General features: G+C 40.0%; 3 protein-coding genes across 8 annotated transcripts; 2 read left to right on the top strand and 1 right to left on the bottom strand.

Annotated features, from left to right (window-relative positions):
* Positions 1–4389: 4389 nt before the first annotated feature.
* On the top strand, positions 4390–33480 carry ASMTL (acetylserotonin O-methyltransferase like). Of its 5 annotated transcripts, none has more exons than XM_040534746.1 (14): positions 4390–4458; positions 4547–4675; positions 5774–5905; positions 7665–7712; positions 8321–8385; positions 10569–10630; positions 12694–12802; positions 17981–18407; positions 21382–21544; positions 22748–22932; positions 24917–25046; positions 26096–26239; positions 26781–26903; positions 32643–33480. In XM_040534746.1, exons 2-14 carry the CDS (start codon positions 4583–4585, stop codon positions 32855–32857), a joined length of 1896 nt encoding a protein of 631 aa, XP_040390680.1. In that variant the 5' UTR covers positions 4390–4458; positions 4547–4582; the 3' UTR covers positions 32858–33480. The 5 variants fall into 5 exon arrangements, with proteins under 5 accessions (XP_040390680.1, XP_040390670.1, XP_040390700.1 ...); XM_040534736.1 differs by having other exon boundaries at positions 27940–33328; XM_040534766.1 differs by having other exon boundaries at positions 4401–4463; positions 27940–33328.
* A 2218-nt stretch (positions 33481–35698) lies between these two features.
* SLC25A6 (solute carrier family 25 member 6) lies at positions 35699–39278 on the top strand. Its single transcript, XM_040534808.1, has 4 exons — positions 35699–35927; positions 36716–37202; positions 38021–38161; positions 38637–39278. Exons 1-4 carry the CDS (start codon positions 35817–35819, stop codon positions 38792–38794), a joined length of 897 nt encoding a protein of 298 aa, XP_040390742.1. The 5' UTR covers positions 35699–35816; the 3' UTR covers positions 38795–39278.
* A 292-nt stretch (positions 39279–39570) lies between these two features.
* Positions 39571–60583, bottom strand: LOC121058790 (granulocyte-macrophage colony-stimulating factor receptor subunit alpha-like). Of its 2 annotated transcripts, XM_040534793.1 has the most exons (12): positions 59861–59900; positions 52894–53011; positions 52591–52724; positions 51486–51606; positions 48183–48312; positions 47915–48090; positions 46602–46741; positions 44586–44624; positions 44067–44199; positions 43367–43460; positions 42691–42772; positions 40777–41365 (listed from the first exon to the last, which is right to left on the bottom strand). In XM_040534793.1, exons 1-12 carry the CDS (start codon positions 59879–59881, stop codon positions 41300–41302), a joined length of 1254 nt encoding a protein of 417 aa, XP_040390727.1. In that variant the 5' UTR covers positions 59882–59900; the 3' UTR covers positions 40777–41299. The 2 variants fall into 2 exon arrangements, with proteins under 2 accessions (XP_040390718.1, XP_040390727.1); XM_040534784.1 differs by lacking the exon at positions 59861–59900 and adding an exon at positions 60428–60583 and having other exon boundaries at positions 39571–42772.
* Positions 60584–65576: the final 4993 nt, after the last annotated feature.

Raw genomic sequence — 65576 nt, forward strand, 5'->3', positions numbered from 1 at the left:
CAGTGGGATTTCTTCAAGGCTCTAGGTTTTTCCCCAATGCAATACCTTCTCTGTGGCAGAGGCCAAATGCAACCCGTTAGTCTTAATCACTGACATCCCTTTTCCAGTTCTTGTAAACAGTTTCCTTGCACTATTTAAGTATGCTGGTCAAAGATGCTTCACCAAGGCTTGGGTGACAATTTCTGTGTTAAAAAAGTGCCTTGTGAGTGGCGAGCATGCCCCAGGGCTATGATTGATGTAGGTGCTTCTCCTTGTCTCATGAAATGGGCATGGAGCTGCCTCAGAGATGGTTGCTGTTCCTTTGGTATGAGATACACTACACTCCTCCAGCAACTGGAAAGCTTCTTCATAGGCAAGGCTTAATGCCATTTGATAACTATGTGGGATGAATGTCATGAAACGAACTATGTGTTAAAACATTACAGAGACATTACATAATATAAAGCCTATGTCTGTAACAAAATAATGTTTAATCTGACTTTCCGTGGTTTCCTCAAAAGCTCATTATATGCTTATAATACCACATTACTTAAGATAAAAAGGGAATTATGTGATCATGTAGGCACACCAAGATTTTGCTGAACTTCAAAGTTTGATAGAAGAGAACAAAGAAGTATTTAGGCCTGAGCTGAAGAAAACTGAATTGATATAGGTTCTTAAAAATGCACTATGAGAACACAGAGATAGCAAAGTGAAAGAAATCTAGGCTTCCCACTCTGAAAATACTCCCTCAGTCTGGAACAATGACTCTTTAAAATCTTAGGCTTTTCCAATAGAATTTCCGCAGTACTCTACAGGAAGCAAGGACAAAATAATTTGAAAGTCAGCGTGTTTTACCTATCTTGCAAAAATCTGAAGTCATTAAAAATCTAGAATACCCCTTCAAAATCCAAAAATCTAGTTGAAGATGTAGACTAATCATAACAGATACTGTATTATATGAAATGGGAAACTCACTACAATAGCATAGTTCAGATGAAATAGCTAGCTAAATACAGTTGTATGCAAAAATATTATAATAAAACATTATGCAGGTAATGTTGAATGATTTGATTGTTATTTTTAAACAGAGGAGAATTCCTGGAGCTGATGATTAATTGGTGAAACAGAATACATCTTTAAATCCCTACAGTAGCAGAAACAAGAGTTATTGCTTTGTGAACTGTGTAGATATGTTGGACTACAGCAAGGATTTCAATGCCAGAAAGAGGCTTCTGAAAAATTAAGACTGCACTCTCAGAATTAATGAGGTTGTCCTAGAAAAGCCAAGTTGCCTTGTGAAAGATGAAATGTTCATTTTCATCGCAACATCCCTAGGATTCTCTACATTCTTTGCAATAGAAATGCATTGTTCCCCAAGCAATTTGATCTTGTTCTGGTACAGATGACTCAGCCAAACAATAGATCCAGGTTGAAATACATACACTTATTGCGATATACATAAATGTAGGTATGAGAATTTGACTAGTACAGTGTTCTCTACATGCTTCGAGTTATTACTGTTATGGCTGTAGTATAAATATATATGCAGAAAAGTAGAGAAGTCCAGTACAAAAATATTAAGGAAAGGTCTCTACAGTTCAGAGCTCTAACTGTTACTTTGCTGTTGCTCAAAATAAACCCAGTATTTGAAAAGTCAACAGTTTCATAACCAACCTTGGACAAGCTAATCTTTGACTAGCATGGTCAGCCAAGACAGAAACTTTTCTGATAACTGCTGTTGTCATTGATCTTCACCTCGGTTGGCTCACTGCAGCCTCACACTTGCTTTGCCCAACTCTTGCAAAGTTGCTGTAGACTAATTAAAAATAATTACTTGTCAAATCTCTCTAAAACATGATAGCTTACTTAATGATTTTTAGCTTGCTCACAAAGGGTACTCTGAACTTCACCACATTTAGACCAGTATAAACCACATACAGGTAAATGAAAACATGCATTTTAGCAGCTTCGTGTTTTTATCTTTGAAATAAACTAATTCAGCTCTTTGTCATGTTTGTCAGGATAACAGATTTACTAATTACCAGTCTTTAAACTAATAATTTAAAAAGCCACATTCTCATCGTTTTCATATTAAAAAAATTCTTTGTACCAATCTCCATTTTTGGACATTGTCTGAACTTTCAAGGGAAAGACTGTAGAAATTATCCATTTTCCTTTTTTTTTTTTTTTTTTTTTTTATTTATTTAACTTTCATAAAGTTCTTTGTGCAAATCAGAGGAGCAGTATGTAAGCAGAATTCAGTCAAGGGAGGTAAGTCATGCTTGTCTTACACTTGAATTAATTGGGCTCCACAAGCAGGAGGAATGATGTATGTTACATATATCCTTATAACCTCTATAAATTACTAGAGACAGCAGATTTGTATTTCATTATTATCTATCAAAACAAGCTGGAAGGAACAGAAGGCATTCTTTCTGTCAAGGTTGTTCTTTATATAAATACATGCATTGGATGGAAGGCACACCATCGTTACTTCACATTTATAGTGGTGAAAGTACACTAGAAGAGTGAATAAAATGAAAAGAAATAGAAGAAAATCAGGACTGTTATTGGATTGTTATGGAAAACTTTGCATTATCATCTTAATCCCCTGGAGTGTATGAATTAAGTTTATCAAACTTGCTTAGACACATAGCAATTCAGTGTATAAAAAGACGACTTCAGATCAGAATTCTGTTCCAAATCCTTGCAAAATCCATACAAGTGCAATTTCCCTTTCTTTGGTTCATATTGCAGTCATAATGAAGAGGTACATAAATTACGCTTTAGGGTTATGTTAAATTCAGCCATTAGAGGTAGTGACATAATATTTTTTTCCAGAGGACTAATTCCAAATCTTTGACCTGTGTGTACCAGGAGACATGCATTTCTGTGACTCGATGAGATTCTTGTCCCTTTATTCAATCAAAAATTATAATGGTATTATATGAAGGATACTCAGGATTCTATTTCTGTGATATCTTCTTGTTTGCAAGGATAAATGTCACGTTTCACTGGCCTGAGAAAAGAGCAAAGAATTAGATCTGACAAGCTCTATGACAAGCAGAGACTGCTCCTCTCCCTGTTTCACACTTGCCCTTTCTTTTTAGTCACTTCTCCAGCTATCCCAGAACTATTTCAGCATTATGGATTTGATGAGGATGTTAACATTTACTTAAATCTCCTTGCATATTAAGGACAGCAATCTACATTCACAGTTGTATTTAATCTAAGCATTTTATTTCCTTTTTCATTTTAGCATATTTTCCCTAGGTGCTTAATATTTATGATTATTTGAACAAAAATGTCTCTGAAGACAAATTTCAGTCCTGATCTCAAGTCACTGCTGCCCATAAATGAGTCTGGTCTCAAAGAGGGCCACAGGACAGAGGCACTTGGAAGGAGTCAAGGCATGTGAGGTGGTGAGTTATAGCCACCAAACCTCAAGCTGGACTAGCCAGTGAGTAGGGTAAGTATCTTGAGAGCCAAGTGTGTGTCTCTGTGAATGTGGCACAACTCGGGGAGGTGGTTGCTGGAGGAACCAGGAGCTACAGGCCGACTGCCAGAGGGTCCATGGGGCCTGGAGGTCAACTGGGAGACCCATTTGTGTATGTGCCAGGGTGGGGGAAGATGTGTGTGTGTGCCTGCATATCTGCACCTGCAACTGGAGTGGGACTGCGGCTTGGAGGCTCAGGTGCCAACAGCTTGAGAGACCTGGGGATCTGGGGAGCAAGTTAAAGCATAGACTGGGTGTCTAAGGTCAGATCCTGCAGGGGCTCGTACTGTATATAGGTAAGTAGGTAGATATGTGTACATATGTACACATATTTCCCACTAACAGACCTTCATCCTGACCAGCCAGAGGGGAGAAGAGGCCGTTGGTGTTTGTGTGGGTGCTGAGGCTGCCTGCTGGTGCTGCTCTACATGGCTGGCCATGTGTGTACGTATGGCATGAGATGGATGTCAAGAGACCGCAAACTGCTATTGCTATGACTAGATTGCTATGACTTTTTAATGCTAGAATACATTGTTCACTCTCTTTCTATCCAGCTGAAAATACCTAGCATCATACCATTTGCAAGTTTTGGGGAATATATCTGAGCTTTTATATTAAGCTTTTTTTTTTTTTTTCTTCACACAAAAGGCTAAAGAGGAGACATCCTATCCGCTGAGATATGCATCAAATCCGGTGACGATAACATCTCATTTTTCTGCAAAACAAACCAAACCAAAACAAAACCGACAACACCTCTTTGCCAAGCACTTCCCTCGAGAACTACCGGCGGTGGGGAGAGGCTGCTAGACGCGGTCGATGCCTCGCCTCCCTCCACTGCCGCCTGCCTCCAAATGGCTCCAACCCACCGCCGACAAACCCGCACCGCCCGCTCCGGGCCTCCCTGGCCGCGGCTCCTCCCCGCCGCCATTATAAGGCCGCCGCGCCGCCCGCCCCTAAGCCGAGCTGTGCCGTGCCGTGCCGTGCCGTGCCGAGCCGAGCCGAGCCGAGCCGAGCCGAGCCGAGCCGAGCCGAGCCGAGCCGAGCCGAGCCGAGCCGAGCCGAGCCGAGCCGAGGCGAGGCGGACGTGCGGTGCTGGCCGCGGCCATGGCGTTGAACCCGGTGCTGGGGAAGCTGGTCAGCAAGAGGGTGGTGCTGGCCAGCGCCTCGCCGCGCCGCCAGGAGATCCTCACCAACGTGGTGAGTGCCGCGCCGGCCATTCCTGCGCTGCCGTTCCCCTTCCTGCCGTTCCCCTCCCGGGAGTAGGCCAGGCGGTGCCCGAGGGCCTGGGTGGGGAGGTCAGTTTACACGTGAATGCCTGAGAAAATAAACTTTAGTGTTGTTGTTTATCTTTGCGATCACGGTTTTCTTCTTAGGCTTTCTCTATAAGCAAGCGCATGTGTGTCGGTTGGTTTATATGCAGATTGATATACGTGTGGATTAAGGCATTCTGCTGAAAGGGAGGTGATCCAGCAAGTGGAAGGCTGGCTCTGACTCATAAATGCCTGCATAACTACTTTTGGCATGTCACAGAAAAGTTTGGGAGGCCTTACCGTGGGCCGAAACAATTAAGAAATGGCCTACCATCTCCCTTACTTCATGGGACTAGTGTTAGGTGTGTGCAGCGAGGGGAATAAGATCAGTGTCACTTTTTGTTCTCGCACACAGCGATGAAGAAGCTGTATCCCCTCTTTCAGAGCATTTGGCCCGTGGGGGCACACACCGACTTCACCAGTCTGGCTGCAGGAGGCTTTTATATGGCACTTCAGTGTATGCATTATAATGCGTCTAATAGATTGCACAGAGTCATCCTTGTAGGAGAAGTTAGAACATAAATGTGAAGAAAGTATGTTTTTATGAAATACAGAGATGTAGAGAAGCACAGGGGTTCAGACGTGCACCCAGCTATTAGAAGCATAGTGTCTCTGCTGGGTGTAGGAGGTGTACATATGTAATCTGGAGGCAGGAAGCAGGGAGAGTTGTTATTTTGACAAAACCACAGATAACTGGCACTTGGTTTCTACTTATCACATGTATAATAACACATAAACTGCAGGTGGTAAAGATCCTGTAAGCATGCACAACTGTTGCACAAGTGCCATGGATAGATTCAATGAAAATGCCAGTGGTGGAATAGGGGAAAAGAATGTAAGTATACCAGTTCAGAAGTTATTTCTGGTGAGGCTTTTTATTCTGGACTACTTACAAATCATATGAAAAGACAAAACCCTATAATAGAAGCAATTTTTTTTTTAACAACATGAGACTGACTGTATTGCTTTCCTTTCTTTGTTACAGGGCCTGCGGTTTGAGGTAGTTCCATCTTGGTTTAAAGAGACGCTTGAAAAGTCGTCTTTTGCAGCCCCTTATGAATATGCCATAGAAACTGCAAAACAGAAGGCTCTGGAAGTAGCAAACAGAATGCACGTAGTAAGTTACCAGCTATTTCTGCAGTGAGATTTTTGTCTTTAAATGGTGTGTGTTACAGTGACTTAATTTGCACGTACTTCTGAGGTGGTCTGTGAGTGCTTTTTCCCCACTTAAAGGAAATGGATATTTTCTGTCATTTGCGAGAGGTGGCATCCCTGAAATTTACTCACCTACTCAAAAGAAGGTCCAGTGCCTGCAGTTCAGGCTTTCTACAAGCAGACATAGCTCGTATATTTTGACAGAAGCGTACCTGCTTTGGCTTGGGATACATAATTGATAGTTCCTTTCAGCAGTCAGGTTTGTAACTACATCTTATCCTGAAAGTTGCTTATCACAGGTATTAGTTGACTGAATCCAGTGCTTTGCTGTAGCTTTCATTGAAAAGTAGTTCAATTGAACAGTTGTGACAAGGGAATAGTGCAGAATTGATGAGTATAAAGATGCTGGAAGTAAGCAGAAAAACAAGGCATTCAGCTATAAAGCATTCTGGATAAGGAGACTGACGTTAATTTTAAGAGTGGGAAGCTGATTTGATTTCAGGTTTTGTAGTTAAGGCAACAATTTTGAATCTGAAGTATTGCCAAAACTGGTGGTCCAACTTTAAAAGTAGCATATCTGATTTCTGCCCTTGTCTGTAAGCAGTGTGAGCACATAAGGCTGTTCTTTACCAGAACCTTTTCAGCAGTCTAGCTGATGAGATCCTACAAAATGTACTGTAATATCTTAATACAAGCCCTAAAAGAGAGGAGTATATTTGTTGAACCTATACTGATGTCAGAAAGGGAGTGTCAGATGCTTTAAACCAACAGAGTTGCCAGATGTCACCATTCTTCAAAGCAAATATTGCATGATCTTCAATGTAAATCGTTATCCAGGTTTCTGCCTACTTCTTTTCAGGGAATGGTGTTCAGAGAATACATTAGGACTGTATTTTCAATGCAAACCTATGAACTAACTTACACTGGGCTTTCATTGCAAAATATGCTGGTGATAATGCTAATTCAGTGGATTTCAAAATGCTTTATTACAAAGGATTTTTTTTAATGATAGCTGGAATTAGTTCTAGTTAACACACATCAACAGCATATCTGCAGAAGAATTGCTTCCCTACAAACTTTTTAATATAATGGTCAGAATTACAGACAAGTTTCTTGTCTACATGTGTTAAATCATAGCTGTGTACCTCATTAACGTGCAAGTGAATCAAAATTCATCTGTAAGACAAGTTACAGTTTAAAGCCAAGAAACGGCTAGAAGGAATCTTTATATACCCCTGCTTAGTTCCCCAAAATGGGCTGTATATGTTTCCTTTTGAGAGAGAGAAGTAAAGTGTAGCTAAAGAAAAAAAAATAGTCAGCAATACTTGGCTTAGAAAAATGATTCTAAAGGGTTTCAACTCTGGCTCCAATACACGGGCTACTTCCTTTAAAGGAATTCTAACTGCCACCTTGAAGATTAAGTTGAGCTTTGAGAATGCAGTTAGATCTTTCCTGGATGTGTTTGTTCATCAGTAACATGTTTTGGCAAAGTTGTAACCTGCTAATAGTCTGCTCAGGCCTCCTTTTTTTCTTTCGCTTTCATGGTGATATAAATGATTACTGTTTTGTAAAAAGTGCAAAAGGAGAAAATGTCATGTTTTCAGGTCTGTGTAGTCCAACCTGTAAACTGGTCAACTTAAGTTTTCTAACATCAGGTTTTTAAGGGGTTTTGTTCTTTCTTCCTGTTTTGAGAAATATATCCTTTCTTTATGCCTTTGCAGAAGCACCTGAGAACACCTGATGTTGTGATAGGAGCAGACACTATTGTGGTAAGAGGCCTTATATGCTTTATCATTGTTTTAATTTTTGTCAAGTGTAGAAAATCTTTAGGTTTAAAGGTGGAAAATGATTTTCACTGAAAAGTTACACCAGAAGGATGTGTTTTGAGGGTTTTGTAGATGTTTTCCATTTTTTCCTAAATGAAGCAATTTTTGGTATCTTGGGTGCTAGGAACATTGGTACTGTTTTTCCAGACACTAGTATTGCTTAACGGCTGCCTTTGATCCTCTGTAATACGGATTCCTGTGCAATAGAAATTCTGTTCCCAGGTGACTTAGTGTCAAGAAATCCAGATCATGTGAACTGTTTAATGTCATGCCTCACGGGGGGAGCAACTTTAAACCTGTCACCTCCACTGAGACAGTAAACAGTGAAGGTCAGGGGAAGTTGAATTACCTTTTCGAGAGCTTTTTCCGCTGGAGGGTAGCGGTGCTCGACAGTTAGTTAACTGTTCTACCAAAGTATCTGTGCTTCTTGCTCTGCTCGGTAGACTTATTTTGAAGACTTGTCTGAAATCATTGTTTAAATCTTTTCTTTTCTGGCCTCAGTTTCAAGAAAAGTAAGAAGACAGCTCGGTATCTCTGTCTTTCTGTTTTAGACCGTGGATGAGCAGATCCTGGAGAAACCAGTTGATAAGCAAGATGCATATAAGATGTTGTCAAGGTTCGTGCTTTCAAATAAGATTCCAAATATGCCTATTAAATTGTTTTTACAGGAGCTTTATGGGTTCCTAGGTGTATATCAAGAACTCTGGCTACAAATCTTTCAAGAATTTTTAAATATGTCAGTTCTGCCACTAAAAGTTAGATGTGCTTTTATCTTAGCCACAACTGGTTATTCTTGTTGCTTCACCGCAGGGAGCTGATAAGAAATGTAACCGTTCTGTTTTCACTTGAGTTAGTTTCCGGAGTCACTTATCACAAGACTTTCTGTATACTTCAGTTGGTACAGGAAGGGAAGATAGGGAGAGATACCATGTTGGGAAAGAGGACAGAAGTGTTTTGAGGCTTGAAGTTTAATGAAAAAGAATTGCATGTATGAGAAGAGTACATAGTGATGTGTGTTCATTGATTGTTTTAAATTGTGCTACCTTGTTTCCTTTCAAAGGAAATGTCCAATGTCATTTAGTTTAAATGTTTTTAGATAAATAATTTGCTAATTACTTTACAATAAGAATGTGGATATTGATTATTTTTTATGTTCAGAGCTAATACTGTCAATAGAGAATTTATTAGAGAATGGTTGAGGTTGGAAGAGACCTCTGAAAGGTCATCTTACCTAACACCTCTGCTCAAGCAGGGTCACATAATGAAACTAATTACAAGAATGCGTTGTAAAGTAACTCCCGTTCATGGCATGTCTCGCGGTTTTCATCCAACCCAGATGCTGGCTTTTTGGATTTTTAGTTTAACTGAGGAAAAAATCTCTTCCATCATTGTTTTCAATGGTTGGGCTGGCAATTTTTAGGCTTCTGTTTTTTTTTTTGTTTTTTTTTTTTTTTTTCCTGAAGGATACTTTTCCATTTTAGGTGAATGGTATCTTGTAGGATTTTCTTCTTCCTTTAAGAAATACCAACTGAATAAAACTAATCACCTTTCAGAAAAGACTGAGATGTGATGAATCCACTAGTCAGTCACTCCCCTCTTGTACGGGGGGGGGAAAAACACAAAATGTCTTCCACTTGATCCAGGTGTTTACATTTTAACTCAGGAGTCTGCTAGGGAGAATATAAGGGGCTTGGTGGTTTTTTTTGGAGTTTAGCTCTCGAAGTCTGTTAGATTTTTTTTTTTGCACTGATGAGTTAAGCTGATTTTTATACTTTGTAGCATGTCACTAACTTAATGGCAGTAGTTTTTCGTCTCTTTCCAGTAAGTGACAGCAGCATATGTTATTAGTAGGAGATTCCCAAAGGAGTCTGTCTGGCAAGAGGTTTCTCACCACTCTGTTTTTGCTAAAATCATGCCAAGCTTGGTTAGTTCAAAAATAGTACTTTTTTCTTACGAGCTTAGTCTACTGTTGCACACAAATGTCTGTTTTTTTGAAAGTACAGCTGTTCATTCTCTTAATCATGTACATGAAATGCACTTAAAATTAATTTAACTCCTGTTAATTGTGTTCTATATAAACTGGAAAAAATAGGAAAGATAAAAACACATGTATCCAAGGTGTCAGGCTAAAATTTTTCACTCGTGGTTTCATTTTAAAATTAATTATGTTAAATCCTGTGGGGTTTATTAAGAGTGAGATGCTCCTGGTCACATCAAATTATAGCTTGGCCATGAGACTATTCCTTAATTAGTCTCTTCAAAAATGTAAGTTTTCGTAGCATTTATTGTACTTCCGTTGCTTTTACATTAAAAAAAAACTTAAAGCCCTCACAATTAATCAGCCACAGTGTGGCACTCTGGAGCCACTATGAGAGAGATCATACTGGCTCAGGATTTCCACGCCAGCTGTCAGCTCAGCTGAGAGTTGGGCTGGGTAAGAGTGAGCATGAACTGTCTTCCTGTACACTCTGCTTTTGTTACTCTAGCTTGCTGTGGGATCCCTGGGGGCCAGGTGTCTGGATGAAATCCATACAAAAGCTTGTTTAGTCCAAGCTGTGTCACCTTTGGGAACAACATAACTGAATGTCTTCAACTTTTATGTTTGGCTTGTTTTGTTAATGCCTTTTCACTTATATTGAAATAAATAAAATGAATTTGTTTAGGATACGTGTCAGAGCCATCAAGGGATATATTTACATGATGGTCTGTTGCGCAGGCTGTGGTAACATAATTATATAGAATATTTTTACATGTGATGGGTTTCATTAAACTGTTTCTTAATATTGTTTTCCCTGACAGGCTGAGTGGGAAAGAGCACAGTGTTTTCACAGGAGTGGCTATTATACACTGCAGCAGTAAAGGTACATGGGTCATTTTATTAAAACTCAGTGCTTTCGTGAGCAATTATTTACATAAGGATTTGTACAGGTGAAGAAACGGTGGAAGTTTTTCATATACAGTCTGAATTGGCTTCCTGCTCAAGAGGAAAATTACCATATTGATATGCAAATAAAAAAACTCCTCACAAAAGCCATCCTTCTTGTTGCATTCAGTGTTCACACTGGAGGGAAGAAGACAAAATACAATAGACTATAAAAATACCATCTCTGAAGGCTATGAGGCTAACTAAAAGACCAGTGTAAACTTGTGTGAATACTCTATATGAAGTTCAAATAAGGTACTACAGACTGCGGGACTGAACAGAATCTGATTCACACTAACTTTGATATACTTCCCTTTTCAGAAAATAAGGGAGACAAAAGTCTACTTCTAGGAGCTGAGTAAAATATTAGCTTAGTGCCTCAGTCTTTACTGAACTGTAAAGAGCAATACATCTATATTATTTATTGGATAACTTCTTCAGTAAACGTTTTTTGAGCACCCTAATATTAAAACTTGAGGAGTGTTTGGTTAAGGGATTTCCTCTGATAATTATGTCAAGACTTCGTTAGTGAATATTTTGTCAGGGTCAAGATCTCGTCCAAAACTTCATTTGTCTTTCTGTTGACAAATTCTTTGCGACTTCAATTTTTTATTAGAATGGTTGCTCTTAGCTCTTGTAACAGAAATAAGGTCAGTGTTTCCAATACCCTTATTAATATTTCTACAGTAGAAGGAGTAGCTGCTGGAAAAGAAAAAATGTTGTCAAGTCGTATCTGCAAGTAATGTAGGAAGAATAATAATGCCTTTCATTCTTTACTCTAAGAAGAAAATACAATTGCACACACTTGCAGTAGTGATGCTAATGACAGCTTGTCTCATCTGAAGCTTACAAATTTAAGCCATGGTATATTCAGATGAATAAAAATACCTTAAGTCAGCGTATTCCTCAAGTGATTCAATGGAAGAGTTTTCTAGAGTACATTTTTAGTTTTAATTATAATGCTGTTGCTAAGTGCCCCATAGATGTTAGATGAAATTTTCATCTTGAGCTGATAGTTTTACGTATTAATATGGAACGACATGTATAGGAAGAGAGATTACTAACACTTTTTAAAATTTCTTCTGTGTGATTAAGTGTTTTTCAATTCTTACACCATCAGCAGTTGGATAATATTCTTCTTGTGGTCTGTACTGCAGATCTTCCTCTTTCCTCCCAAAAAATGTCCACTGCTACGGGAATACAGACTAATGATTTGCACAGCAGTAGCGGGAGATGCGACTTTCCTTTTGTAGGAAAGAGTGAATTAATAATAATCACTTTTGTAAGGCTGCTTTCTTTTGAACATTTTTTGGAGCAGCCTTGCTCTGCAGTTTTACCAGGCTTACAGTATACCTGTGCAACACAATGTTGGGGTCCGCATGCAGGTGTGCAATATTTTATAGCACCTTGGACGTTGTTACAACCACTTCCAGATATAGAGATCTGAAATATTCCTCTTATATCTTGAGAGATGATATGACAATTGTATTGATGGTTGCAGATGGCACTGCTGAATGCCTGAGTGCAGTACAGATGCAGCAGCACATTCAGGCATGTATAACAGCTGTAATTTTCTCTATGATGTGTTATGAGTTGTTTGACAACAAAGTTAGAAGGGTGTTTGCAGACTTCTTCATTCTTGTTGCTGGATGTATATGCTAGCAGTTCATAGATAGTTCTGCAAAAGCATTAACTGGTGTGTTGTGCACAGGGAGAGCAGCCTGTTAGCTTGAAGATTTAGCTTGAAGATAGGACTACAAAGATAGAAAATGTAAGCTTTTACAGCTTTCATCTTTTACTGAAAATGATGAGTGTGCAGGGGGAGGTAAACAGATAAGTTTGCTGTCCCTAAAGAGCATTAATAACCATTTTATAGCTGTAATATTTTTTCTAGCAAAAATCTTAAATTAATATGAGGTGAAATGAAACCTATGTTGCTCTCTAAGCTACTATTTTCATGTTAAAAATTTCTGTTTCTAATGAAACTTTTTCCTTTCTTAGGTAATCAGCTAGAGACAGAAATCACTGATTTCTATGAAGAAACTAAAGTAAAATTTTCAGACCTTTCTGAAGAGCTGTTATGGGAGTACATTCATAGCGGGGAGCCTATGTAAGTAAGACCCTGAAGCTAGCTATCAAAATGTACTTGAGAGTAGGTCTGAGGGTATGTTGCTAGCCTCTGGCATAAAGCATTTTGCCTAGTGTTCTGTAGAGTTTTGCTGCTTCACGTGATATAGCATAGGTGACGCAGTGTGGATATTCTGTCCTTGTCTAGAACTGTAATTCCTCCAGGTAAACTGAACTACCTTTATAGCACACTAATAAATTTGAAAAGTGAAGACTGAAACATTCTGGGTTTTATCAAGCACTCATACAATATTCAGGTACCTCTCTGTTAACTGAAGCATTCAGGAAGCTTGGATACCTGAGAAAATGGATAGTTCTCATTATAAAATAGGTGAATGGAATGCCTGCTGTATAATCAAGGTATTGAAGAACTTTACTGAAAGAAGCTAGAACTTGGCTTATTTAACCTATCAAAAAAAAAGGAAACAGGCATATGATTGATCTAGGTTCACACTGCTTTCATAGCAAGAAACACCAACTTAATTTTCACTTTATTCTTGTGGCCAGCTTAAAATTGTGGCATAAGAACACGTCTTTTGGCTTATGGCTTTTCTCTACCTTTGCAATGTAATGGCCACTTACAATGTTGATTCCACAGAAGAAATGGGAGTGAGAATAGAGTGCCTAACTGCTTTTAAGGTGAAGTTGACTGGACTGTTTAAAAGAAAAGTAGTTATTTGGAGACAACAAGGTGATGTTACCGAACGTGCTTTTCCCTTTCATTAGCTGCAGCTTCATGAAGGCAAATCAGGTCATGGTTAGCACTGTGGACTGTGTATCTTGTGATCTTAGGTGGACTTTTGGCTCTGAAGCTTCAACTCTGACTGTGTAAGAATATCAATGGGAGTGTTTTTATGCACTCAATTGTGGCATAAATAGTCATGTCCTGCTAAGGAAGGAGGAACCAGTGTAGACTTTGGATTTAAGTGCATGTTTGTAAATGAGGCGTACTCCTTGAACATGTAAGGTGCCCAGCTTATTAAAGAGGCTGGAATTAATTTGGATTATATCTATTTTGGATTATACAGAGAAAAATCATTTTGGCAAGAATATGATTTATAACAAATTCCTAGTTAGATTTTTGGAAGGCTATCCTTAGTATGCAGTTGATTTAAAGGGCAAATGACTGGATTTTTAGGAAGAATGTAAGGTCAAAGTATTCTGAATGTTCTCATTATTTCCTCTGGAAGACGAGCTTTAGCAGTGCTGTGATACATCAGAATGGCTCATGAACAGCACTGGGTAATTCAGTTTATTCTGTTAACAGTGTGCGATTGCATAAGTTTGAAGGACCAGCAGTTGAGTATCTTTCATTTCTCTCCAGAGCAGAAGTCACTTGGTCTTAATTCATATGATCAAGAGGACAGGAAGCATTTGCTCTGGGCTTGTAAGGGAACAGCTAATGTAGTGCCTTGTAAATATTGTAAAACAGTAAGAAGTCTTTTTTTGTATGTGTGTTTGTTTTTGTTGCTCCTCCTTAGCCACCCATACAAGTTACATGATTAAGTTCCTGTAGGGTTGTGTTTTTTTTTTTACTATTACAATTCAAGTAAACCATTTCATTATCTTATAATGAGGACTTAATTTCATAAAAATCATATAAGACTGCATGAAAAATTAAAAATTTGGCTAATTTTTGCTGTTGAGGATTGGATTGAGTTGTCCTTTTAATATCACATGTCACTTTTGTTCTTGATATTTTAAATTCAGTCACAGGTGATATGGGCTAATTCTAAATGTATATATCTGCCTTAAACTATGAACCAGGGAGGAGGGAAAAAGCACTATCTCAAGGTAGACTGGGAGGTTATTTAAAAAAAAAAAAAAAAAAAAACAGGCTCCAGCATGTTGTCTGCAGAAAGATAGCTTTTCACTTTGTTTCACTCCTGTTCTTCTTTCCAAACAAGGATTTCTATTTTTTTGCGTATTGGAAGGGCTTATCTTACTCTTCATTTGGTCAGAAGAGGGCTGGACTATAGTGATCCTAATTATTTTGCGCTTGTGTAATGAGTAGGTTTGGTTTCTGTCAGCCTCTTTGAGCAAGCTGTTTATTTTGCAATCTTTCCCATGTGGAAAAAGTTGTGAATATCCTGGGCTGTTTTTGATAGCTCTGCTTGAATGGTGAAATGAAAGTGAAGGGCTCCGGCACTTGGGGAAGAGTGCTGCAGACTCTGAGCTCTACAGTTTCTGACTTAACTATAAAGTAATAAAAAATAGAATATATATGTCCAAGTCTCTTCCCTTGTGTGATTTATCCAAGAGTTATTTCCCCCAAAGCTATAGAATGTAGAAGCAATTGTCTCTTTCAGGCTTTGCAAATAATTATGGTCTCCCAGCACAAGTTAGCAAGCATATAGCTCAATCTTTTCAGCTCCTATGAGCTGAAAAAAATCTTAAAATCTTACAGGCATGGTGTTACAGAAGTAACGGAAGCTGTATTCTTATGCTAGAATTAACTTATGATCTTGGTTTTAATCAATAACATTGCTATGGTTGACTCCTCTCTCTATGAAAGCTGTTGAACGTTCACCAGAATCCATTAATAGATCTTTTTCTTGCACCTGCCCATCCCTGCTTCTTTGCAAGCTCCTTGCAAATGGAAGCACATCTTTGACTCGTTCCTTGCTGTCAGTATGTTGACTTTGCTTTTCTCAAGAGATAAGAGAATGAATTCTGCTTTTCTGCTTTTCACTGGTGTCAGTAATTCTTGTGTTTGTTCTACAAAATTACTACATATTTAAAGGAACTAAAGGTGGGACTTGTATGATTTGTGGATGTGTGTAGATAACTAATATTGGATATTAGTCTCATAGTCTCAACTGTCTCGTACGTGATAAAAATACAAGAAATTAGTGTACAGCTTCTGACCTATTTTAAATGTTTCCTTCACTGAAGATGAACTTGTTCTTTTCTGTCTATTATTGTTCAGTCACTAGCTCAGAGTGTCCAATGTGGTTGAAATTTGCCTGTATTTCAAATAATGTGAATACACAGGCCAAGACACATGTAACTGTCATACATGCATTGTTGCCTTTGGAAATCAACCTACAACCCAACCAAACATCTCTCTTCATCTGTAGCACCAGTAGTACTTGTCAGTGCAGCAGCGGTTTATTTGATTGCTTGCTTTATTTGGACAACTCAGATGTAGTATATGTGGACATACTATTTTGTGGCATAAGTTAAAATTCTACAAATAACAAAGGAAATGTGTTTTAATGTTGAACTTTTGTTACCTCTGATTCACTTTTCATAACTCTTTCTCCTCCACTGTTTCATATGTTGTATGGTATTTGTTTTTTATTGTTTTTATTTATTTATAATTTCTTGATTGCTGGATGTTGCACACATACTTGTTGAAATCACGGTTTTCCCTAGAAAGGTCAGTTGCTGAAAAATGTTTTGGCTACAGCCATGATCTTATAGCTTGTCAAGAGGTCTTTAAAATGAGTTTTTTTTTTAATACAAATTAACTGATGCTATACGCATTATTCTAAATGAAGTCTCTTACTAGCATAGCACTAACTTTATCATGTTACAGAAGCCAGTCACATTAGCCAGAGCTAGTTATAAGAGCTGTGTATATACTGATGTTTTTTCAGAATTTTTGGTATGGAAGACACTAGCTTAAAAATCAATGGAGCTGTTACTAACTGCATAGCCTTACGTCTTTGGACTAGGAGCTGTAGTAGAGAATCACCTGGATGTGGTGTCAGAATGTAAAGTTCTGTTTAAAAATAAATGAGGTGACAAACGGTGTTAATATCCTTTCGAAGAGCATGATACCACTGCTTTTGACGCTCAGTTTTTTTTGCCTACTTGTCAGCATATACCCGAATGACTTCATTCTACTGGAGTACTACTTCATTTTAAAAATAAAAGCAATATATTTAGTGATGAGAGTATTCCTAGCTTAGATGATGTAAGTCTTCAGTATGTTATAAAACAAAGAATACTTTGAACAAGGGAAAAACTATACAGTGGTGCTTAAAATGCAAGATTAAATCCTATTCCCTTGTTTATAATAATTCAGAATCCCATTTGCTGGGATACTGACTCCTTTGCTTTTATTTAGGAGACTACCTGAAAGGCTCTCCAGAAATAAGTTCTAAATTTAGAGAACTTGTTCTCATGAAATCTAGGATGAAAAGTAAATTATCTCTTGTGTAGTAGCCTTCTTTCAAAAGCAGTTTGTAATTGCCTACTATCCAGAGTTAATAGATCTGAGGCTGACTGACCTTTGGTTTCAAAGGTTGCTTACTTAGGCTTTCAGACTCTGGTGTTATCGTATAGTAAATGTACTTCTACCTTGTTCCTTAGATGTGAACAGTAAAAATGTTGGGTCTGTTACAGCTTATCTGGTTGTATGCATTTCCATTCCGCACAGTGGATTTGCATAATTACACATGAAGACAAATTAGATTCCCAAGGTTACTTTCTGTGGAACACATACCTGTGCCAAATTATTAGTATTATCATGACGTTTAAGAGCACCTTGCATACAACTCTGCATTTCAGAACTGCACAGAAATTAGGCTGACTGAAATAGCAGTGGATTTTATATCTGATTAGGACTTTTTTGATGAAGAGCAACCTATCCTCCTGATCGTCATTTTAGATATTCCTGTGACTGAGAGCCACAAGACGTGTACTACAATTGTTAGAGTTCCAGGATGTCCTCTTCAGTGTGAGCTCCTTTTTGGAGCTAATGTATACCTAAAGGCCCTTTGGCCACTTGTGGAGTAGGGCTAGGGTTGGTACGCAGCTGGGCGACAGTGTTGGTCTCAGTAACACTTGCTGTTACCTTTTCCTTGGTAGCCAGGACATGGAGAGCGCTGGGTGAGCGATGGCAACACAGTTTGACTGCAGTCAGAGGATGTGCTTCCATCTTCTGTGGTGTTGGCACTTGGACAGTTCGAAGCTTGAGGACCTTAGCCCATCCACCCTTAGAAAAAAATGTAAATAACAATGTAAATATAAGGATTGATAACTTTCAGTGTTGAGCCTAACTAGTAGCTTTAATCCACCTCTAACTTGAGTACACTAGTCTTTATTCCAGACTCTGCAGTATTAGTGATTATGTGTTCTGTGCTACCTTTACTGTTAACCATGGTCTTAACCTTAACTTCATAGGTCTCAGTTGTTGTTTTCTCTCCCCCAGGGACAAGGCTGGTGGATATGGAATCCAGGCCCTTGGTGGGATGTTGGTTGAATATGTCCACGGAGACTTCTTGAACGTGGTGGGATTTCCTCTGAATCACTTCTGCAAAAAGCTAGCAGAGTTGTACTATCCACCCCCCAAACATACTGTACAGCATATAAAGCATGACTCTATCCCTTCTGTGGACACTTTTGAGAACCTAAGTGATGGAGAAAGTGAATCATCAAATTTCACAGAGCATAAAGGTGCTAATAAGTTGGACAGCAGTGGGATGTGTCCCTCAAGACCTGTTTACAACTGTGAGAACAGCTCTAGTGTCAGAACTGGCTTTACAGTACCTTTGGGAAATCAGAATGGAGTGTCAGAAAGTGCAGCAAAACTTCCATCTAAAATTCTAGACCTGATGGATGGTTTTAAAGCTTCAAAGGTAAGGAAAAACTAAAACTACTTTGCTAATGGATACAATTGTTTTGTTGGACTTACATATAGCAGGGAATATATATAGCTTATATAGCAGGTAATGTGAAATACTTGAGTTGGGATAAGAATAATAATTAGTTTAAAAGGACCAGTGAAGTACCAGAGGATCTAAGCTGAAAATTCTGGTACAACATAAATAATGCTTTCTGGTATTGACTCTTATCTGTTCTATGAAACTTCAACTATCCATGTGATAAAAATCTTTATCTCTTGATTTGAAATGAAAAAATGCAGAACTTTTTTTTACTTTTGTTCTTGTATGATTGGCCTTGGGTATGAATGGTGAAACTGCTTCCAGAGTGTCTGACAACAGTATCCCTTTGCCTCCTATATGTGTCTTTTGTCACGCTAATTAAATGCAACTTACGGAAATCATAACTCATCTTTCATTAGCTACAACAGTGATTCAGGCTCTGGTGCATGTTGTAATTGCCTCCCAATTACAAAATAACAGTAAATTCAGAAATGTATTTATGCAAGTTATACTCCAATATTGAAGTGGACTGTTATAGGGAAACTTCAAAAGGCTTTAAGTAAGAATTTACCACTGAATATTTCGATGTTTTCATTATTTTTGTTCTGATTGTAAGACCAGAATCAAGTAGTAAGTTACCTTTAGATATACTACAAAACTACAAAGAAGACATCTTATGTGGTTAACTTACCAAATTCATTTAAAATATATGCAATGCTTGTTACGGTTTTTCCTTTTTAACTTTTAATGGTTAGTAATAGAATTTTTTGAAAGATAGCATTTTTTATTCCTAATACAGAAATAATTTTTTGTACCCTGTTTCATGTTGCAGTTAAAATCTCCATGCAATGTCTGATAAAGACATAGGCTACAAACTGAAGGTCAGGTGCTCTGTGTAGCAGCCAAGTGCGAAGGGAAATGAGTAGCTGGACATTTTAAGTGCTACCAAGTTTTCTACTCAGCTCCAGTATAGCGAAGGAGAAATCAGTCATTCTAAGTAGATCACTGATCTCAATCAAGCTATTCATGTTTCAAGAAGAGGTGAAAAAAAAAATGCTCAAGTGGCAGTGAAATGACAAACCTGAACCTGACTGCATTAAAAAGTAAACTCTTTAGGGTCTGGCCTGTGGAAGGAAACACTCAGAACAGTCAACAGTGGTTCTGTTGAAAGAGCAGGAAGCTATGCTTCAAATCTGAAGGAAAACTACAGTGCAGTCACTACAGATCTGTAGGCATGTTGCTTGCAGGCATGCAAAGGGAGCATGTTTTGACGTACTTGAATGTGAGATGATGCTTAGTATTTTTTTCAAGTTAAGTGCATGATAAGAATCATAACCATTTTGTTGTTGCATATTATGTACGCTAGTCACTGTGATGATGCTTAATTCAGTTTTGTGCAGTGAAAGTTGGTGGCAACTGTAAACAGAACCAGGACCTCTCCTTTCCCCCCAGTCCAGTGTAAAATCATAGTATGCAGTGCTGAATTTCATGTTGAGCTAGTGGGACTTTGGTTTCCTATGGCTTGGATCTTTGTAAAATGAACTACCAGTTGTGGTGGACTGTTTCTATAACTTGACAAATTCTACCTTCTCTCTTTCCCCTTGTAGAATACTGATAAGAGCACAAAAGCATTCAGCTTCATAAAAGCTCAAGATCTATTTTGTTTTCATCCTTGAGTGTTGTTTTAAGGCTTTTGTAAAGTAGACTGAAATCTCTTACAGAGGAAGATGATGTTGCCACTTATTTTACTCTGAACACCTGCTGCTGCAGAACAGGAGGGGATCAGGTTTAAAGCATGTTCTCAAACTAAACATATTCTGAATTTGTATAGTTCGATCTTTACTCAGACCTTTAAGGACTTTTTTTTTAACTAAGCGTTACAGAATGATAGAAGAATGATTTGTATCAGTTAAGTTTTTGACTCTTTCCACATTCTCATTCCTCTTGTAATTCCCAGGTCATATTAGCCCAAAGATTAGGCAGATCTTGAAAGGCAAATGCTTGCAGCGTAGATGCAATTGACTCAGTATAGTGAAAGCCTGGATTCTAGTAAATCCCAATTCTACATTCTAATTAGAACAGAGAAAAACATAAAAATAGGAAGATAAAAAAATATATAATTACACAGTAGCAGACTTTCTCAAAGTTAATCTCCTGTTTCTCCACTTGTTTTTTATTAAATAGAATGTCAATCCATTTTTCTTGACTGTCTTGAACTTTTTAAGTGCATCATAGTTGCCTGTAGTTGCAAAGAAATAGATTCAGTGATTGCTGCCTGTGCTTCCATTCTTGTGCTCCATATATGCTCCTTGGTTTTAGGTGCAGAATTGCACTTACATCTCAAATGGAGAGGTGTACATAGTCACATATCATTAACATTCCTCTCTGGTCTGGTTAGCATTTTTGTAAAAGTTTGGTTGAGCTTTTCAGCCTAAACAGCTTCATTGCCCATGGTTTTTTTCCTCTACTGTCGTGCACTGACTGTTCTGTTTTCCCCAATTCCATATATACATCTTAAGGTGTGTATGTGGTATGGTTGTGCTTTGGAGTTTTACTCCTTTTTCTACTTAATTTTTATTAAGCAAAGAACAGTCTTGTAACTGAAGCAGCTACACTGCCCTAATGAAATTTTCAAATTCCTTATGGGCAACAGTTCAGATGGTTAAGCAGGTCTGACCTAGGCTGCATTCCAGAATAGTTCCTTTCTCTCTCAGACATGTATCTATCCTAAATACTGTTACTTGGCTAAGGCATTGAAACTTCTCTGAGAGGGAAGGAAACCTGTCGTAACAGTTTTTGGGAGTTTTGTTACCCTATGCTCCATTTAGATAACACTAATAATGTAGAATAATACTTCTAGAATGTCTGTGGCAAAAGATGTAGTTCCTTTGTTTCTTGATTGCAGTCTCTTAAATGCAGCATGACAACACTTCTTTCCTACATATAGGCGCTGTTTGTAGCCTCTAAGCTGAAGATGTTTGATTATTTGAAAAATAAAGGTCCTCTGAAGGCTGTGGATGTTGCAAATGAGGTTGGAACCTCAGTGTGTGGAACAGAAAGACTCCTTGATGCCTGTGTGGCTCTTGGATTGCTGGAGAAGACATCACAAGGTGACTCTTCCCATTCACCTACCTTTCTTTTTAAATAAAAAGGGGTGAGTGAGGAGACTGGGGGTGTAAGGGGAAAAAGATCAAAATGATCAAACAATGCTGCTTAACTTCTAGTCAAGGGAGAAGGGTTCTCTCTCATCCCTCCACTCCTGTGTGTCCCCTCCCCAACTGCATGTAGCACTGAAAGATGTAAAGCACTAGAAGAGATGTTTCCAAGGTTACAAGAACTGACCTGATATTGTAGGTAACTTGGATTTGAGGTGTGGGGGTTGGATTGTTGCTTCTTTCCATTCATCATTAACAGCTAGAATTGCTAGAATTGCTTGAGAACAGGCATTATTTAATGAAATCACCAGATGTCCTTTGAGGACTGTATTCAGAGAGCAAAAACAATTATTTCTGAATTCTAATAGATTTCATGGGCAGTCCCAGGGAGCAGCGTAAAAGCTCAGATGTATCATCTAAAATAAGGACCCCTTAAACTCACTTCCTTGCTGCAGCCATAAAGAGTCACAAACCTGAGCAGAGAATCAGGAATTTTGAGAGCTCTGAAATCTGTCCTTCTTCATGGACAGCTTCTTAAATTTTAGTGTCCCTAACCAGTACAGTGCTTGAAGGTGTATGTATGTGAGAGTCAGTAATAGGATTAACTTTTTCAGCCTGCGCTCTGTATTTATAAGTTTCCATATGAATCATCTACATGGTACGATCAAGGGCTGAGAAAAAAAATAAGAGGCTTTCAACTCTGTTAGAGGACAAGACCAAGAAGAAAGCCCTAAAGGCAGAACAAAAATAGAGTCAGGAATGAGGAACTTCTGGTGGTTTCCCCCGAATATCAGGTATATAATTGAGGTACTAATAAATATATATATATATATATATATATATATATATATATATATATATATATACACACACACATATACTATATATATACTATATATATATATATGCTTATCTATATCCTTCAGCACCTACATTCTTTTTAACAAGAAAGTCCCTAGTTGATTCTTTCTTTAAGAATGAGGAGACCTTTAGAACTGTTCCATAGAAATCTTTGTATGAAAACCAAAACCCCTGTGATGCCAAGATCAGGATTTCCTACATCTTTAACAGCTGTACAGGGTAAAATGGCTTCAGATATTAGCAGACAGTTGTGAAGTGCTGAAACAAAACTGGTTACAATTGTTTTCTTCCATTAAGGCTATAGTAATACAGATTCAGCAAATACTTACCTGACATCAGATGGTGAATACTCACTTCATGGCTACATTATACACTCTAACGATCATCTCTGGCCTCTCTTTACAAACCTGGAGTCTGCTGTTAGAGAGGGAAGCAGGCAGAACCATCGAGCTTTTGGAAGGAAAGCAGAGGATTTATTTAAGGTAATGTAAACTCTTAGTGTGTCAAAACTAGCTGTGAAGAGCCAAGGAATAACTGATCTAGAGGGAAATTGAGACTGGGTTGTTTAAGAAAGTTGGTGAATCTCAGAAATGCTAGGAATACAGTGGAACTCACTAGTCAGACTTGTGTTCCCTGCAGCTTTAACAGCACAGGCTTTAGGCTCTAAAGTGCTGGAGCAATCACAGAATGTACTGGGAAATTCTGAGTGCTGACAAAAATTGACTGAAGTTTTGCCCATCCAGCTAATATATTCAGAGCGACCCTGGAGCCTGTCTTACTGACTGCTGTGTGGCCTTTTAATAACAAATACCAGGTAGTACCTTATACATACACTCCTTCCATACTGAGTGCTGATTGCTTGTTACTGATGTGTATCCAGTGCAATCTGTGCTGGCTGCATATTCAAAGCTATTTTCAAACTATTTGTGTTGATGCAGTAGAGGAGGGATCCAGTCTAATTTATTTAGGTTTGTAGTTTTGTATATACTTCAAGTTAGTATATATTGCCATTAAAAATTTGTAATCCTTGCCTTTGTTTCCATCTGTAAATTCATTTCCTAATGCTAGCGTATGTGGATCTGTTCAGACTGGGAAATCACTTAGGGTTTTAACTAGGCTAACTTGTCAGTTATCCACCTGTTGAAGCAGGCTGAGTGCATAAATGTGCCTGTTTAAGGAGAGGAGTGGTAGAGTGGGGAGGAGAATATGTCAGGATTTATCTCTGAATGCAGTAGTTCAGACAGCATCCTGAAGTTCTTGATTTGTACTCAAGTTCCAGATGCTGATGAAAGCAGTCTTCTGAAGAAAATGTCTACATCCCTCATGTATAGTTGATTGAAGAAATAAGGGCCTCTGAAGACTTAAGGTCCTGTTAGCCTAATGTTAGTGTCTAAGTTACTGATGGACAGAAGTTCCTTTAGGAATACTTTACAGACTATTTTAAAGGGATTTTAGGTATTTGAGGATAAGTGCTGCAATAGATGCTTCAATCTATGTGTGAATTAGGTGCTTTAATGTAAGTGAACTGGATCTCATCCTGTGTTAATCTGGATTGGATCACCTTGAGTTTTCTCTGGTGATGTTAGTGGCAGGAGTCCCTACCAGTTCAGGTCTGGGCTTCCATTTGTGTACAGGATAATGTGTCCAAGCAGAGCAGGTGGGCTGCCTATGGCACTGTACATACCACAGCCTGGAGATCCTTCCACATCATGGTAGATGTAAAGTGAGACGAAACCAATGAGGCCTGTAGGAAAGTGAGACAAATTCATGCTTTATGCATCATTTCGAAGCTTGAGGAACAAGTTTCCGCTACTGAGTACTTTTTTGTCAAGTAATTTTTAATAAATAAATGTTATGAGCTTGAATGTTTTTGTCTTAAGTTATGGCCTGCTCATCTAATCATTTTCCCATTATGGGAGAATAAAAGATTTAAATTAAGTAATTTGAGTATATCAGGAAGAACAAACATTTTTAGGAGACTGGCAGGAAAAAAATCAATTATGTTTTTTTCAGAAGTTTTAAAGTCTGGAGACATCTTGCTGTGGAGAAAAGCTGTTAGTGAATGTATATCAAAGGCATAGTGTTGCTTTAAAAACAGTTCAGATTACCTCTTCTTGCTATGCTACCTCAGCTTCAGTGGACAAAAGTGTTGAATTTAACAGCACGTGAGACATCACCAAGATTGGGTACAAACTGGCTGAGTGTGTCCTTTGAGACATCCTACTGTGTGACAGTTCTGGAGAGGATGCAGAAATCTGCTTGCTGCTACAGTGAAGCAGCTTGTCACCAGTAACGGATTTGGATGAGCAACTAGTCAATGGTGCTTTAGCTGATCTTTTAATTTCAGAGTTCTCATGTTAATCGTGCATAAGGGCACCTGCTGCCTTGGCTGAACATAATCTCAACATTCCTAAGTAATGAAAATAAATGCCAATGACTGTGTTTTTGTTTGTTTTTCCTTCTTAGGACTATTATCACAGCCAGGAGGTGAAGCAGCGTTTTATGGCTGCCATGCACAGCATTGCCCACCTGACAGCACGAGATGTGGCTACAGCATTTGATCTTTCACAGTTTAAGTCTACTTGTGATTTAGGAGGTACGGCCTGTAATTGAGCTTGCGTGCAATTTACAGGGGAAAAAAAGCTTGATTTCAGTTCCATATTTTGTTACTTAAAACACACACATTTTTCCACTTGAATGCAGTAAAATGGTCTACTACTGCTATTTTTCTGGTGTTGTAATGTCAGAATTAAAGGACTGAGTGCAGTTAACTGAAAGCGAAGTTCCTTAAATGATACTGGAGTAACATAAAATAAGTGAACATTTGTCATGATTAGTTACATGCTGACACACAGCTCGACAAAGAAAATAAGGAGGTTCGTGGCTTAGCTGATTTTGATTTTGAAAACTCCCTTTCAGTTTTTGTGTGTCAGGCTTGAAACACTGTACTGCTAGTACAAAAACTTTGGATTCTCTTAGAATGGATTGAATTGTGGTTTTAGTGTTTTTTTCTCCAATTAATATCTAAGATGACCACCAAAGTGTTGAATACTGATGATAGAGCTGAAGAAACTCTCCTTGCTAGTGTCCTTTTATGCCGTTCTTGGAGTGGCAAAAACAGGAAGTTACTATACAGCGAAAAGATCCGATGTAGGAAAAAAACTTAGTGCCTGGCGAGGTGGACAACATGTCAGAGGAATTAACAGAATGCTGGTAAAACCTCTGTCACTTGTGCAGAGACTTCAAGACCTTACCACCCCTATCCTTTCCTATGCTGGAGAGTATTTGTCAAACTTCAGATATCAGTGCTTTATATCTTGTAAATAGTTCTAGTGTACTTCATCCACAAATTACAAGTCCATTAGTGGTGGTGTTTAAAAAATAAAAAAATAAAAAGGCACAAACAGGTAGTGGTATCAAAGGTCATATTGTCAAGCCTATGACAGAGTAAGGAATAATGCATTACCCAAGCTTTAAGGCATTGTTCACTGGGAAGTGTTATTGACAGTGTTAATTTTAGAGCTTACTAGCTACCTCTAATTCTGAATTAATGTCTATTTCTTAATGTTACATAGAGCCTTGTCCTTAAATGTATGCAAATGTTGGAAGAAAAGATGATTTTTGACTTTTTAAAACTTTCAACAGGTTGTACTGGAGCTTTGGCTCATGAATTAATACAAATATACCCAAATATGAAGGTCACAGTGTTTGACCTTCCAGAAGTCATTGCAAACATCTCTTACTTTCAGCCTTCAGAACAATGCACAGCTCCAGTGACGTTTGTATCAGGTAAATGTAGCATGACTTTTCCTTATTTCTGTTATCCTGAAGCATAGAGCAGGCTCTTTTCCTGATGAGAATGGTGTTCTGCCCTGCTCCAGTCCCAGATCTGTTTTAGTACAAAGCAGGGCAGGCGCACACATGCTAAATAGGGGCATTGTACTTCTCACTGGAGTCAACAAACTGGCTATGGTTGGAGAGTGGGGCTAAATAAGGAAGTATGAATTAAAATAATTTTGTTACTCCTGGGAGTAGAGGCTTGCTGTATGTCCCTGTCTCAGGGTTTTCTTTTCTAGGCAGGATCAACATGGTGGTTACAGAAGACTTCAATCTGTCCTTCCTTGCTTTTGGCTTTCTCTCTATCATTACATGTTACAGAATTCTTACCTGTGATCTGATTTACTCTTAAACTATCCTGAACTAAAAATCAGTGTATTGCTACCCGTGTTTGTTCATGTTTCTTACCTTACCCCTACTGAAAAAACTCCTAGTTCCATCTTGATGTTTTCATTTCCTTCTGCAGGAATGTACTAACTCTCCTTTTCAACAGGTGACTTCTTCAAGGATAACCTTCCAGAAGCAGATCTTTACATCCTTTCACGTGTTCTTCATGACTGGCCAGATGAAAAGATTCACGTACTGCTAAGTAAAATATCAGCTGTTTGCAAACCAGGTAAGTTTTTAATCTCATGCATTTTCAGGTCCATGTTAATACACAGTCATAGTAAGTTCATATTAAAAAATGCACATTTTTGTCTAATCATAGCAGCCTACGCTTGAATGCTTATATTTTGCATTAGGTTTGCATATTTACCGTCTTTAAAAAAAAAAAAAAAAAGAAACAAAGCTTCTAATAAAACTATATAAAATAAGCCCTTACTGTAGTTGCAGATTTTGCTTGCAACTGCTTCATATCATCTCTATGCCGTGCCCAACCTTTCTTGCAAAGACCTGTATCATCAAATACCAAAGTATGTGTTTCTATCCAAACATGCAAGCAGGCCGACTAAAGTGGCTTCAAGTTAATCGAGGAGAGGCAGTTTGTTTTGTTAGTCAGTAGTGCCTACAGCAGTGGAATTCAGTAATACTTTAGGTACAGATTTCTTGAGAAATACCTTGAGAAATATGTATCTTGAGAAATAAGAAGCACAAGTATCTTGTGCTTTCTCCTATGTCGACAATATAAAAGATCAAAAGAGAAGACAAAGAAGCCAGCGAAAAACCTGACTGCTGTATTCAACTGATCCCTTAATCTAAGGGGATTAACTGTAGCTATGAAGTTTGTTTCATAGGAGAACATTCCAAATGAGGTCTAGGTTGCAAGCATAATCCTGTTTATAAACTACAAAAGAAAACTGTGGATGACTGTCTTATCTTCTTATACAAAGACTGGGGGGTGACAAATCCTTAAAGGAGTTGCTTGGTTCAAATGGTAACAAGACTGAGTTTAAAAAAAAAAAACATACTCAGGAAGTGGTCTGAACTTCACTGAAGTGAGGGCAGTGCTCAAAGCTCCCCCCTTCCTCCTAACTAGGAGGAAGTTTTTCTCCAGGAAGAGATTACTGAAAATAAATTTATGATTGGCACTGAAGTCTGTGAAAATGCTGGTCTGAGTGGGGACCTATCTGTAACTGTCTCTGAGCAAAACGCTAAAAATGTGAAGCTAGAAATACTTTATTGAAGCACTTCTGGTTGTTTTGGCAATGCAGGAAGTGCCTTGCTAGTGGCAGAAATTGTGCTTGATGAGCAGAAGACGCACCCTCCTAGAGCTGTACTACAGTCCCTCAGCATGACTGAAGGAAAGCAGAGAAGTGGCTCAGAATATAAACAGCTACTGGAGAAATATGGATTCACAAATATACAACTTAAGATCACAGGAACCTTACTAGATGCTGTTCTGTGCTTCAAGAAGAATCTGTCACCTTAGTGTGTACAGAAATAACATGGGATGATTTTTTATAACACTTATGCTGGTTGATGTCAGTTTAAGATTGTTTTGACCCTTTATGTGAAGCATAGTCATTACAGGCTTTGAATAAGAAGTTGGACTGTTGCTTGTGCAGGAATGAGTTCTATGCTTTAAAAAGTATTTGGGGCAGATTGAAAGTTGTGTATGAAAAAACTTTTGTACACTTTGGCTAGTCTGCAGACTATGTTAAACTTGGAGTTGATGTAGCTGTATAGCAGCAAGTTAAAAATGACAAGCTTTCATGAGCCTCATTAATATCTGTTTTCTTGGGCCTTAAAGCTACAGAATTCTCCCTCTGCAGTATATTCAGTGGTCACTACTCATTTTTATCAGAAATGTAAAAATAATAATGATACTCTATCAATATCAGGATGCTAGTCCTCTTTTTCACTTCTGTGGGGCTTTACTGAAAAGCAATTCAAGGATAACATTTTTAGGCATCTTTTTTTTGCCTTGGGCAAAAAGGAAAATAGAACAAAGCTCCGAACGTGTTCCTACAAGAGCAGTAGTGTCACGAGCCTCAGCAGCCTCTAACCTCCAGCCATAATATCTACCCCACAGGCTGCAGTTGAGAGCTGTTCCTATTGGTTTCTATCAGTTTTGTTTCTTCTGAATACAGTTCTATGGCCGCATATGACTTCTGTCTCATTTGACACGAATCCTAGGCTTTATACATAAATTCTCTTATGAAAACTATGAATAGAAATTGTAGCAGCTTCTTCATGTTCCAGTCTTTAACTGGAGAATTATATTCTCTATCCCCTCTCCTCAAGTAACTTGTCACTTATGTCACCACTCTTAATCTTCGTTTTTTCCTGGTACTTCATTGGCATTTTTTAGATTTAAAATGTACTTCGTAGTGGAAGCTTTCCTGGAGATTAAAGTTGCTTTCCATAACTAGCTTTCTCCTCTATCAGTTGTGAGTTTTTTGCCATATGTCCTGCCACGTGTTTCTACAGCAATAATTCTGATGAGCCAGGGTGATAGAGGCAGTGCCTATGTTGAATCACCAACCTCTGCAAATAAAAGTTTATGAGCAAGGTCAAGAGTTAAATCTACCTGGTCTTATTGATTAATCAGAAGTTACTTTGCTCTTCGAGCACTGAGTAAAGGAAAAGTGCTACAGTGATTTAGTTAATCATGAGAAACGTGTAGTACAGAGCATTTCAGCTGTACAAAATCATGGAAATGCAGACTGCTCCCAGAGAGGGGTTTAAGTCTTAGCAGAAGCTTTTTATGCATGGAATTCGGCTGATCTAATCTGCATAGACGTTTAGAGATAAGATGTTGGCCTACTGAATAAATTTAAAACAGTTTTCTTTTCTGTATTCTAATGAAGTTTGCCATTATGCTTTATGGGTTTGTATCCTAAGACTCATTCCAGCAATGAGGTGTTTCTCACTTCATAGTTATGAATAACATTCATAATGCTGTTCTTTAGGCTGCTAGAAGCTGTTTGAGTCAGAACACTGTAATCCCAAAGTTGGCACACCTCTGTCACAGACTTAAACCTGTGCCTGTAAGTACTATGTACTTGCTGACTATAAAACTTAAATAGCACATGCTTGGTTACCACACAGTCTCAGTGTACTCTGTGATTTAAGTGCAGCACTTTATATGCAGTGAGCCTTATTCCCTTGGGCATGGTGTCTGTGGTAAAGTAGTACCGCAGCTCTGCTGGGCTCTTCATCAGATTTCCTTTTTGTAAAGTATTCTGAGGTATGAATGAAAGCTATTTATAATAAAATATTTTATAAATAAACATTACTTATAAATATTAAATTAGTAAACATTAAATTAATACAGTGCTGTGTTGCTAGTGGGTTCAGGATCACTTTCCTAGCTACCTTTGCCTTATAAAGGAGGCTAATACAAACTGTAGATAAATCTGCTTTGCTGAACAGTCTGAATGTAGTCTATATTCCTGGATGTCTCCAAACAAAATAGACTGTTCTATTTTAGAAACTGGTCTTGCAGTGAGAAGAAAAGATGCAAGCTGAATTTTTACCTTCCCAAGTGGCTTGTATCATCCACACCCCTCAACTTTTACCATAGTCAGGAGACTGGGCAGAGCAAAGGAATACTCCTGAAAGAATTTAAGAGGAGGTGGCTGTGAGACCTTAAATGTGAGCAAGTCCAGTGGAAGTCACGAAGATGGCTTGGGGCTGCATTATGTGGCTTGTGAGGAGAGCCTTGAAGGAAACCTACCTCAATCTAGAATAGGTGGTTTGAGGGGAAGTCTGGCTTTTCACTGCCAAAGAGACAGGTACCAAAAAGACAGAGCCAGGCTCTTCGTTATGGTGCTCAGTTGTGGAATGAGAGAGTGTGGGCATAACTGGGGAGACTCTGGGATATCAAGGGGAGGGGAAGGGAAAATTGTTGTAAGGATAATTAAGTGTTGGAGCAGGTTGCCCAGAGAGTCTGTGGATCTCTGTCCTTGGAGGTTTCAAGATCTGAGGACAATGCCCTGAACAAGCTGATCTGACTGTAGAGCTGCCCCGCTTTGAGCAGCGCTGGAGATTTGTGGTCCTTCTTGACCTAAGACGTTCTGTAATCATCTGGCATATTTCAGTCACCTGAGAAATCATAAACTCATCTTCTCTCATTAATGTTCAAACTCTGTTCTTCTGGAGAAGGCTGGTATTGTTTGCTGACTGGTGAAAGGGGTGGAGTTAATGGCGTTGCGCTGAAATGATTTCCTGAGCAGTTGGTGTAAGAAAACTTGGGTCCTATAACTAATGAAGTCATAAAGAATGAAGGAGATAAGTTTTAAAATCCAAATAAATTGCTGCCAATAAAGCTTGCAGGTTTTCTGTTGCTTCCTTGGCAAACGGCATTCAGTGATGCCTTCTTGAAGATGCCGTCTTGCCCATGTTCTTCTTTAACAAACAGTTTGGAGGAAATCTGATGCGCAGGATTTTTTTTTGAGGTGGAGAATCACGGGTTGAAAAAATAATAGATGAATGAGATAGATAATGGCTATTCTGTTTGTGTCCCCCTCTCAGGGTGTACAAAATTTTGACACTGTCTTCCAAAGTTGTACCACAGTGACTTAAAAATGACAGTCCTGCATCACTCTACCTAGCATTTGCTGTGTAATCTGAGATTGTAGTACTCAGCTTTCTGTTAAAGGCAAAGGAGAATCACACAAGAAGGGTGAGAGGGAACAGAAACTACAGATCCTTGACAAATGGGGTTCATCTTTCTAGCCTGAGATACCTAAACATTAGGCATTCAAGTCATCTAGTCAGCTCAAGTTCCTATCGCTAGAGAACAGGTATTTTCGGTAGGTGCATCATCTTACCTACCTATGAGAGGAAATTTCCTGGTTTTTGTATGAAAATTGATTATACATTTAATGGTGGATAGTCTGTAAGAAAGCTAACTGAAATGCATCTTATCTTTCGATGCCTGAATTCAGGCAAGAATCCCATGATAGGTTCAGTTCACCTCAGAATGTAGGTTCAGTTCACCTCAGATGTGCTTGGCTAACTGTTTCTCTTTGTGAAGCACTTGTTCACCGCAGCATAAGTGGCTTGAACTTGCCTTAAGGTAACTAATAATATGGTGATGATGTAGAGAACTCAATAAGCTTTCAGAAGGACTTCAAGGACACCTGATAGTAACACAGATCTCATCCAGCAATTTTATCGTCGAGCCCTAATCTTTTCTCTACCAAGCTGCAGTGTTATGCTTCATTTATTTTTTTTATTGATTGCTAAATGTCAGAAGTGTACTGACTGGAATGGCAAAAGGGATTGTCTTCATCATCAGAACAGTTACTAGTGTTGTGCAGCACTTAGTACTAAAATCACTGCAAAATGCTGGCATTTTGAGCCAAGTTGGTGGCCTCCTATCTCTACTGTGCCAAGAGAAACTGCCATATAAGATGCTGGTCCAAAAGACAGTAAGTAAAACAAGCATTGTTTTGTCAGTAATCCCCTTGCTCATGTCTTCCCTTTCATGGGTCTGAAGATGGAGGGAGGAAGAGGCTGTGTGAGCACAGAGTAATTCAAGTTTTGCTCTCCACCCTTGGTTGCTCCCACCAGGAGAACCTCAGTTTGTACAGAAATAACGTGCAATGTTGGCTGCTTCTGTAATACTTGCCATCCACCACAATTTCAGTATGAACGTGAAGCAGCAGTATATTCCAAATAATTGTAACTACTATACTTATCTTACTGTTTTCCATAGCAGTCATACCAAGTCTACAGTAGCCCACTCTTGCCCTGCAAACATCTGTGACGTGTGTTGGCTTTTCCTGTGTTTTTTATAATAGTAGATTATCATTTAATATTGGGTTAGTCATTTAAAATACAGCAAATGAATAAATGAAAAATAGAATCACCTGTGTCCTGTATTTTGCACCGTTACATATCGAAGGAGAGAATTTCTGCTACTATAATGGAGTAGCATTGTTGCATGCATTTGTTTTTAAATTAGGCTGTGGGATTTTGCTGGCTGAAATGGTACTGGATGATGAGAAGAAGAACAGGAGCACAGCTTTGCTTCAGTCTTTGAACATGCTTGTGCAGACAGAGGGAAAGGAGAGAAGTGGCTCTGAATACCGAGGTTTACTGGAACAACACGGATTCACAAATGTGAAAATCAAATTGACAGGAAATCTGTTAGATGTAGTCTTCTGCATTAAGACATAGAAAAAGAAAGATTTACTAGTAAAATCTAGATCATGTTTGATGTCTTGTAATTATGCAAGTATATTCTGTTTCCCATCAATATAAAAAAAAAAGATGTAACTTTTTGAAGTTACTTTCAAAAAGGGAGAAGTGATTGCATTTATTTTAAACTCGACTAAAGTTCAAAATAAAGAATGTGCTGGCAACATTTGATGGCACCGATACCTACTGTAGTTGCACAACACTTGTAGTATGGTCAGAAACAGGCTCCAAAACAAGGGTATCAGCAGCCTTACAGTAGTATTGACGTTGCTGAGAAGTCAGTTTCTCCGTACTGGGTGCAATTCAAATAGTCCAACTTTTAGACTAGTGCACATTGATTGCTTTGTCCCTGCTTCAGGAGGTTAATGCAGGTATAAGTTCAACACCATCCACTTTAATACCATTTTTATTTTTATAGTCTGCACTGTAAATAAAGAACTGTTATCCCACTTACTACTTGCCTGTAGCTTTGCATTCTACCTTCCCTACTACTATTTTTTATACACTTTTGTTTTCTTTGCATCTCTTTTCAGCATACTCTCTGCTAGTCACAATCTCCTCTGTTTCACAGTCCACGGTTTGATTAAATGTTTCAAATGCAATTTATAGTAGTTCCTCATGTTTTGCTCACCTCTTTTCTTCATTGTCCCACAGCTGTGTGTATGCTCTTTACCTGGTAAGAAAGTGTGTGGGCACAGCAGGCTTCCAAGGGGGGGGGGCGCTGACTGCCACTATACAGACAGGGGGGAGCCTGAGATGCAGGAGGTGCCACTCCTCTGCCTCCCGTGAACGCTTTTGCCCCCGTTACTGTAACTGCTTCCCAGGATTCCTGTTCTCGTCCTTCCTCCTTCACAGCAGTGCTCCAGTTCAGCCCTGGGGCTTGTCTTCTCCTTAGTAATTACGTGAATGAAGATCATCGCATTGCTGTGGTCTCCAGCCACAGGGCTCAGGACATCATTTGTAAGCCTCAGAAAACTGAGGGCCGTGGAAACAGGTTGCTCCTAAGGAAGCACATTGTTCTTCTCCTATCTACGTCCATTTACAAAGATGGGCTGGAAGGGCCATGACACCAAGTATTCAATAATAGACATTGTGTGTGTGTATGTGTGAAAATCAATGATAAAATTCACAATTGCTTCAGTGTAACTGAATTTATCACCACTGGCTTACCCTCTTTTCCCCTTCCTAAACTTGTTAAACACTGCTATCTTATAAAATGCATTAAAGCATTCACCTGTGTAGCATGGAAGTGTTAAACAAAGTCAGGAAACAGCACTATTGCGATGGCGTAGTCAAGACTGGAAATGGAAGAACTAGAGCAGAAGCTTGTCAAGAGCATCAAGACAGGCTCCTCTGCGTTCTGTGAGGTTTCTGGAATAGACAGCTGCATAAAAGCACAAGTTTCATTTTTTATTTTATTTTTTTTCATCTCAGCTATAATTGGAGATGAGATGTGGGGGCACCTCATTTGGTTTAAGAACATCCTCTTCCTTTTTAGCCCTGCTTAACGTACGAGCTCTTATGAGAGCAGAATACGAGATTAGTTAAAGAACAGAAAAAATAAAAAAAATAGCACAGAAACAGGAGGAAAAGAATGATGCTAAAGAGAAAATGAGATTTCCCCCAGTCAGATGCATCTGATCTCCAAGGTGAACACGATGGGACAACTATTGACTAAACAATTTCTTATCACAAAAGTTTCATACATTTCACTTTCGTTTTGCAAACTGACAGCACCAGAGTTCCAAAGAGTGAAATTCTTTTCTAGCCAGTATAAAGTTTTATGGGGAAGAAAGTCCCAGCCTAGATAATTGCATGCACGCAGGGCGTTGTGCTGAGAGGATTAATATTCAATTACAAGCTTTTTTTTTTTTAATGAGAAAAATAGCACGGTTTAAGCTACATGTGTCTCCCTGAGAACACACACCACAGCTTTTCATTGCATGTATCCAACCTATGGTCCTGTTAACACCGTGTTGGCAGAAGAGTCCCTTCGCTATCTCCATATCATGGCTCAGGATATAAAATAGCATACAATTATCACAGAATCAGAGAATCACAGAATCGTCTAGGTTGGAAGAGGCCTCCAAGATCACCTAGTCCAACCTCTGTCCTAACGCTAACAAGTCCTCCACTAAACCATATCACTAAGCTCTACACCTAAACATCTTTTAAAGACCTCCAGGGATGGTGACTCAACCACTTCCCTGGGCAGCCCATTCCAATGCCTAACAACCCTTTCAGTAAAGAAGTTCTTCCTAATATCCAACCTAAACCTCCCCTGGCGCAACTTTAGCCCATTATACAATTTCCCTCATATCTTTCGATGTGCAATACAAGGTGCGGTGACGTGCAGCACGCAGTATCACTCATCCCAGAGCAGAGACAAAGTCTGCGAGGTGGAAGCGCGCCTGGTGCTTCCTGATCTCCCTCAGCACTGCCTGAGAGAGAAGCTCCGGTTCTCGGCTCCCGCAGGGCGCACACACCCGTAACCAGCGGTTTCGGACACCTCAGCCGCTGCAGCTTTGTGGTTCGCCAGCCAAGTCATCTGTGTAAGAACACGGTCGGCTTTATTTACGTTTGTAGGAAGCGTCCATTAAAAGCGAGAGCGGTTACACAAGGCGCACGGGAACTAACGCCCCCCGGCTAGGCGCAGCCGTAGGGCTCCGCCGGGCCGACGCGGCGCTGCGCTACTGGCGCCGCGGGGGGGGCGTGAGGGGGGAGCAACGGCCGCAACGGCCGCCCTCAGCCGGCGAGGCCACGCCCCTCCCGCGGCGAGGCCCCGCCCCCGATCGCGGCTCGCCCAATGGGGCGCGAGGCGCGGGGCGTGGCCGGCGGGGGCCCGGCATTTAGCTCATGCGCGGCGGCGGCGCCGCCTTTTCGGCGCGAGCGGCGGCGGCGTTGGTTGTCCCCCCCTCCCCCGGTGCCAGGCGCGGCCATGGCGGAGCAGGCCATCTCCTTCCTCAAGGACTTCCTGGCGGGCGGTGTGGCCGCGGCCATCAGCAAGACGGCGGTGGCCCCCATCGAGCGGGTCAAGCTCCTGTTGCAGGTCGGCGGCGCGGCCGGGCCCGGTGACCTTCCCTCCCTCCCTCCTTCCTTCCTTCCTTCCCTCCGCGGGCCTCAGGCGGTTGGCGACGGTGGGGGGGGCGGGAAGGGAGGGGGCAGGAGGCGGCCGTTGCCCGCGCGAGACAAAAGGGGATGCCGGCCCCTGGGGGGGGGAGGGAGGGTGGTCACGTGGGCGGTGGTCGCGCGCGGCGGCGGCGGGGAAGCCGGTTCCGCTACGCGGGGGCGGGGCGGGGCCGGGAGAGGGGGCGGCGCGCGCTGTCACTTCCTCGCGCCGAGGGCGCCGGGGCGCGTAGGGGGGGGCGGCCGCGCGCCGCCATCTTGGCGGCCTTCACGTGACGGCGCGCCCTGGCCGCCCATTGGCCGGTGCTGGCGGCGGGGCGGGGCCTGGCGTGACCTGGGCGGGGCGGCCCGGCGCCACAAGGTGACTCGCGTGACCTTCGCGGCCGTTAACGGGCCCCCGGCGGCCGTTAGCCGTCCCCCAGCAGCGCTGACACCCCTTTGGGCAGCCCCTCTGCGGGGGGACTCGGCCGTCGCGCACTGACATCGGTTTTCAGTCTTAATATTCATGCCGACCCGGAATCTTGAGGTTTTTTGGAAGCTTGTTATCAGGGCAGGCTTACTGTGGTAACTAGAGACTTGGTTTCTGTATCCAACTGCTGTCAGGCGTTCTGGCCTAGCAGCTCTTCCTGTTACGCTCCAAACAGGCTTAAGCCAAGACGCAGTGCAGGCCTGCTAAGGCATAGAGTCAAAAACACGTACTTGTATTTGCAGGTGCAACACGCAAGTAAACAAATTGCTGCTGATAAGCAGTACAAGGGCATCATCGATTGTGTAGTGCGTATTCCAAAGGAGCAAGGAGTGCTGTCTTTCTGGCGAGGAAATTTGGCGAATGTCATCAGATACTTCCCAACTCAAGCTCTCAACTTCGCCTTCAAGGATAAGTATAAGCAGGTGTTCCTGGGAGGAGTAGACAAGCACACTCAGTTCTGGAGGTATTTTGCTGGTAACCTGGCCTCTGGTGGTGCAGCTGGAGCCACTTCCCTCTGCTTTGTCTACCCCTTGGATTTTGCAAGAACCCGTTTGGCCGCCGATGTTGGAAAAGCTGGTGCAGACAGAGAATTCTCTGGTCTAGGGGACTGTCTAGTCAAAATCACCAAGTCTGATGGTCTGCGTGGCTTGTACCAAGGGTTCAATGTCTCTGTCCAGGGCATCATCATCTATAGAGCTGCCTACTTTGGAATCTACGATACAGCAAAAGGTAAAATTTCAGGAGGGAGTTGATGACCTATTTGCAGAATTGTATTGCCTGTTTACGTCTGTTCTCGCATGTCACTTTGTTGCATCTATAGCTTACGTAAGTGTGGGGGCAGAAGGGGGTGTCGGTCAGCATCAGTGCGATGTGCCAGTGACACTGTTCAAAGCAAATCTTCATCATGTATTGATAGTGCAGGCTGCTTTTGAATTTTCCTGTTGTTTTTCTGACCATTAAAAACCATCAGGTTTTCCTTATGGCAGTAATGTTTGTTGGTAACCATATGCAAATATTGTAAGTTTGGTTTTGCTCACTGAGTTGCTGTAGTTACATTAGACCAATTCGGGTGTGCTTAGCAGAATTGGTTTGAGCAGTGCTTTCAGAAAGCATTTGTTTAAGCTTGACTTCTGGGTTTGGAAATCATTGGCATGTATAGTTCATTAAAATTTATAGGGACAATGAGTTATTCTAGTGACACTTCTTTCTGTAAGCATATAGGGAATGATTAAAACACTTACTGTGCCAGTCTGAAAGGATCTTGGTGCCTGAATTTCATAGAATCATAGAATATCCTGAGTTGGAAGGGACCCATAAGTATCATCAAGTCTAATTCCATATTTTGATTATTGGGAATAAAATACTGTGGGTTTCGTTGATTTTTTTCTATACGGCCGAAGTATGCTTCAAGTATATCAAGTGTCTTGTTGCAACTTAAATCATAGCTTTACAATGTCTTATAAAAGCTTTTCTAGTAAAGTAGCTGGTGTGCACTGAATTGGAGGAGGATGTGGAGGATAAAAAGCTAATTAGTTTCTTTATTGCAGGCATGCTGCCAGATCCCAGAAATACTCACATTGTTATCAGCTGGATGATTGCACAGACAGTGACAGCTGTGGCTGGTGTGGTTTCCTACCCTTTTGATACAGTGCGGCGTAGGATGATGATGCAGTCGGGACGCAAAGGAGGTAGGCTGTTACCCTGTGTAGTTTTTTACGCAGCGCTAACAAGATGGAGTTGCTAACGGTCATCCCTCAGCACTTCCAGTTCCTTGTTCCATAAATCTCTGTTAAGTTTTATTATGTTTAAGTGGTATGAGGCAGTTCAGTAAGGCTCACAACTTGTGGTGTTTGTGAGGAATTATGCTGAGGACTTTGTGGAATATGAATTGGGTAAATGGGCTGGCTGTTTACAGTGACAAGCTAAGTGAAAGCAATTAGTTGACAGTATAGATGCCATAAGAACACTTAAGATTCTTTTGTGACATAACTTTTAATAACTAGGCAGGCAGGTAGCAAGATTTTCTGTTGCCTAAACTAGTATTGTGGTAGTCTTAAAGCAAGGTATGGGACATAAAGTAGCTAGAGAAGTGAAATGGCAGTTGCTAAAGACACCTGAGATACAATTACAGGAGCTAAAAATCACTTTGCTCTTTTTCTACAGCTGATATCATGTACTCTGGAACGATTGACTGCTGGCGGAAGATTGCAAGGGATGAGGGAGGAAAGGCGTTCTTCAAGGGTGCATGGTCTAATGTTCTCCGAGGCATGGGGGGAGCTTTTGTGCTTGTGCTGTATGATGAATTCAAGAAAGTCATTTAAGCAGCCTAACTAGAATTTGAAATCAAGTTGAGCAGATCATGTAGAATAACTACCATTATGGACCATTGACCTTCAAGAAATTCCTGTGAGTCTTATTTATCGGAGCCAGATGATATTTGTAGATGGGGCTAGAAACTGACATACAGAACTGATCCATATCACAGTAACCTGTGTGAAGACACTGAATCTGGCAGTTCAGTGTGGTGACTTATTTCAGCAATGAGAAATCAGCGTCACTGGTTCAGGGTCCAAAGTGGCTGGGTCCAAGTTAGGTAGAAAAGCATTGTATGCCCATGGATCAGTCCCCAGTTTCAAGTCCTATCTTTTTTAGGACCATAAAATTGTCTTTGAAAGTACTTGCTAACAAATCATTCTTTTCCACTTGTACTGAAGCACTATGTACCATTTTGCACAGCTGAACATCTAGCAATTTTGTTCTTAAATTGGGGCATTCTGCTGTAAAACAATAAACATACTTACTCTGTCTGTGTTGAAATTATTACATCAAAGCTTTGGGAAAGCCTCTTTTCTTTGAAAACTTGTTTCGGATAATGGTTCATCTGATACACTTACACTGCACTATAACAGAATAAGCTTGATTTTATTACAATAATTGAATGTGAGAACTTCGAGGAAAAGCATAGGTTGTACTAGTAGAAACCACTCCCATTCTTTGTGCCTGATTGTGTATGATGGGCTGCTGCAAGTGGCTTTTTGCATGATTCTTAAAAACTGATTTGCAGCTTTTCATGTGATGTAAAATGAGTTTTTTTTTGTTGTAGCACTACAAGAACCCAAAGTTCCAAGGGCAGTCAAAAAGTGATGCTCTTGCCCTTGGTGAAGCAACTTAAAATGGAATATGGAAACAACTTAAAATGGAATATGTATATTCTTTAAGTTAATATAGAAAGCAACACATGACATTCATGCAAAAACCTAGGAACCCAGTGAAATGCCTTTAATGTTTGAGTGACCTATCTATTGTATTGTTGCTGCTATTTGGAAATGCTGATCATGCCACTGAAGACTGTGCTTGGCCTGATCTCTAGCAGTGGTCAGTACCTATGTGGAAGATGGATTTAATCTGAAATGAAGCTCAGTTTTAGAGGTGCGATTGTTAGGGTATGTGACAGGGAACATGCATGATCCTGTGTAGCTTTAAAATAGAGGTAAAGGTAGGTCAGCCTTCAATAATAACTGAATAATGTCTACTTTCAAGGATTGTCTGAAGGCTTAAAACAGGTAGTACATTATCTCAAATGGCAGTATGGGGAATTAAATTGTGATCTTCATATGTGTGTATATAATCTTGCTTTTGTACTCTGTAATCTACAAGGATGTGGGGAGACCAGTAGAGGAAGGCAAGGTGTTCATCTTCCAGTCATGTTCTTAAGAACTAGCCCTGTATCTGAAAGTAAACAGTGTCATTGTATGAGTCATTGAAGGCTGACTGAGCTGAGGTTTTCTTTGTGCCTTCTGAGGTTGCTACTCAAGATGAGGTATTTAAATTTACTACATGGCTTTGTCTGATTATTTGGCTCCAACATGATGTTCCTTGGCACAAGCACTGCTTTCAACATCGTTGTATGAATGTAAGTACATTACATAGCTACTTTGTACACAGGCTAATGGCAAACTTTATGTACCTACTGCAGGTGTTTTTTTTACCTTGTTCAGTAATGGTAGCTCTCTTGTGATGTGAGCAGGTCATTTGATGTTGACCTTGCCAATCAAGCTGCTGTTTCAGTTGTAATTATATTGATTGGGGGGGGGGCAGGGGAAGAGGTTGTCTGTATAAATAGGTTGCGTAGGCTTACTTTCTACATCAGTGGCTTGAAAGGTAGAGATAAAGCACCTTGCATAACCTTGCTGTGAGTGCATGGTGGCCTAGCTTTGTGAGGAAGAACCAAGCGTGACAATTACTCGAGCAGTTCTTGAACAGGGGGATGACAAATCTCATACCCCCCCACTACAGAATTTGGTTTTAACCAGAGGAAATAGGAAAATAAATCAATGTAAGTGTGGGTTGTTCTGTAAGTGGAACTGCAATTAGCTATGCTGTGCACTTCAGCATGTACTACTTGGTGTTCATTTTTCTAGTATATTGCTTCCCTTAGTCATGCAGCAGCAATTTTCAATGTGATTATGCAGTGTGGGAACATAAGAGGCAAACAATAAATGACTTTTAAAAAAAGCATTTGTTCTCTGCCTTATTGAAGCACTTATTTGGTAAAATGTGTTTATTTTGAAAAATACATTTAACAGAAAAAGATCTGGAATTTTACATGTACATACAAAAAAGCAGGAATCTAAATCTAAGGCCTGTATTTTAGAAAGCTTCCTATTCCATTTTATTTTATTTTTTTTGTTGTTGTTTTTAATGGGGGAAAATTTCATAGGTGTTTATTTCTAGTCTGTACTGTGAAGAACACCTTAAATGCTTGTTGATTGTCATGATGCGTGATTTTGTGTTGAAGAATCCAAGTCTGTTTTCTTTTTAGAAAGTTAGGTCATCTCTTCAACCATAGTTACTTCCTTAGTACAGCTTAGACTGGATGGAAACACGTCTGTCTAGGAGAGAGACATTCATTAGCCTTTAACTTGCAATAAGTTACAGATATACTGTTGTTGAGCAGAGAACATTCAGAAATATTAGACACACCTGCTTTCAAAGGCATATTGGTTTTGCTGTTCTGATGTGTATGAAATGCTTGTAGTTGCAGGGGATAGACATAAAAGGACAAAGTGAGGGAAGATCACTAAAATAAAATGAGGAAGGATCCCAGGAACATAAATTGTCTGAACTGAGTAGAATCTTACCCAAATCAAATGGGGGAAAGCAAGCACTCTTTAAACATAAATGTGAAGGAAGCAAGTGCAAACTCGGTGCAGAGTCTAGGGTTATAAACCATGAGTTTTTTCAATGATCTAGGGGATAGCTGTGTCAAGAAGCAGGACAAACAATGAGAAGATGTGAAAAGGTCGTTAGAGGAAGCAGGGACAAAATGAGGAAATACAGGCATCAGAAAGGTGAAGCAAAGGACCACTGGAAGTTTAAAAAGAGTTCATAAATGTATTAAACCTAAATGCCAGGAATAGATAGTCCTCGTATTCAATGGGGAAGTTCTCCTGAGAACACATTTTTGCTTTATCCTTTTTGAAGGTTTACAACATTCAAGCATCTTTACCATTGATCGTCTTTGGGAAGAAGAGATGAAACTAATTCTTGAGACTAAAATAGGCAAAGAAGAGTCTGGAAGGTGTTAAGCAGGTAAGAGACTGGAAAAAATACCTTCACAGGGTTGGCAGCTGTGAACTTGAACTTTGGCAATTACTACTGATCAGTTGCTGCCTGCGTGGAAGTGCCCATGCCACAGTTTATGAAACCGAATCCACAAAGATAACCTGGGTTCTGGGTGTTGTTTGTGTTATTCCAGTAATACAAGTACAGGGATTTTGAGGTCCCTCAAGTTTAGCATAAACATCCAGATGGAGGGTCTGCAAGATTTAAGGACTGCTTGCTATTTTACTAGCAAATACCAATTTATAATTTGGTACACTGTGAACTGCTGTTCTGTAGCCAGATAGGAAATGAGATACCAGGCTTTTGTAACTTATGGATGAGGAAACTCATCCAAGTTGCATTGCTATCTACCTTATATTAAAGCCAAAGATGATACCTATCATCTTCAGGGCAATGTGTTGGTATACAGTTACCAAAACAGGAGTTTCAATAACCATAGCTTTGAGGAGCCTTTGTAAAGGTTTGAAAACTTCTCACTTCTCAAAGCTTTATTGAAAAAGGTGTTGTCTGTTGAAACATTGTAGGCAATAAACAAATAAGCAAAAATAAAAAAAATATATGCAAATTTGACTAAATAAATGAGAAAGCATACCTGGATATTTTCATCATGCGATGTGTTAAATTTGTCTATTGGTTGTGGAATAGGAGGAAATATTCTTTTGAAACTGCAATACCTTTGGATACAAAAAGGGATTGAGAATAAATGAAAATACTGGTAAATACTGGTAATATAACACAAGCATTGTGTTGTACCTTAAGGATGTTATTTATTGCTCTACAAATTGCTAAGTGAGAAGAAGGAAAATATTGTGAGTGTAGACTGATGGGTAACTTCTTACGCTGATCACTTGGGTAACTTAAGTTTACTTTGTGACTAAAGCTATGCTAAATAATTTATTAAACTAATTTTCAGTAACTCACCTGGTGTAACTTTCTTCCACCACTATGTGAGAAATTTTATCAAAGGACACATTCATTTATACTGCTTCCTTGTTGTCTTGCACTACGTGAAGTCAACGATTTTAAAGTAATGTTGATGTTAAATGCTTAAAAACAAAGACCTTTTTTTTTTTTTCCAGGGTCTGCTCACATCAGTCACTAACTTTATCACTTTCCCCCTTTTTCACTTGTGATTTTGTGTGCCACAGTGCCATCCCAAGCAATACTGGTAATAACACTTCATGATATCGATAACCAGATTCTCCAAGTTTATAGAGGTAGGAAGAATGTGTTTCACAGAAATACCTATGTTAATAAAATTGATTTACCTTTTGCAAAGAAAAAAAAGGAGCAGTGTCACTAAGATTGTTCCAAGTACTATCAGAAGTAAAAGCACAACAATGAAGTAATCTTTTTCTTGACCTGAAAAATCGAAGGGAGAAATATCCTAGTATGCCCAAAATCTACTTTTGTGACTGTCAGTAATTAACTCCAATTTCACCTTAACTTCTTGAATAATCCAGAGGATTTCAACTTGGCATCTTACTTAAAACATTTTAAAACAAGTTGAACATACAAACTGTAGAGATCAATTACAAAAAAAATCCAGAGAAGGAGCAAGTCGCAGGATGAAAAGCAGAGGTAGTGGTGGAACTAAAAAAAATACCATTCAGGAAATGATGAAAAGGATTCAGAAGGAAGAGGATGATTGTGATAAAAACTTCAAGAACTTAAAGGGAATCTCAGAGCTCCAGACAGATGACTGTTTGGGTCTATCTCAGCCAGCTCCTATAACCCTGGCATCTGACTAATAGCTGTCTTTCACAATCACAGCTGGTCACAGGCTGATATCAGCCTCCATTTCACAGTATTTGAGCATCTCCTCTACATTAATAGTTTCTACCGTGTTCCTTCCACGTCACTGGGTAGGAATCAAGATTTAGTCATATATATGAGTTCGAGAGAGAAAGGTTTGCAAACACTGTAAAACAAAAAAAAAAAATTAAGAAAAATATTCCATGGGCTTACCAAACTCTATTGGTTCACTCCATTCCCCCCAGCTTCTGTTTACAATACATACGTTTGTTCCACGTGCTCTGATTTTCAGAATGTATTGTTTTTTCACATTATAATTTTTGAATTCGTATTTATATTCATCTACCTAAAATCAAAGCATTTAGATGGTGTATTTCATTCCAGAAGCAAATATTAATAAAATCTGGGGCTTAATTTCCTGATATGGGTTTTGTAAAAAAAACAAAACTAAATTGTATGATTTTGTAGGTACATGGTTAAGTGTTCTTTTCTCCAAATTTTAAACTCTGATACATTAGTTCATCCTACCACTGAGTGTTTTTGTTTTGAAGTTTAAAGTTGTTGAGAGATATTAAGAAACTTGCATCTGAAGATACCACAGGAAAATATCTTACTGAGTTCTTATGTTGATGCAAAAGCTATAGTTCCAGAAATAACTAATGTTCTGTATAATAGTAATTTACATGCTAAAGAAGGCAGAAGTGCAAATACATATAGGGTAAGAATACTTACTATTACAGGAGGATCTTTTTTATCTTTTTCAGGCTCATCCTGCAAAACAAAGACAAATCTTCATTTTTATGATTTTCTTGTCAAGTAATCATGTTTTTCCCTCTTTTGTTCTCTGTTTCTCACTTACAAAGATCATAAGTAATTTTAAACTGAAAAGTCCAAATGGAGATTCTGCTCCAGTAACACCTCAGAATATGGCATTTCATTCAGAGTTTTGGCTTCCTCCTCTTCATTTTAGAAAAGGAAGAAAACATGAATTTGGTACAGGTATTATAAGGTAGCTGATTAGGAAGGGTGCCCTCCTAGGTCTGATGCTTGTGAACAGAGAAGGTCTTGTGGGTGAAGTGGCAATTGGTGGACTTGTTGGCCATAGTGACCATGAAGTAATCAAGTTTAAAATCTTTGGCGATCTTTATATACAACCTCTAAACATAGCAGATCTGGAAGCTGTCTTTTCAGCTGTCTTCTTGATAACACAGGGCACAAAATTGATGTGAACAGCAAATTTCTTCTCCTTCCAATCAAATTCTATTAGACAAATACTCATGAATGTATTTTCTATTAGACAAATACTTATGCATTCCATACAGTCAAAATTTACTTAACGAGAATCAAATATTTTCCATGACCAAAGAGGCTGAAAATTTTGAAATATTTAAGACAGAAACAAAAAAGCATAAGCATAAAAATTAGGAAACGATATCACCAGCAGTGGTTTTAGTAAGGATCCCAGAAAGCATTGAAAAGGTGAGCTCCTGGAAACGTTTATAACATGTAACGTCAGAAGGAGAGTTGGCATTATGGAAAAGTGAATCCCACCCATTCCTACTGCTACAGATAAAAGAAGAGCTAACATACGTTTCTTTAAAATAAATGTTGAGATATTAGTTTTAAATATTATTTTAGTCTTATTTCTTTTTGAACTTGCGGGTTCAAGAAATTTTTCTGAGATCTGTGGAGGAGGATCGGATGCCTCAGCCTCTTGTCTGTTGTACTTGATGGATACCAGACATACTTCACCTGTGGTAAATTGGCATGCTCTGTATTGCCCTGCGTTTTTCTCGTGCTTACCATGGTAAATTGGTAGTGCTCTGCCTATACAGTAAGATAATTCCCAGCTCGCTTTTGGTATGTACATATTTACATCAGAGTTAGCCATCTTATGTTCCTCTTATAACCAACGGAAAGAAAGAAGCATTTTAAGGACACAATTTGTCATATACCTTAGGAGGTGAAAAATACCACATCTGACTGCACAGAGAGTAGAGGATAACTTACTGAGAAGTAAATGCATCCTTTGCGGATGTCTGCCCTGGGCCTGTATTAACTTTTCCCTGAGTCGCTGGTATCTTTTTTTTTTTGGAGGAATATATTCTTTTTTCAGTAGCTTCTGATTTCAAAAAGTAGGTTCAGAAAGAAAGAGATGGATTGTGCAGAAAGATGAGGATTGGGTTGTCTTAACCAGAAGAAGGACAGTGTCTGAGAGAAAACTGTCAAAGAGTGTGACATCATGGGGGAGATGGTGGAGGAGACAGGGAAAAACAGCCCCATGTGTTGAAATTGAGAGGCAGTTGTGAGCTTTCCAGCATCTGCAAAATGCCATCAGGGTGGCTGAAGCTGAGGTACCCTGTGAAGCAGGTTGAGCATGAGGGGCCCTGGCCTGGGCTGGAGGCTGGTGCCAAGGAAGGAATCTCATTTTGGATCCCTGGGCTGCAATCATACGGTCACCTGTGAGATGAGCTCATGGAGGACAGCATCTCAGGTGCTCTCCTAGTCTTTGGACAGAGAACCCTCATAACGGTTACCTTCTCTCCTCTGTTTTTCTGCTATGTCGATCTCATTAGTTTGAAATAAGTTCACGAGCAGTGGGAAGTTAGAACAGCAGGACCAGAGCAGGAGGACACTACACAGCTTATGAGACAGAAGTTAATAAGTAAAGGCAAGAGAACATTGCATGCTATGTAAATACATGTAGCTAGGTATGGTGCCAAATTCAAACCAAGAAATTGTTTTTACCTTATTTTGTATGTTGATTTCATACTCAAAGCAATTTTCATCTTTCCAATAACTTGTATGGGGTTTTTGCCATGTAATTATGCAACCTGCTGGATTGCTAGTACAGTTGACACTGACATTTAATGGAGGAGTGAATCTTTCTGGAGTGGATTGAAATGAAACAATTAATGTAGACATGGTCTGTAATCAACTACAACTCTTTCATAGTAAAATGCATGTAAAACTGATGCAGCTTATATACAGCTCTGCGCTACTGATGGTAACAAATGTTACCTGGTAAACAGAAGTAAAATACAGAGCAAAACTAGAGAATCTAGTGCTGCAGCTGTTGGACATCGAAGTAACTGAAGTTCATGTAAAAAAGTGTATGAAGGATTTTGCGTAATTCAGTCATACAGTCTGCAGTGCACAATTTTCTTCTACACCTAAATTTCACATTGACAATGCAAGTCTCTATAGGAAAAAAGATGGTCATTTTTATCCAGGTGGTGGTATTCAGATAGAAGATCGAGTCATCTGAATCTGAGTGCCTACAATACAGCTGTCCAAGGGTGACCTGGGTGCCTAACTGCCACAGTCAGCAGAGACCTCATCAGTAGTGCCCACAGTGCCTGCAAAGCCCCCTGTGGAGTAGGCGTGCTCAGCTGAACAGCTCTGGCTTTCCAGCCTGCACTGACTGCAGGCAAGAGCCAGTTGCTTGAACTGTCCTGCGCTGTGGATTTCAGACCACACAGAACACCCAGAAAGACCCTGGTCTCTCACAAGTCCTAAGCACAACTGCAAGCCTTGTGGATGTCTGAAGGTGTCTTGAGTGGAACCAGAAGCATGTTTTAGAGAACCGAATCTTGTCACCAATCTTTATTGGAGCTTGACCACTTAGCTCACACGTAGGTAGCCACATTTAACTAATACAGTCTTAATATGCCATTTGAATCCTCCCTCTGGCTTTAGGACATATTGCTCTTGCAGCTCTCAGAGAAATGTGCATTATTGGGACGGTGAAATGAGCCCACCAGAAAGCTAACTTTGAAAGTTATTAACCATTGCATTTCATCACTTGGATCCCATGGATTTGTTCACACTGTTCTCAAAGCTGCTATTGCAGTCTCTATGTCTGTTCAGTTTAGTAAATTTTGGAAATATATCTTGTCAGCTCTCAAGAACCAAGTTTGTACCACTGTGTAGAAACCTGTAGTAGTTATGCACTTTTGTTTTATTCTTCTTTCTTTCTCTTCAGAGAGAAATTCCCCCCCCCCTTTTTTTTTTTTTAATACAGCAATAATATAATAAAATAAAGTTGTCTGTGTACTTACCAATTGTATACAATTTTATGTAGTCATCATAGAACTGGATCTGGGAATCTTTGCTAGACCCATTCACCATGAAGTAAGCAGTTTTGTCTTTAATCATCACATTTTGGAATCTGCATCCTGTGTGCATGCCATTTTCACCTTTAATGTAAAGCTCACATTCTGTCTCGTTCTCATCACTGTATATGACAAGGTATTTCAGAAAAAGGTGGGCAGTGTGATGTGTTGAGTGAGAATTCAGGCTTCCCAAGACTCAAGCAGGCTTACTTACCTTGAATTCTTCCAGTAGAGAAAATACTGGGTATCTCCTGGAGCATTCCTGCCTGCCTGCCAAGTGCAGTTCATGAGAGAAACATTATAAATCACACAGGAGAAGTTTTCAATGGCTGACCCATTCATACCTGCAAACACAGCAATCTCTGTTAGGAGGAAGAACTGTTTGACTGCTCCAAGATGGAGGGATGTATCCACATAGCAGTGGATGTAATCTTTCTAGATTTTAGTAAGGCCTTTGCTGTCATCCTTCTCGGCATCCTTCCGGATAAATTGTCCAGCTGTGAGTTGAACAGGTTCATGCTGCACTGGCTGATGAACTGACCCAATGTCAGAGCTCAAAGGGTTGCAGTGAATGGGACTACATCTGGCTGGTGGACAGTCATTAGTGGTGTTCCCTCAGTTCTAGGGCTGGTTTTGTTCAACATTTATATCCATGATCTAGATGCAGGAGTGGAATGCATCCTCAGCAAGTTTGCTGGTGACGCTAAACTGAGAAGTGTTCTCTCTCTGGAGGGATGAGAGGCCTTGCAGAAGGATGTAGATAGGTTGGAGCATTGGGTGACCAGCAACAGCATGTAGTTCAACAAAGGTAAATGTTGGGTGCTGCACCAGGGATGGAGTAATGCCAGACACAGGCACAGACTGGGAGCTGAATGGCTGAGGAGCAGCTCAGCAGAAAGGGCCCTGGGGGTGCTGGTGACAGCAGGCTCAGCGCAAACCAGCAGAGTGCCCTTGCAGTCAGATGGCAAACCACATTTTGGGGTGCATTAAACACAGCATAGCCAGCTGGTCAAAAGTGGTGGTTCTCCTACTGGATTTAGCGTTGGTGCGGCCTCACCTTGAGTAGTGTGTGCAGCTCTCGGCTCCACAATATATAAAGGCTGTTAAGGAACTTGAAATATTATTATATTCCAAGTATTTATATTATATATTTTATAATATATATATTAACATATATATTATAAATTCAAGTATTTATATTATATGTTTCAAGAGACCTAATTGCTCTCTACAACTACCTGAAAGGAAGGTGTGGGGAGCTGGGGGTTGGCCTCTTCTCGCAGATAACTAGCGATAGGACTAGAGGGAATGGCCTCAAGTTGTGCCAGGGGAGGTTCAGGTTGGAAATTAGGAGACATTTCTTCTCAGAAAGAGCAGTCGGGCATTGAAATACGTTGCCCAGGAAGGTGGTGGAGTCACCGTCCCTGGGGGTGTTTAAGGAAAGGTTGGACGTGGTGCTTAGGGACATGGTTTAGTGGGTGACATTGGTGGTAGGGGGATGGTTGGACCAGATGATCTTGGAGGTCTTTTCCAACCCTAATGATTCTACGAAAACATCCAGAGGAGGGCAGCAAAGCTGGTAGAAGGGCTGGAAGGCACGTCGTGTGAGGAGGCTGAGGACACCTGGGCTGCCCAGCCTGGAGAAAGGAGGCCAAGAGGTGACCTCAGCGCTCTCTGCAGCATCCTGAGGAGGGGAAGCGCAGAGGGAGGTGCCGGTCTCTGCTCCCTGGGCACCGGTGACAGGACACATGGGAACAGCACAGAGCTGTGCTGGGGGGGTCAGGCTGGGCATTAGGGAAATCTCTTTACCATGAGGGTTGTCAAACCCTGGAACAGGCTTCCTAGAGAGGTGGTTGCTGCCCCTGCCTGTCAGTGTTCAAGAGGCATTTGGACAATGCCCTCAGTAATGTGCTTTAACTTTTGATTAGCTTCAAAGTGGTCAGGCAGTTGGACTTGATCATCTTTCAAGGTCACTTCCAACTGAGCTGTTCTGTTCTGTTCTGTCTTGGCACATGCTTGGATGTGCTAGTTACACCTGCATCTCCAATCAATTATTGCTTAGGTTAGCAGTGACAGTTGAGAGAAAACTGGACTCTCACTGTATTTTGCCTACCTCTGAACTGTGAGACTTGGGAGAGGAGAGCATTCACATTGGTAAAGCAAAGCACATTGGCTTTTAACACCATCCTTGATGCTACAGAGAGAAGTATTTCTCATTCTGTGACCAACACTCGGGAACCCTCTCCTGAGGTGCCTCCTGATCAAACTGCCCACTCACTAGAGCTGTCCACCCTGACGTTGGAGAGAGCAACTTTGTCCCTTTCATGGAGCACTTTCAAGTGCGGATCTCATTTCTTTGGAGGCTCCCTCATGGCTGCACTGTGCAGGCATGCTCGGCCTCCTTCTCCCTTCTCCTTCAGCCAATTCTCTGCTTGCTTCTGCGGTGTGCCCCAACTTCAGCAAAGGGGTGGGGCCTTCCTCCACTTCTGCTTCTGACCCCTTCCAGTGCCCCATGTTGAGGGCACCTCAGGAAGCAGTGGGGATTCCCTTGGGGAACCTGCACATGTGGATGTGAGGTCTGGCTGGGGAAGAGCACCAAGAGCAAGAGGTTTTAAAAGGCAGAGTCCTGTCTTCACTCTGACCGGCACCGTGAGAAAGTTTCCTCTGTGGAGTTCCCAGGAAAAGATGAACAGGGCAGTGCCTTCTCTGCTCAGATGTGAGCAGGCTGCTAATTGCATCCTCTCTGTCAGATCTGAAGTATCCCAGCTACACACAGCTGCAGAAGCACCAGTGACTGCATGATTTTAATGGAGAAAACCAAGTTCAGAAGGAAAGGGAAAATGGGCCATAAAGACTACAGGTTTGGATTTATAAATCTTGGATCTCCCTAAATCCCACTTTGATTAACTCACAAATGGGACAGATGCAGAATATTTCTATTTGTGAACAGCTGCCTTAGCACAATGGGTGCATGCCAGCTGCGGGAACCCTACCGTGTGTGTGAGCCAGGGCCAGATTAGATTACTACGTTCAGTTTGCCCCCATCTGCTTATCACCAGCATTTCCTTTCCTCTCCTCCTCCCATTTTATGGGTTTCACTGATCTCTAGACTGTGCCTTTTGCTAGCACTGTGGTCGTGCTTCTGACAAACTCAACACAGCCCAGCAGAAAAACATTTAATAAAGATGCAGGCACGAAGATTCAAACTCATAACAGCCAGAACAGTCACTTGAATCCAGTCCTAAAAACACTGTAATATGGTGGCATTTTGAAGCCCTAGCAAGAAAAATAATAATGCAATTACTGATACATTTTTAGTAATAACTCGCTTGCAGAAGTGCAGAACAGTCATTAGAAAGCAAATAATTTTAACAGATTTGAAAAGAAACAAAGAAACAAACTTTTTTTTTAATACTAAAGATTAGTTAATTACTATGTAAGGAATTGTTTTCTATGGCACTGTTTACCTTTAAAAGAATGCAAAAGGAGAAAACCTTACCCAGATCATAAGCATTACCTTCAGGGATAAATTGACAATGTTTTAAGATGTTCATGTCTGGTACTCCAATGGTAAAGTTTATTCCTCTGTGCAAAGGTAGACTAACTTCTATTGAAAACCTGCATTTTCTGTTCTGCACCTGAAAAGTAACAAGTTGATACCTTATTTGTCTGTTTTTCCTCTGCTGTGTTAGATGGCACTGACTCTGAAAGTGATAGTCAGCAACAAGTCCTATGGCTAAAATCTAGTGTGTATATATATCTGTGCATATTTCAGTCTCAGGAGCTAACCTCCTGTTTTAACACTTGAGGGTAATGTAGAATGAAGCTGTCATTGAACACGTAAGTACACAAAAAGCTTTCTATACTAGTGTGTGACTATTAGAGAAGGCTAATATTACCCCATAAGAGAAGATGGTGACTAAACTGGGAAACCAAAATGGAATTTAACCACAGGATCCTGGTTAAATAGAAGTCCTCAGCTAGTCTCGCCAGGGGTTAAGAAATGTGCCTATGGCATTAAGCTTATAATCTTCAATAATATTGTGGTGTTATTCTAGTACATATTTCCAATTAAGCATCTCCTTTTCTGTGCTAAATAAGCCCTCCCTCTCTCCTCCTCCCCCTCCACCCAATCACCTTTTCTGCTGGGAGAATGTGAGCTTATAACAACATGTCCTAGAGGCAAGATCCAGTTTACTGAGAAACAGGTGAAGACCTTGAGATGTTGAACATCGATATAGTATTCAGGGAATTCACTTTTCATCTGAAGAATCTTTTTCTCTCTAAATTATCTAGGCACCTCACTTAGTCTCTCAATCCCTTTTTTCAGCATCTACATTCCTTCTCATACTTCATAGTAGCTGCAGTTCAGGCTATCATCTCCTATCCACTTTGGTGACAGAACTTTGGTTCTATAGTGTGCACAAGGTGCTTTTCTCCCAATGAATATGCCCTGGTGTCAGTGGTGGCTTTCCATAGCTCTTGACAGATCAAGCCGTAGACTGCAAACAGTCGCTTATCAGATTTTACCTCCAACTGATCCATTTTTTAAAGGTAAATGTAGTCTATAAGAGGTAAAGTAAAAGGTGCAATTTTTTTGTCTCAACGAATAGCAAGTGTACCTGAATCCTTCTATGTTCACCACCCCTTGTCATCGTACAAATATAACTAGGGAAATTCTCGCTGCTCTCCCAGGACAGCTCCATTCTTCCCCAATTCCATGTCAAGCTTGTGATAGGTGATTCTTGTGTCTCTGCTGAAAGGGTTAAAGAACAGGTTTCAGTAAGGACATGCTGTTATTATTGAGTAGAGAGGATAGTATCTGTCAGGCCTAAGATGACTATTGCCAGCTTAATTATAAATATCTCTAATAAATGAGGAAGTAAACACTGTTTCTCAGATTTTGTCTGCAAAATCATACTTACGCTCTGTACACTGGAGGTCAGCATGCAAGGGATGAAATAGTGTCATACACCACCAAATCATGCAAATGAGTCCAAGAGTATCAAACATCTTTCCTTCTCTGGAAAGAGATAACGAAGCCTTCAGGGAAAAGAAAAACAAAATAATAAATAATAAAAGAGTGATAACAAAGAGCACTTTTTTTCTGCAAAGCTTCATTTTCTTCATGGGAAGAGTGAAATAAGTTGTTTAATTTACCCCTAGAACATATTCTTTAGAAAAACCAAGCAGAAGTTGTGCTTCAGGACTTCTGGTAGGCACCTATTCTTTGAAAGAACTGAATAGACTCACTATCAGCTATTACAGCACAGCAATTTGAGATGCAGACGCCACAAACTCTAGTTATGACACATCCACTCAGTTTTCAGTGCAGAGACCATGACTTCAGCTTGCTGTTCTCCCAATATCTGTCCTAACCATACCATCAAAAAGTTGTGCACTCTTGCTTCCTGATCCTGTGAATGACCCTGCCAATTTTCCTATGCAGCACTCCTGCTTCTGCTGCAAAGAGAACATCTACACTGGCTTTCAGCTCTTTGCTGAAGGCACCTTTTGGAAAGTGGACAAATCGGTTTTTGGCTGTGTCAGGCTATGGACGATTGACTCACTTCTCCGTGAGTGCTCTGTTAAAGCCAGCATCACCACCAAGGCACGTTCAAAGCATCTGCCTCCTCCTGTTTGTATCTGAGGTGTGCATGGAAAACACCCATGAGATATGAACTACCTAAGTAAAGCAGGAGGAGAAAGGCTCTGTCAGGTTTTGGAAGGAATGAAATACTGACCTGCTTACTTTATTTATTTATTTATTTTTGACTGTGGCAAATCTACAGTCTTGCTTGAAAAGCTTTTCAGGCTGATTTCAAGATTTCATGTAGGAAAGCATTAATAATGCTTGGAGCATTTCCCTGAATCACTTTTTATATTTGTTGTTATTTTTTTTAGAAGCAAAGGGTTTTCCTGTTTTTGTTTTTGTGGGTTCTTGATTTTTGTTTTCTTGCTATTTACTATAATCTTTTTTCACTTTTTTCCCCCTGACCACAGATCTGCTTTTCCATTTTCCTGAATGTCTCAAATAGAAGCATTCATCATAAAGCTGACATTTCTGTCAGTTCCTGATTAACCTGAATGAGTTTTATTTATTTATTTATTTGTTGTTGTTGTTGTTATTTACTATGGTCCCTCACTTTTCACCTGTTTTCATGGAAGACTGAGTATAATAAAGAATCACAATTGTTAGGTGTAGTTTCCTGCATCCCTGTCACCATTAAATATGATACTTTTTTTCTGCACTTTCTATGCTCATTTGTTTTGGGTCCTGAACATGTTGAATCTTACTCTGGACTCAGCTGAACCTCTAGGATATCTGCTTTGTAATCAAAATATGAAGATATCTCATAGAACCATCTCCATAATAATTTTAAACTACACTGATGCACAATTGAATTAGGGCTATAAAATACACCTGAGAAGCTGGGAAAAGTGGTAAACGTGCCTAGGTCTTTGATGATACCCAATTCAAAATTAGCAGAAGGATATGTTTCTGAGTTGAATGTTTTTTGGGGTATGATCATTACAGCAGTCTTTTTATAATCTAAATATATTAAATTATTTCCCTGACTTTTGTCCAATTTTTTATGGATATACAGACCAAATGCTCATAGATGAGAGAGATACGTGACTCCCGGTTTGAGAATGTGTTTATGCTTTAATCAGATTTTCTTATCTATGTATTTTATATTCTATTTCTACAGTATAGTAATTTCACAAGGTCTTAACATATGTGTGAATTGTTTAAGCTCCCGTTACAAGCATTGGAGATCTGTCTGAATTCTATTCACTGCTTCTGGTACACGTAAATAATTTCTCAGTTCTTGTTTTAAATCCTTTGATTATATGGAGGTCTTATTAACCTTGTTGATGTTTTTCTAATATTTATTTATTTATTTTGCATATCTGGTTTTCTGTTCCCTTCTGCTGAGCTTCTTTAATTTGGAAATCTTTTCGTAAAGAAAAAGCAGCAATCAAATTTTATATCTAGCCAGGTCTCTTTTTTGCCTACCTTTTTTTTTCTTTTTTTTTTTTTTCCTTTTTTATGTCTCTTACAAAGTGTGTGAATATTACCTTTGGTAGAGCATTGTACAGACCGTAAGTGGAAGGGTAGACCTTCCCAATCAGGCTGTGTGAATATAGGAGAGATCTGCACTGCTGCCTGCTTTATCAAGGTACTTCATGGCTTTGCTTTCATGAGTAGTCCTCTAGCTCAGGGTCACTGATGGGAATCAAGAAATTTCTTTTTCTTTTTCTTTTTCTTTTTCTTTTTCTTTTTCTTTTTCTTTTTCTTTTTCTTTTTCTTTTTCTTTTTCTTTTTCTTTTTCTTTTTTTTCTCTTTTTCTTTTTCTTTTTCTTTTTCTTTTTCTTTTTCTCTTTTTTCTTTTTCTTTTTCTTTTTCTTTTTCTTTTTCTTTTTCTTTTTCTTTTTCTTTTTCTTTTTCTTTCTTTTTCTTTCTCTTTCTCTTTCTCTTTTTCTTTTTCTTTTTCTTTTTCTTTTTCTTTTTCTTTTTCTTTTTCTTTTTCTTTTTCTTTTCTTCTTCTTCTTCTTCTTCTTCTTCTTCTTCTTCTTCTTCTTTTTCTTTTTCTTTTTCTTTTTCTTTCTTTTTTTCTTTTTCTTCCCCTTTCCTTCCCTTCCTTTCCCTTATTGGGAAAGCACCAGCACTACTTCCTTTCACTATGACCAGCAGTTGTTTTTCTGTTCTTTTCTATGTTCCTTGCTAAGAAGCAATGGCAATTCATGGCATTTTTTGCTTTAGTATTTCCTAGTAGTGTAATTTTCTAGTAGCCATTTTCTTGATTGCAGGCATTTCTAAGGCTAATTCTAAGACTGTTAGGTAAATTCTTATGAACTCAGGAGAAGAAGCATGCTAATAGTTTGTTAATTGTCTGTCTTTCTACATTAATTTTTATGGTCATTTCAGAAGAAGACAAGGAAATGGCTTGGCATGGCCTGTCCATTACAGTCTCCAGAAATTGAGCCAGGACAGAGAGACTCTTCACTGTAGCCTGATGCTTTTTTGCTTATCTCTGCAACATCAATCTTTTCTTTGCAAATCATCCTGCTACAGTGAGGATGTGGCCACAGCTGCTGGGAAGTGATACTGAAGAATCTTAAGTACAAACTGTACGGAGGACCGGCACTGAAATGCTCTGTGAGATAAGGGTCTCAACACTTATTCCACTCTCCCATGCTCTCAGTGATCTCCTCAGAACTGCACACAGGAACCTCAAGACCTCCTGTTATTCTTTTCATATAGCCGTATTTTTCTTTGTTTTGTGCCTTCTGTTTAGTGACTCTTAACCTTTCATTGTTCTTTTCCTCATCCTACCCTCAGTTTTAGGTGTTTGCTTCCTTATTCTCTCTCAACTCTCTGCTCTCCTTTCCTTTATTGTCTTTGCTTCATTCTTCTTGTCATCTCCTTCTGTCTGCTCTTGTGACTCTTGGGCTTTCAAATTCTTAGGAATGACAGCAGGCCCATACTGTAAATGCTCTCCATGTTTTCTCATGGAAATGCTCATCTGATCACTGCCAAAGGAGTCATCTGCAGCCCTTCCTGCTTAGAGGAGTGCTTGCTGGCACTGTTGTCTCCAGGCTCTGGACATGTCACTGGGCTTGTAGTGAGGGTAGCAGGAGCTGTGTTTACTCCCCTCATAAGAAATGGCCCTTTCCATTGACCAGAGCACTGAAGGAATTTGTTTCCCAATGGATTTGTGTTTCACTGTTGACTGACTTTTAAAATAAATTACACAAGAAAAGATTTGAGTGGGGTTACTGCTGTGTTCTCTCCATTGCCCCACCAGGACTGAAAGCACCAACACATACCCAGGTCTCCTGGATTTTCTCTGGGTTGCAGGCAGGGTGACGGATAGAGGAGCTGCAGGGAGACTTAATTCAGTTGCCTTACTCTTCCATACCTTCTGCCTGGCAGCCAAGCAAATGGCTCCAGCACCACATCTGCTGGAGCTTTGTACCCTCAGGACCTGCACCTTCTCCCAGACTGGTCTTTTGCAAACAGGTATGGTTAAACTCTCTCTGCTCTCAACAGACCTCAGGGTGTCAGAAGAAAGGTGTAGTTATCTCAGACTGCTTGGGAGTGTTATTTGGAGGATCAAACTAACAGAAACAAGAATGTACTTGTGTAAGTAGTGTTTCTCTCATTCTTAACTCTATGCTTGTTTCTGTTTTGATTTTTTTTTCCCTTTTTTTTTCCTCCTGACCAGCCTTACTGGTGCCTTTGCCTTTCAGCATGTGGCTATGCTACTGCATGGGGGAGGGATGCAGAGGAAACTCAAGAACCTGGTTTCCACTCTCCTCAGTTCTTAGCTCACTCCCTAGTTCTCTCCAAGGCAGATTTGCTATAAACCTAATCTATCCACCTAAGCTATGTGGATGTGAGCTGGCCAGTGCTACATGACCCTGGAGCTATGAAAAGCCCTAGCTTTCTTTTATTTAGATGTATGGACATAGACTATATGGTTAATTTTTCACTAGCAAAATCTTATCAAGGAACACATTTAAATTACTGCTAAGCTTATTATCTAACATTACCAGATGTATGATTTGTCTTACTCAGAAATAGTGATCATATCCCTGGTAAGGAGGATTCTTTCATTGTATGCTAGTGAACTTGAGCATATTCAATCTTTTGTAGCTAGGCATGGGCAAACTCAATATGCTTTGGAATGATATCACTATTGATGTGCCAGAAGGAAAATAAGGTCACCTTTAAAAGTTGTGGCATATCTATAGCAGTTTTTTACACAAAGCATCAATTAAAGACTGACTTAAACACTTTAATTTCTTACCCTATTAGTCTGTACAGACTGTTGTCTTTTCTCTCAGGGTATGAGTGCAAGATGCTACCCGAAAATGCTACCTGAGTCCAAGGTTCCTTGGTTCTAATTCCTAGTTCTACCAGTGGCTTTGTTTTCTTGAGTGGCTCTGGGAAAATTTCTCCTGCCTGTGACACCCTTCCAGAGATGAAAATTTGAATTTTACTCTCTGGGTGATGTGAACATAAATCGATGCTTATACATACAACAAAGTAATGCTTATACATTGTGGACATATGGGGAGCACCATACACATGCTAAGTGTACCAGGAGGCATAGAAATAGGGATAAAAATTGGGCAATGCATACAAGGCAATGAAATATTTACCTACTTCAATGAAGCTTTTCCAGAATCGATTCAGTCTCTAGATCAGTTTTTTTTTTTTTTTTTTTTTGAGATGGTACAAAAGTGGGAGAAGTGATATAGCACTATTCTGTTTTGCTTCAGAGGGTCCTAGACAGGCCAGCTAAATGGAGTGACAAGCATTTAATGAATTTCATTAAAGGAAAATGAGCTCTTGGGGTTCTTGCACAGGCTGAGGATGATTTGCTGGAAAGCAGCTTTGCAGAGAGGGCCCTTGGAGTCCTGGTGGACAAGAAACTGACCATGAACCAGCAATGTGCCCTTATGGCAAAGGCAGTCAATGGCACCCCAAGCTGCATCAGGAGTAATGATGCCAGCACAACAAGGAAGGTGATCCTTCCCCTCTACTACAGGTGAGGCCCAACCTGGAGTACTGTGGCCAGTTCGGGCTTCCTGGTACAAGAGAGACATGGACTCAGTAAGTCCAGCAAAGGACCATGCATATGGTTAAGGGAGTGGAGCACCTTTCATAAAAGGAGAAGTGAAGAGACCTGGGACATCATTCTGGGAAGATGAAGGCTCATCTTCATCTTGAGGATCTTATCAACTGGGAGGAATAAGGAAGAGGGAGCCAGACTCTGCTCAGTGGTGTCTAGTGACTTGACAAGAGGCAATGGGCACAAACTGAAATACGGGACATTCCACTAAAACACAAGAATACACTTTTTACTTTCAGGGTGGGCAGACACTGGCACAGCTACTCAGAGAAGTTGTTGAGTCCTCAGTCTTGGAGATATTCAAAAGCTGACTGGACACAGCTCTGAGCAACCTGCTGCAGCTTACTCTGCTCTGAGCAGGGGGTGGGACTGGACAGTTTCCAGAGGTGCCTTCCTGCATTGACTATCCCATATTCTTTATTTTAGGATTCACTTTTTTTTTTCCCCCCCCCCCAAAGAAACAGAAACCTACATATTTCTAGTTAGAATAAATAATAGAAAGGGTATAGAAATGAACATTTATTTTAGTTATTGCAAAATAAATGCCAGATAACAAACGTCAAATCATAGAATCGTAGAATGGTTTGGATTGGAAGGGACCTTAAAGATCATCTAGTTCAGTCCTGCTGCCATGGGCAGGGACACCTCCCACCAGACCAGGTTGCTCAAAGCCCCATCTAATCTGGCCTTCAACACTTCCAGGGGGAATCCACAGCTTCTCTGGGCAACCTGTTCTTGTGCTTCACCACTCTCTGAATAAAGAATTTCTTCCTTATATCGAATCTAAATCTTCCCTCTTTTAGCTTAAAATCTTTAACCCTTGTCCTGTCAGTACAATCCCTGACAAAGAGTAGGTACTGGAACACCACTATAAGGTCTCCCCAGAGCCTTCTCTTCTCCAGGATGAACAGCCCCAGCTCTCTCAGCCTGTCTTCAAAGGAGAGGTGCTCCAGCCCTCTGAGCATCTTTGTGGCCCTCCTCTGGACCTGCTCCAATTTTCTTCTTGTGCTGGGGGCCCCAGGGCTGACTGTAGGTTCTGTAATTCTCCTTGCCACAGACAAATAGTGAAGCAACACCAGAGCTGCCTCCACATCCCTGTCACAATCAGTCTGCAAGCAAAATAAACTGTTCAAGATAACTAGGATTGTCCAAGAAATGATTGATTTCTTTAAGCAACAGTAATTTCTTCCAATTAAAGTTTCTTATGGACAAGATGAGTTCCATGCATACGTATTGAAATACTCACCTGTGCAGAGACAACTTCCATGCTGAAATATTTCTTGATAACCTCCTCGAGTCTGCTTTTTTGTTTGTTTGTTTTTTAAAAAAATGGATTAAAAGGGCTAAAGTGTGAAAAATTAGTTTTTAATGTCTGTTAAATAATACTAAGCTCTACAGAGATACTACTGCACTCTTATACAATCACATATCACTGTAATGTAAGTTTTAATCACCACTAAATTATTACCTTTTGTTTTTCATTTTAGTTTGCCCTTTTAATAAAGAGCTACAGACATCATAGACATTTCATAGTTTTCCCTGAATCTTGCAGAAAGCTCTAGAAGTTTTATATATATACAAATTTACATTTTTAATCAAATAGGCTTATGCATCACAAACATTCTGCCGAGGTTTTCTTAAGCAGTAAACTAATACAGATTTTGTAGATGTTGTACTATAAGTCAACCTAATTTAATCCTTGACAAACATTTAGATTCTGCACAATTTATTTATTTATTTTGTGGCAAAAATCAAACAACAAAAAAAAAAAAACAAAAAACCACAAAAACATAAAGAATAGAGAGTCACGTACCTCCTCTTGAAAAAACCCTCCTCCTTTATCGTGTTTGATTATGGATCGGAGCTGCAAAGACCCTTAAACCTGCAAGTGTTTGGCTCTGTCACTTTTCTTACTGTAAGCAAATGTTCAATTGCAAATGCTGCAAGTCAGAAAGTTACTCAGATTATCATTTCCCCTACTGTGTTTGAACTTCCTTAAATTTCCTAATTTGCAGATGCTAATGATTTCACACGAACTGATCACGCAACTAACTCTTCCTTCCTGCTATGTTGGATAAGCTAAATATTCATAGTCACAGTGTGCAAACTAACATACACAATAGTTGTGAACATGCTCACAAAAATACCCCTCCTATAAATAAGAACAGTTTCATAAATAATATGTTCTGGAAATACATTACTGCAGTTCTGTTACAAAAACTGCAGTTTTGTAGAACTAGTCCATTCTTAAAGTGCTTACAACAAGGTTATTTAATTTTATCAGGACCTGGCTGGCTGTATACATTATTTATGGCCAGGTTCTCCCTTGGGTAAGATCAATCCTTAGGCATGCATCTGGAAGCAGCCAAGAAAATTCTGTCTTGCATATTTGTAGGCAAAGAAGTGGCATTGAAAATGCAAGACCCTCATTTCTGAAATGTATGACTTTTGGTTTGGTTTGGTTCATCTTAGGCTATGATACCATGCAAAAGTTCCTGAATTTTCAAATTTAAAGAAAATATCCAAAGTATACTGGATATTTTGAATAGAGTAATGTCAAGTTTGTAAAAGACTTTGCAGTCATATAAATGTGAGAATCTAACCCAAAATATTTGCTTTAACTTTCAGCAACGTTAGATGTGGCTCTGGGTGATGCTGAGAATTAGCTACTTCACAGTTGGTTTTATGTGGTATGTGATATACATAGAAGAAGCTAGTTGTTCTTCATGCAGATGGTTCTTTTTATTTCTTGTTGTTCTCAAGCACTTATAGCCAGACTGATTTGAATTACCCTGTACCTTCCACCTCTAGCACAGGCACAATAACAGGAAAGAGAACTCCCTGGCTTCTTAGGAGTGGGACAGGATCCTTAGTCTGCTAGAGGAAGGGCAGTTCTTAACCCTGCTTTCCTTGAACCAAAATCTCTCTCCTTATTATTAGTAGTAGTTGGCTTGTGCATGTGATCAGATCCACCAATAGAGAGTTCTCAGACATTTCTCATACCCTTTCTGTTTTGGGTTTATTCTGTTAGTGGGAATTAAAATAGTTCAACAATGTTCAGGACGCAATTCAAGCAAGTATTGCTCACTGTTGGTGGTTGAGAACATTCCTCCAGCCTTGTGATAGGTGCAGGGAAGGATTTGCACCTGAGTCTGCTCTCAGAAGATGGTTTTCACTTAGGAGCAGGAGAAGGGGAACAAGGATTGAAAAGGGTTGAAGATTGTCTAAATGATGGGCCCTATGAGAGTAACAAGACAAGTCATTACAGGTGAAGGAAATAGATAAATAAATGATCAATTAAGTGTTCAGAGACAACCTTGAACCATTTTACACCCACTTTTATTTATTATTTAATTGTTTATTTATTTATTTATTTCACCCAAAAGGCAATTAATTTTTATCAAGGAATTTACTTCTTTTTGTGGTGGCATTTTTGGTCAGGTTCTGGGTAACTTGAGGGTTGTCTAACAGTCTCATCTGACTAGTACTTTAAGGCTGTTCAGAGAGTAGCTGAATTAGTTTTGACTAATCTGTTTTAAACTCTAGTCTGGATTAATTCACCAGGGCTCTGTGTGCACCGACTGGCTTGGCCAACCTTCCCCTCTGCTTGGGTTGTGTCTGCCCCTGCTCCCTCAACGGCTGCTGTGGGGTGGGCCCTGCTCAGGGGGGGCATGGCCTGCTGGCCCCATGGCTCTCCTCAGGTCCTGGTTCCCTCCCGGGGGCAAGTGACCCTCTTTGTGCCCTGATATATCTGCATAGCCAAGCCCAGGACTGTGACGCTGTTGCAGACCAGCTTCCTTCAGGACATCTCTTTTGTGCCCCCCTTCAACAGTCCCCACCCTCTCCTGGGAGCTATCAGCTCAACAGCTTGTGAACTGAGACACTCCATATCCTGGTGTTTATGATAAGCCAGCAAAGATTTGGTTTTGTGTATGTATTATTCTGTGCTTTGTTCTAGTTCAGTGTTGTCAGCATCAGAAACTGAGACTCCCCTAGGAGTAGTGAGGCACAGGCAGAGACTTATTCAGTCCTCCCAAGAGGAGAAGGGCTTCTTCAAATACATCAGCAGAAAAAGGAAGACTGGGGAAATGTTGTCCTGCTGCTGAATGGGGCAGGTGCCCTGGTGACAAAGGATACGAAGAAGGCAGAGTTGCTGAATGCTTTTTTTGCTTCAGTCTTTACTGCTAAGACCAGCTCTCCAGAATCTCAGACCCTGGAGACATGAGAGGAAGTCTGGAGAAATGAGGACTTTCCCTTGGCCTCCATTATCTTTGAAAGATCATGGAGAACAGGAGGGGTGCTTGAGGACTGGAAGAAAACTAGTGTCATGCCAGTCTTCAAAAAGGGTGAGAAGGAGGACCCAGGCAACTACAGGCCAGTCAGCCTCACCTCCATCCCTGTAAAAGGTGATGGAACAGCTCATCCTGGAGGTCATCTCCAAGCATATGGAGGATAAGAAGGTGATCAGGAGTAGTCAGCATGGATTCACCAAGGGGAAGTCATGTTTAACTGATCTGATAGCCTACTATGATTGGATGACTAGCTGGGTAGATAAAGGGAGAGAGATGAATGTGGTCTACCTTGACTTCAGCAAGGCTTTTGACACTGTCTCCCATAACAACCTCACAGGCAAGGAAGTGTGGGATAGATGAGTGGATGGTGAAGTGGATTGGCAATTGGCTGGATGGCAGAGCTCAGAGGGTTGTGCTCAGTGGTGCAGAGTCTAGCTGGAGGCCTGTAGCTAGTGGTGAAGAGAGTCCTTTCCATCACCAGAGCTCTTGGTTCACAGGTGTAGGGTGTTCTGCTGAAACCTCTCACAGGTTGTGTTCCACAGCGTTGATGCAGGTGTAGCTAGCCAATTCATGAATTGTTTATCATAAATGAAAGAGAGAGAAATTCAATTTGCATGGTCTGAAAAATCTACTACTACTAATAGATTGGTTTAGCATTAGCTTTGCAGTGTTAGGTGAAGCCCTGAGGAAGAAAAAAAAAAAAAAAGAACAACAACAACAAAAAAAACACCAGGCTAATGAAAGGTTGGAAATGTTACCAATCTTTCATAAGTAAGGAGTAGACGGAACAATTGTTTCCATATCATTCAAGAAGTTGCCCAATGTGGTATGAAGTTGTTTTGTAACGAGCTAACAAGGGCCAGTGTAATGCATAGAGTTTTAGGAAATGCACAGCAATTTTTTCCCCACAATGTTTATTTTGAAAAAGCTACTCTAAAAAAATAAATATATATATTACCTTTTCCTCTTCTGGACAACTTAAATTCGATTGAGTAATGGATAAATTCAGGTTTGTTTGGCTTTTAACATTCCTTCAGCCTGTGTGGGTCCTTGTGGATGGCAGCAACATCTTGAGCAAATCTCATCTTGAGCAAATGAATTGGTCACCCCAATCTGGTGTCATCTACAAACACGATGAGACCCCCTTGAGGTCATTGATAAAGATGTCAAACAGGACATCTCAAGCTTGTCCAGGTAATACATGCTCATGAGCATGTATGTTTGAGTTTTTTCATTTAATCTCTTCCTTCAGCCCTCACCCATTGCTTTGTTGTTTCTTTTTTCCTTGTACCCTTTTTTCTTACAAGCTGGTCTCCTGGTATGTTTGCTTGTTTCCTTGAGTATCACGATGGCTCTTTGTTCTACTTAGAGAATGCTGTCTTGAGTGACCTGCCAGCTTTTCCTAAGCTCCGTTCCTGAATAAGCTAAAATATGTTATCCCTTACCAGGAGAAAACAGGAAACAAATAAGGAGTTTGCTTAGCATCTATTTAACCAGATCAATTTAACAATACCATCTGCTGAGTGTATTGGTACTGTCTTTATTAAGCTTTCCTTTTCCCTTCCCTGTAGCGAGCCAATGTATGCTTTATGCCTCATGGCTATGTTATGACAGATTACAATCAACCTATGCTTCACTCTGGCAATTTTGCACAAGAGGCAAGATATCATGAAAGGTTTTACAAACTACTGCAGTCTAGTACAACCCCATCACTCCTTTAGCATGTGAATGAGCATTTCAAATCTGGCCACTGCTGCGTACTGAAGGAAACACAAAGTTGGTTTGCATGTGTGTCCAGCATGAACTCAGTCTCATTAAGAAATTGGCCCTGTTGTTCTAATCTTCTGAAAAAAAAAAAAAAAAAGATTCCCAGCTGAGTCTTTGACCAAAAGGCAATCATTAACTTTGTCAAAGGCAGTGAGTGTACCAAGAGCTGTTTGCATCTAGCTCCTGTATGAATTGGACAGCGTGGGGGATAGACCCTGCCTAAGGTGGTAGTTGGAAGACTCCCCAGCACTGGAAAGCATCCAGGAACAACCATTCCAAGCATTGACTTGGCCAGGACTTGCAAGCAATGTCCTGAACAAATCCTGGGCATAGTCCAAGGGTTATCTCAGATCAGGGCTAATTTCTAATGGCAGTTTTCATGTATCCACCTTACTTAAGGATTTAATAAAATGTATCTAGAAAAATTACATGGCAATTGGCCTTAGTGTGAGAAAGTAGTCCTGGGAATATATAGTCTAATAATCAAATTTATAGTATAATTTATTTAATTTATAGTGTCATTATAGTGTCACCATAGTAAGATCCCCAAAATCTGAATCTCCAAGACCAAAAAGAGCAGTGAGATATATGAGCTATAAAAATCAGTGGGGCAACTTAAAGGATAAAGTTAAAAGTTTAAAGATTAAAGTTTTGCAGCCCAGAAGGCCAACTGCAGCCTGGGCTGCATCACCAGAGGAGCGTCCAGCAAGGTGAGGGAGGTGATTGTCCCCCTCTGCTCTGCCATTGTGAGGCCCCACTTGGAGTCCTGCGTCCAGGTCTGGGGCCCCCAACAAAAGAGATGTTGATCTGTTAGAACAGGTCCAGAGGAGGGCCATTAAGTTGATCAGAGGGATGGAGCACCTCTGCTATGAAGAAAGGCTGAGAGAGCTGGGGATGTTCAGC

Source organism: Cygnus olor, chromosome 1, assembly GCF_009769625.2.
Source record: "Cygnus olor isolate bCygOlo1 chromosome 1, bCygOlo1.pri.v2, whole genome shotgun sequence".
In the NCBI taxonomy this organism is placed as follows: domain Eukaryota; kingdom Metazoa; phylum Chordata; class Aves; order Anseriformes; family Anatidae; genus Cygnus; species Cygnus olor.

Coding starts and splice junctions, on each gene's coding strand:
- ASMTL (XM_040534736.1), top strand. CDS start 4,583: ATGGCGTTGAACCCGGTGCTGGGGAAGCTGGTCAGCAAGAGGGTGGTG. Junction 4,676..5,773: donor AGGAGATCCTCACCAACGTG/GTGAGTGCCGCG, acceptor TCTTTGTTACAG/GGCCTGCGGTTTGAGGTAGT. Junction 10,631..12,693: donor TATACACTGCAGCAGTAAAG/GTACATGGGTCA, acceptor TTCCTTTCTTAG/GTAATCAGCTAGAGACAGAA.
- LOC121058790 (XM_040534784.1), bottom strand. CDS start 52,981: ATGTTTGATACTCTTGGACTCATTTGCATGATTTGGTGGTGTATGACA. Junction 52,725..52,893: donor TGACCTCCAGTGTACAGAGC/GTAAGTATGATT, acceptor TAACCCTTTCAG/CAGAGACACAAGAATCACCT. Junction 51,607..52,590: donor GTGAACATAGAAGGATTCAG/GTACACTTGCTA, acceptor GTTACTTTTCAG/GTGCAGAACAGAAAATGCAG.
- SLC25A6 (XM_040534808.1), top strand. CDS start 35,817: ATGGCGGAGCAGGCCATCTCCTTCCTCAAGGACTTCCTGGCGGGCGGT. Junction 35,928..36,715: donor GGGTCAAGCTCCTGTTGCAG/GTCGGCGGCGCG, acceptor TTGTATTTGCAG/GTGCAACACGCAAGTAAACA. Junction 38,162..38,636: donor GCAGTCGGGACGCAAAGGAG/GTAGGCTGTTAC, acceptor CTTTTTCTACAG/CTGATATCATGTACTCTGGA.